Genomic DNA, 72,089 nt, shown 5'->3' on the forward strand with positions numbered 1-72,089 from the left:
AGACTATTATGTTTACCAGCAGAAAGCATGGCATCATCTTAAAGCTGAAACCTTGTGCTTTCCAATGATACATTTGGTTACATTCAAGGGTCATGCATCAGCGAGCACCATTGTCTTGAATTTGTGGTGCATAAATGCAGTTGGTTCACTTTTGAACCCATGTCATTTTGGCCTTCAGACAGAGTGTAAACCTCGGGTTGTCACAAATGGTTCAGCTAATAACAGCAGAGTGGTCAAGAAAAGGTATGAAACCAGAAGTTTGCTGGGATCTCTCTCACACCGCTCAAGAAGCCACTCACAGAAAGTATGTCTTCTTGCAAAATCAGGAAGCAGAAGTTCATGACGGATGTGAAGATGTGGAACAGATGGAAGTGAAGGTCCAGATGAGTGATCCGATTAAAAGTGGTGCGGTTCAGTCCAACACCATTCCGTCTTGCACTTGTCTCCCGTGGGTGGTCAATCAGTTGCTGTCATAGGATAGCGATGTTTTCCTGAGATCTCGCTGTCCTTGGCCTTCCTAAACCTCCTTTGTTGCGATTGAGGCTGGTTCCTGATGTGCTTCACACTTTCTCACATTGGCCCAGATTGTTTCTTTGCTGGTGGTTATCGATCTGGGAATGCTTCTCCAAATGCATCCTGTGTAGCCTGCAAAAAGTTCTGGTTTCATACCATTTCTTGACCACAAATATTCTCTGTTCTGCCGTTAGCTGAACCATTGTGACAACCTGAGGTTTACACACTGTCTGAAGGCCAGAATGACAAGGGTTTAAAAGTGAACCAACTGCATTTTTGCACCACATTTTCAAGACAATGGTGCTCGCTGATGCATGACCCTGGAATGTAACCAAATGTATCATTGGAAAGCACAAAGTTTCAGCTTTAGGATGATGCCATACTTTTTGCTGGTAAACATAATAGTCTGGCCATAAAAACCCTTTAGAGTAGGATTACCTTTTTTTTGAGACACCCTGTATATGGGTGCACATGTCTTATATATATGAAACTACGTCCAATATAGAGGGCGCTGTTAAATATACTTGTGTTTGTCATTTATATTTGAGGTTTTTGGTCTTTTATATATATTTGCCGTTGATCCTCTACATATTTTCGGTGGTCTCCTATATATTTGTTTTGATCATTATATATTTATTATTTTGATCTTAAATATATTGGTTTGCTCTTATATATGGTTTTGCTCCTATATATATGGTTTTGCTCCTATATATATGGTTTTGCTTCTATATATATGGTTTGCTCTTATATATATGGTTTTGCTCTTATATATATGGTTTTGCTCCTATATATATGGTTTTGCTTTTATATATATGGTTTTGCTCTTATATATATGGTTTTGCTCTTATATAATGGTTTTGCTCCTATATATATGGGTTTGCTCATTCAGTCATAAACGGCCCTCATAGTTTTACAAATCGACCCGTGGCGTTGATGAAATCGTAAACTATACGGACAGCAGTGTTGTACACACGCACAGTATGCTGCAAAGGGACTTGTGGTCTTAAATTTTCAAAAATCTGAAAAATATATAATGGAGCTTTATAAAAATACGATAAAATCAGTAATGCTACATGAATTGGCTTAATTTGAAGGATACCGTATTGATAAACCGTTTTACAAATCGACCACTTTAGTTGATGAAGAGTTCGTACTCTGTGGTTACGCATTGCTTTGTTGTAAATACAACAATCTTGAAATAAACTTTAAAAATCAGCAATAAAACATGACCCCTTTGTATATTAATGGTAGTGAATAAAAATAAATAAAATAAATGTCTGACCTAAAGAACGAAAGTCCAAAACATCGGTGTATCTACCATACAAAAATACACAAACAATTCTTATTGAGAAAAAGCTCAAGGAATGATAGCGAGTCACTCCTGGCGTTTGGAAACTAACATCTACCACAACGGGGTCGACCCAGGGAAGCTAAACGAACGCACCCAACTATCGTAGCGTCAAACGATATCGACCCTCATAATTATGTTTTCGAACCCTCAACTTTGATTACCGTTTACCGCGAGATTGTGCAAGCTGCACCGATTGCAAAAGCTATGCAGTTTACTCACGATCTGTATTTTTATCAGGCTTAGACGTTGGTTATGCTCAAATATTTATGAAATTATTGATTTTTGGTACAAATCACTAGTGCATTATTATGCCAACATTCAAAATGAGTCATAGAAACATCATCCAACCTCGAAAGTTCAAAACAAAATTACTATCTGCAAGATTGAGTTTCATTTTGTTTTATACGGTGGCTCACATCCGCCAATTCCTAGAGAACTCTTGTTTTATTTTACGGCGATATATCGCCATACTATTGCGTTATATCGCCGTACTAGTGCGTTACATCGCCGTATTATTGCGTTATATCGCCGTATTTTATTGCGTTATATCGCTGTATTTTATTGCGTTATATCGCCGTATTTTATTGCGTTATATCGCCGTACTATTGCGTTATAGCGCCGTCCTATTGCGTTATATCGCCGTACTATTGTGTTACATCGCCGTACTAGTGCGTTATATCGCCGTATGTTTTTGCGTTATATCGCCGTACTATTTATTGCGTTAAAATCGCCGTTTTTTATTGTGATATCAGCATTCTACAGGGCAAAGACACAAGGCACGACGTCCGAGGTCCAAGTTTTTTTTCAGGTGAGTTGAGACCTTGTTTTAATTACTTATTTCAGTCTAATTAGGGCACATTAATTGTGAATTATACTTGTTTATTGCTGATTCGAGCAGTCCCAACATTAACACAGTACGGCGATATAACGCAATAAAATACGGCGATATAACGCTAGAAAATACGGCGATATAACGCACTAGTACGGCGATATAACGCAATAGTATGGCGATATATCGTCGTAATATAAAACAAGAGTTCTCTAGGAATTGGCGGATATGAGCCACCGTAGTTTTAGTCACTAGATGGATCACGTGAGGTGGTTACTATTTGGGATTCTATGGTGTGCCAATATGAGGAAAAAAATTAAATATTTTAAGTGAAAATGACAAAAAAATTTTTTGGATTAACTGCATACTGTTATAAATTCCGATAAGCGTAAAAAATATTACGTCTATATTAAAGAGAATATATCATAGATTGGTTTATTATCTCCTGAAACAAAACATTACTGGTCTAAAATGGGGGAAAACGGATTGTTATGAAGTGTGTGTGTTTTAAGGGAGGTGGGGTGTTTTACTACAATGCCTTATGATATTGTAACGTCGACTTAAGCGGTCTAAAAGTCTTCGCTGCAGCTAAACAATAATAATAGCTGACACAATAAAGAAAATAACGGGTGTTAAGCAATATGTCTCCGTTACTGATAATGCTTTATTCTGTTTCCTTATTCTCTCTTGTCGATTAACTCCTTTTAATGATTCTCTTTAATTCCTTCTCTTTATTTAACCATAATCAAGCCCTGTGTGCGCAATTACTGACCTGTTCTCTCAATTCGTCTTTCCTCAAAGCCGCTAAATCACAACTGAAAACGCAGCCTAAAAATACCCACTGCTAGCTACGGCCTGTGGTCAGCACATGCTGTCCATGTGATCCCCAAGCGGGGATCACGCGTTGTGCACACACAGTTGATGTGTACAATTTTACTATCAAATTAGATAAACTGTTTGTTTTTCTCTTCAAAACTTTGGCAAAAACTCTTAACTTTAGACAAAACACAAATTTATACACTTGAAAGCGAGGCTCTTTGGTTTCTCAAAAACAACATTAGTCAAACATTCCAAAAAGAAAGTTTTAAAACACTTTTCTTTATTAAACACAAAACAAAATGCAATGGATTTCAGGTGTCTTTCCCTGATCTTTTCTCTGTCCAATAATCTTTGGCACTTTTGAAACAAGTTTTCAGACAACAACTTCAAAACTTTTCTTTAAAAATAAACACTTAGAAAAAGGAACAGTTTAAAGGAACACGTTGCCTTGGATTGGTCGAGTTGGCCTTTGAAAAGCGTTCTGTAACCGTTTGTTATAAAATCGGTATGGTTAGAAAGATGTTGTAAAAGTAGAATACAATGATCTACACAAATATGCCTCGAAATTGCGTGGTTTTTGTTTTACCTCGTCGAAAAACACGGTCGGCCATTTATGGGAGTCAAAAATTTGACTCCCATAAATGGCCGACCGTGTTAGTTCGCGACGTAAAATGAAACCGGTGCAATTTTTAGTGATACTTGTGTGGATCATTGTATTCTACTTTTAAACATCTTTCTAACCATATACATTTCATAACAAACGGTTTCAAACGCTTTTCGTAGACCAACTCGTCCGATCCAAGGCAACGTGTTCCTTTAAGACTATTTGTAACTAAACTTTAACTAACGCGACACGACACGGCGATAAGTTCGTTGATTGTCCGTCTCGATGAGAAGGCTGGCGATCATCAGTCATCCGCTCCTCCGGCTCCATTAGGATTCTTCAGACAATTGAGGGACTGGTAGGGGATATCGTTGCTGTATGGGGCCCAAGGGGTTGTGAGGCAGGGACAGTAGTTGCAGGGGGGTCTCACGGGGAAGGGGCACGGTCAGTTGCTGCAATATGGGTCTTAGACCGGAGAATGGCAGCTGTTGTATGGGGCTGTTCGGGGGGAGGCTCAGAACGTCAATGTCTCCAGCAGGTGTTCTCGGTACTTCACCTGTCTCGTTGGTTGACGGGGACCGGTCCTTGTGGACATGCTATCAGTGTCTGTCTAAATCATGCTTCCTATGCCTATAAGAAGCTTCTTCGGCCCTCTGCACAGTAGAACGGTTTCACTCCCGGCCCTGCCATCGGCCACGTTGGTCCATACTCAAACACTTCTGTCTAGACTTGAACGTAGAGTCATCCCACACTTTAAGTTCCGGGCCAATTGCATATAATTATGGTGCTAAATGTGGCTGCTGTTGTCCTACTGGATCATCCCTTGGATTCAAGAAGCGTAGGGGTGGTTCATCAAAACTGGTGCTAACTACTAGTGGCGCAACCATGACATGGCTCTTTCTAACCAATGTTTCAGCAGCCTCAAGTAACCAACTACAAAACCGTCATACCACCATGCTCAAGACTTTCCACAGCAACCTTCTTGGTCCAGGGAGGAATTCTGACTGTTTCTGGAACAGTCATCCGGCAGCTCTGCTGTCAATCCACTGCCTCTCTCAGAGGCAGAAACAATCCCTCCTATTCCAAGCATCTATGTGACGACTATCACACCATCCTCGCTGCAAGTCTAATCCCAGCAGCACCTAACTTCTAAATGAAACCACAACACCCCGGTGCAGCACACTTTGATAGTCGTTCGTCTCGCTCGTAGTGTTTGGCATTGATTGCCCCTCCCAGTTATCTGGGGAACGTTAACACTGCAGGCAAGGCATTCACGACATGGCATCGGCATTTTCGTGCTTGCGTCAGAGTCAGTGCTCTATTTTACGCATACATCCATTTGCAATCCGTCTACAGCAGCAACATTTCCAACTTGTAAATCAATAATGCAATAGGCCCGTCTTTCCCCCGCTGTTCCTTGGCCCTCATGTACAGCATCTACTGGTCATGGCCCATTCGGCCACGACTCTTCTCTGGCATGTCAGGATAGACTTGGTACATCAGTCTTCTTATGTCCTCTGCTGCTGACTCAACTTCAAGGCTCTCTGCTTGCGTCTGCTGGCGATGGTCTATCAATTTGACCCTGTTAAAGTCCTTCCCGCCTGAAGGATCCAAGCGACATTCCAAGGCCTTGATAAGTTGCCCGTAGTCTTTTCCTTCGGCTTGCAGACTATCCAAGGTTAGTTGTGCTGACCCCAGTCTAGTATAATGGGTGCATTTGTTTAGCTTCCCTGGGTCGACCTTGGTCTGCCCCGGTACGTTCAAATAGCTTTGACGGGGCTTGTGGAGTGGGTCACTTGGGGGTGACCCGAGGTGCATGCCGTCACCAGGAGAGGGCGAGTGTGATCTTTCGTTTAGCTCTTGTCAGGGGCTCACCCGAGTGAGCACCGTGGGGTAGACCCGGTGTGGCGACCTCCGGGTGACGTCAGTGGAGATTTCGGCACGCAGTAATCACGGTCTCAGATCTCTGGCGTGCCAAGCTCTCCGGGATGACGTAGCATGCTGTTGTTGCGGGTGTGAGTCCCCGTCCCCCCTACCGCCATAAATAAATCTTCGAGACCTGTTTTGTTGTCAAACGAGTGCTCTTCCGAGGGGCAACCCCAAACCCTTTTCTGGCTTTCAGAAGAACCTTCTTTGTAATTCCCACTCCTCAAATACTTTAATATAAACGTGATTACTTTTTTCACAATACTGTCGCATACGCTCCACTCGTTCACCACACGATATGGGCGCCGCCATGACAGCTACGAGAGTAGACTTGTGGACAAGTCGTTTATGGTCCCACGCGGTGAGATAGTCGAGTTGCAGCGAACTGCTTGTATAGTCTTGGTTCGAAGACCATTGGTGTTGCGCGGTCACACACAACCAACGTTCCGATCTATGCACGGCATAAACTGTACACGCTTGTGATGACCGAACGCTAGCGGGCGCTCTGTTTCTCTGATTTTCGGATCTCTCTCACCATAGTCTTGGTTCGAAGACCATTGGTGTTGCGCGGTCACCACAGAGTTATATATAAGAACTAGAGGGCGCACGAGTGATGCTTCGTGCACAAACGCCACGGGACCGCAAGATGACAAGCGCGTCATTCTGCACGTGCCTTGAATATGAAATACACGTTTGAGGTTTTTTTTATTGAACGCTCATCACGGGATGCTGTTTGTTCCACTTACAAAATGGCCACACAAACACACGCTGTGAGATGCCAGTTTTGTCAACTTAGAAAGTGGCGGCCTGCGCGCATGCCGGAGCGCGTATATAGGCCAGTGCGCCCTCTAGTTCTTATATATAACTCTATGGCGGTCACACAAAACCAACGTTCCGATCTATGCACGGCAAAAGCTGTACACGCTTGTAATGACCGAACGCTAGCGGGCGCTCTGTTTCTCTGATTTTCGGATCTCTCTCACCATGATCTCATCATAATCAGAGAAACAAAGTGCCCGCTAGCGTTCGGTCATTACAAGCGTGTACAGTTTTTGCCGTGCATAGATCGGAACGTTGGTTGTGTGTGACCGCCCAACACCAATGGTCTTGGAACCAAGACTACGAACTGCTGGTTGCGCGACTACTATGAGCTGCCTGGAGTCGGGCAGCGCAGTAGTTGCGCAACCAGCAGTTCGCGCGCGGAGTGCACCGCTGCAACTCGACTATCTCACCGCGTGGGACAATAAACGACTTGTCCCTAAGTCTACTACGAGAATGACTCGGCACGTAATACTACCGTATCTGGTAATCTGGAGCTCTGAGACCGCAGGAGCTTCGAGACCGCCACACCGGGGAAGCTAAACGAACGCAATCAATTATCAAAGGAAAAAAAGGGTTGGAATTTGCTAGTTCCAGTGATTAAGCGAGCTGCGTAGTTCTGGATACGTTGTAGCCTGGCAATCTGACAACCTGTAGCTCCGTAGAGAATGGCATTACAGTAGTCGATGTTTGAGACAACCAGAGACTGGATAACAGTGCGACATGAAGATGTGGTCAGGTATTTCCTTATGTACTTTATTCGACGGAGGTGAAAGTTGCACTTCTTGCAAACGGCTGATACCTGAGCACTCATGGATAGATGGCGATCGAATGTTACGCCAAGGTTTCTGCACGATGGAGATGGATGTACTATTGTTTCGCCAATGACGATGTTGGTTGAGCCGAACTTGCGTAGTTGGTGTGGGGACATTATTTGAAGAAACTATGTTTGCGTGTCGCTCAGTTTGAGAAGGTTTGTGGTCATCCAGTTACGAATTGCACTCGTGCACGAAGAGAGGTGATGCTTAGCTCGTTCAAGATCACCGTCGAGGTTTGGATTGTAGAAGATGTATAGCTGGATGTCATCAGCATATTTATGGTAGTGTATTTTATAGGATGTGATGACGGCTTCTAGTGGCGCAGTGTATACATTGAACAGTATGGGGCCAAGCACTGACCCTTGTGGAACACCAAATCTTAGAGGGAATTCATCAGATGTGAAGGAGCCGATGTTGATGCGCTGGGAGCGATGAGATAGGTATGATGCGAACCATGCTTTGGTTTTGCCTACAACACCAAACTGCCTTTCAAGGACACACATAAGGCGATCTTGGTCGATAGTGTCGAAAGCGGCGGACAGGTCTAACAGCACAAGAAGGCACGCTTTGTTGACACTCAGAGCAGTTGATATGTCATGATGAACCTTCAGTAGAGTGCTTTCTGTGCTGTGGTGTTTCTTATAGGCCGACTGAAGATCTTCATTGAGGTTATTGATGTTGAAGTGTTCAATGAGCCTCTTGTTTGCTAGTCTTTCAAGGAGCTTTCCAATGAAGAGCAAGTTGGAAACTGGACGATAATTCGAAAGATGTTCCTTATCGAGGTTAGGTTTCTTGAGGATTGGGGTGATGACTGCCTTCTTAAGATTCGTTGGGAAAGTCCCGGTGATGGATGACGTATTAACCAGACTGAGGAGGATTGGAAGGTGAGCTTCAACAGATTGCTTCAAGTAGTCTGTTGGAATAGTGTCAAGCGAACACGACTTTGATGGACTATCTTTGATGATTTTCAATAGCTCAATGGGATTTGATGGTCGAAGTTCTGCTAACTGTGATGAGCAATTGCGATATGGTATTGGTGTCGTTTTCTCCTGCGGTAGATGAAGAGCTTGGTCTTCCAAATCATTGCGAATGGTTGCAACTTTGTCAGCAAAGTAATTTGAGAAGCGATTGCAGAGTGATGTAGCATCTGGAGTGGTAGATGGGAGAGCAATTTCACTTCCACCAAGAAGCTTATTCACAGTTCTGAAGATTATCTTCTGGTTGGAGGTGCTCAGAATATCATGATAGTAGCTGCATTTAGCCTTAGCGATTAGGTCGTTAACAGAAGAGCGACAGTTTATGTAAAGTTGTCGGTCACATTCTAGACCATTTTTGCGCCAGATCGATTCCAGATGTCTTCTTTGATGCCTCATCTCGTGGATATCTGGAGTATACCAAGGATGGTGCTTCCTTTGAGTGTTCTTGCGAGTAATCAGAGGAGCATGTTGATTGACGGTGTGAATAGCAGCCTGATTGTAGTTATGAAGAATGCTGTTGGGGCAGCTTTCAGAGGAAGTAGTACTGAGGTTGGCAGTCAGGTCCAAGGCGAAGCACTGCTTGTCGATGGATTCAAAGGATGGAGTGTGATCTGTCTTATCGATGGAGAGGGCAAATAGCACACTGAAGTGATCAGACATGGAACTTTGGGTGACATCGAGATTGATCCAGTTTTGGAAGTCGTCGTCACGGACAACTACCAGGTCAAGGGTGTGATTCTTTATATGTGTCGGGCCATTGACAATCTGGATGAAATTGGTCACCGTCAAGATCGAGCTCCTGTAGGCGTTGCACATTTGAAGAGTTGACATTTTCAACATGGATATTGAAGTCTCCAGTGATAACAAGTCTTCCTGAGTAGAGTGCCAAGCCAGTGATAAAATCCTCAAACTCATCAAAGAATTGTGTGATAGATGAAGAGGGAGGGCGATATATCATGACAATCCGAAGATGGTCGGCAGTGGTTGTACATACATCAGTGTGTTCGAATGAATCAAATGAGAGAGCTGGGATAGAGGGCTTTATGTTCAATGATGACTTGAACACAACCCCAGTTCCACCGACCCCTCTTGTGTTCTCGGCAGGTCCCAAGATATGAATAACCGATTGGAGTGAGTTCATCAATGACTGGTGAGTCTCCATCCTGTAGCCAAGTTTCAGTGAGGAGGGCAACATCAAGACTGTTGTCAAGAATGTACTCAGATATGATGAGAGCTTTGTTACAAACAGAGCGGCAGTTCAATAGTAAGAAGTTGGTGACCGGCTTACAATGATCAGGTATAGGATTGATTTTGATCAAGTTGTTTTGACATACTCCTGCTTGGTGTACAGCAGTATTCCTGGCTTTATGTTTCTGTTTGCCACCTCGGCATCCTCGGCGGGTAGCACGTATTTTATTTATACCAAGATGGCGTATGTTCTTCATTACCATGGGGTTAAAGTAGTCATTTTCTGCAGAATTGTACGAATCCCTGATGCTAAGCAATTGACGGATGCTGTATTGATACATATTACCTGCAAGCAAGTTGTTCTGAGGTAGGGAGGATGTATCCAGTTGATTGCAGTTTGAGTCCATGGCAAAACGCAGATTGTGTAGTTGAATGCCAACAAGCTGGGCAACCAAGCTGTGTGACAGTAGAGAATAATAGTGTCTCTGTCGTTGAATGGGAAAATTCACTGCCCAAATACAAAGGAACAAAGCAGCAACAACAATGAAGGTGTCCCTCTTTGTAGCACGATCAGGAGGGTATGCCCGGTTCTGTGGGTCGAGCATGCTTGCACTCAAGAATATCAGAAAATATCTGCAAAGAATCGGTGGAAACTCAGGAATCATCCAGTGTGATCTATGACTCAATAATAACACTCTGTCGAAAGACTGGATAGTTGAAGATAGATTTTCCCGCAGTAAAATTATAAATTCGGGAGAGCTCATTTACACATGCTGCCACCATGCTGGCGCTATACTTCGTCATCATAAAGAACATACATGTTAAAAAACGTAAACAAATATTACAGACACTTTGACAGTTGAAAATTGGAGGTTTGAAATAATTGTTCCCAAAAACTTTGTGAAGAGTCTGTTGCACGTGGGTTGTGTTTACGCGCGCGCGCTTAAGAAGTAGAAGTAGAAGTAGATTACGCGCTGTTTACTAATAGCTATGAAATGCGTTCCGCGTTATAATCTTGTGCGCCTGACACGCAGAAGCCATTCGGTTATAAACACTGGTCATAATCAACCGTTAAAACACCCCCACGTGATGCGCTCCACCAATAGGAGTAGAGAAACTGGGGGGTATTTATGAATCGGTGTTGTTAAACCTCGGTAACAAAATGTGAAGTATGATTGGTCAAAAACCAATCACGTGACGTGCAACAAAAACGCATAATACATGGCTCGGGGGTCGGGTAACATAAAAAGTGATGTACACCGGTGTACATTTTCTTGATCGTTCCCAGTGTTGGTCGACTTCCAGCGCTGTGTAAAAGTGACGTCATAATTTGACCAAAAATCGTTGAGAGTTGTAATTCCCAAGGTTTTGCGAATTCTGCATGCCTCCACACAGGAAAGTTGTTCAGGATGCTCAACTTGGTCGATTTGCACCGTCAAAACGCGATTTCCAGAGTTGACTATTAGAAAAACAAGATGGCCGCTCTTCCCTTTTCCCTGCTCGGGGGAATAAACTTTTAATTTTTCGAGCCACCCCGAAAAACCGTATTGGCCTGATTACTTCTTGCGGATACCCCACCCGAGTGTGCCGGTGCAAATTTGAACCCCGTCACTGTTATATTTTGGCGGTAATCGACGATTTTTGGTCAAATTATGACGTCACTTTTGCACCAAAAAGTTGTTATTCCCAAGGTTTTGCGAATTGTGCTTGCCTCCACACAGGAAAGTTGTTCAGGATCCTCAACTTGGTCGATTTGCACCGTCAAAACGCGATTTAAAGAGTTGACTGTTATAGACCATGGGATGGGTATTGTAAACGGGCCTATTTTTGGGGTTTCGTGGTCCCCATCTCCGGACTGCATGAAATTTGACGCAGAAGGGTTTTCAATGGTACTGAATCCGAAGTTGGTTGTTGCTAAGCTCTTAAACTGCACAGTTCGTGAACAGACCAATTTTTGGGTCATTTTAGGTCAAAAACAGTATTTTTTGATAACGTCTGTATACACTGGGACTATTTACCAATCGTTCACGGCAGTGCAAGAACCTTTTCCAAGTGTTTAATGTGAACGATGTAAATTTTCCCCTTTTCTTTCCGATAAACATGCAAAGGCCTACAACAAAAACTCTTGATTTTTATTGACTGAACATCAAGTACAATGCCATTTGTTTTTCGTTGCTACGACGTGCGTGTGTTACATTTTGTATTATCACGCGCGCGGCCGAGTTAGATGTGGGACGCAGGCGCACTATTTTGTTCGTATTCCACTCGCGCTTGTGTGATATTAAACTTGTAGTTTTGTCGAACGAGCCTGTAAATCGGCATCCTTTTATTCAGGGGTTTGAAGAAATACTCTGTATGTTATAATGGTACAGTGTAGGAACGAAACACGATAATGCTTCGAATGACGTCACCCACATCGCAGGCTTCCGAGGATTTGTAGATCACTATTTGTCGCCGTAATTGTTTCTTTTCGGGATTCGGTGCAGGATTTTCGCCAAGCAACAGCAAGTAATGGACTTTCTGTATTTTATTTCATACCTACATACAAAAATTGCGTGGTCCAAAAGTGGGGACTACGGTTTTGAACAATTCTAGCGATCATCCCATGGTCTATTAGAAAATCAAGATGGCCGCTCTTCCCTTTTCCCTGCCCGGGAAATAAACTTTTTAATTTTCGAGCCACTCCGAAAAGCCGAATTAGCGTGATTTCTTCTTGCGGATATCCCACCCGAGTGTGCCGGTGCAGAATTGAACCCTGTCACTGTTATATTTTGGCGGTAATCGACCATCTTTGGTCTAATTATGACGTCACTTTTGCACCAAAGAGTTGTAATTCCCAAGGTTTGGCGAATTTTGCATGCCTCCACACAGGAAAATTGTTCAGGATGCTCAACTTGGTCGATTTGCACCATCAAAACGCGATTTCCAGAGTTGACTATTAGAAAAAACAAGATGGCCGCTCTTCCCTTTTCCCTGCCCGGGGAAAAAACTTTTTAATTTTCGAGCCACCCCGCCGAAAAGCCGAATTAGCGTGATTACTTCTTGCGGATACCCCACCCGAGTGTGCCGGTGCAAATTTGAACCCCGTCACTGTTATATTTTGGCGGTAATCGACGATTTTTAGTGAAATTATGACGTCACTTTTGCACCAAAAAGTTGTAGTTCCCAAGGCTTGGCGAATTTTGCAGGCCTCCACACAGGAAAGTTGTTCAGGATGCTCAACTTGGTCGATTTGCACCGTCAAAACGCGATTTCCAGAGTTGACTATTAGAAAAACAAGATGGCCGCTCTTCCCTTTTCCCTGCTCGGGGAATAAACTTTTGATTTTTCGAGCCACCCCGAAAAGCCGTATTGGCGTGATTACTTCTTGCGGATACCCCACCCGAGTGTGCCGGTGCAAATTTGAACCCCGTCACTGTTATATTTTGGCGGTAATCGACGATTTTTGGTCAAACTATGACGTCACTTTTGCACCAAAAAGTTGCAATGCCCAAGGTTTTGCGAATTTTGCATGCCTCCACACAAGAAAGTTGTTCAGGATGCTCAACTTGGTCGATTTGCACCGTCTAAAATGTAAAAGAGTGAAAACACTCGTTTTGTACCACTCTTGCAAAGAGCCATACTTTTTATGGCGGACAACTCTTTTTAAGAGTGAAAGACGGGTACATTCAACTCAATTTAGAGTGAAAATCGTTCCAATGTATCTCAAAAAGATTGAGACAGATTGACTTTCACTCCCAAAAGAGTGAAACTTACACCACTCGGGACAAGAGAGTGAAACGGTCACTTTTTTTACATAGAGTATATTTAGTGACGTATAGGCAATATGCTGCAGGATTTACAGAGACATTGTATAGTGGATACCATAGAGCTGTATTTCTATGTAGTGGTGGCGTCCCTAGTGGACGGGGGGGGGGGGGGGGGGGGGGGTAATACGTCTTGTATTCACAAAGCTGCTGTGAGGTTATTTTTAGCTGAGTGCGGACGTCATGTCTAATGAATCACGTTATGGTAAACATCGCTGGTTCTATACTTACTGATACACAATCCCCAAATAGATTCCATTTGGAAACTACAAGATTGATCAGCGATGAGTATCGCTTCTTAAAGCAATAAGCCTGGAAGCTACTATCTTTCAAGGTACTCGACACATTTGGTAAATTGTCAAAGACGATTATATTCTCACTTGGTCTATCCCAACTTGCAAAACAAATCTTTAAAAGAAGATGGACTCTTGTTCATTGAAGTTTATTCGAATCTGAGAAACGATTCATGCATGAATCATACACTCAGATTCTTATTGTTGATGACTGTTTGCAAATGCTGCTGTCATGATAATGTTGTACCAGCTGCCACTTCGCTAATGAAACGTTGATGATTAATCATGTTCTTTTGAAAATACCATGACAATTTTTTTGAAGTTAACATCTATGTTTAGGATGAGTGGTTTACTTTGAGTTACAGAATCGATAAACCAAATGGAACACTTCGCTGTAGCCTGAACATCTGACGTCACACTTCTAGGCTCGTGAATAAAGCCATACCTTCTGACCCGATAACTTTTCCAGATGTTTCTTTGATCTGGCACTCATTTCACACGGAGATGCGCAGTCAATTCACCCTTTAGTACTAACATACTAAAAACTGCATCCTTCGTGAAGCATTATTTTGTCTTTTCTTTGTACATATCAACATAGTCCCAATAGACCACCAGAATCCTTTCGAAAATATAATGCACCAAGTCAGTATCTGTAAAGATTGATTTGGCGCATTACAAATACATACTATTATTATTATGATTACTATTAGAATCCTTTTTGTTTTGCCCTTGGTCCCCAATAAATCATGAGCGCTTGTTTATAAAACAACACTAATGTATACGCAAGGTTGGGCACACTCTGCATGCAGACGATGCAAAGTGCAAGCTGACACCATGGGTGCGTTCGTTTAGCTTCCCTGGGTCGACCCCGGTGTGTGGTGGTTTTTTTTTCTCCAAGGCGAACGTGGGTAATTATCTGCACACGTTCGTCCTGGGAACAAAAACCGTCACACACCGGGGTCGACCCAGGGAAGCTAAACGAACGCACCCAATAACACATTCGATAATGGGTGCGTTCGTTTCCCTGGGTCGACCCCGGTGTGTGGCGGTTTTTTTTTCCAGGACGAACGTGTGCAGATAATTACCCACATTCGTCCTGGAAAAAAAACACGCCACACACCGGGGTCGACCCAGGGAAGCTAAACGAACGGAAAGCTTACGTCACAGCACGTTTATCCAATGAAATCATTTGGCCTGTTAGACCACCAGTGCCCGTCATGCGGTTAAAGACAGTGACCAGTCTAAATTCCTCTTTGCTAAAACTAGGCCACCGTGTGAATGTCCTCAGTACACCGTGTCGACTGACGAGGGAATCGTGAGGGATTCAAAAGCGTCCTTGTGAGAATGTATTTTCAAATGTAAGCGTAGCTGCAAATCTTGAAACGTAAGCCTAGCTTGACTCGGGATTGAAAGCGTAATTTTTGACTTTAGCGTAACAAACTTAAATGATGTATATGGCTTGTATGGATATGGAGAAGCTGCGTAGCTTGGAACGTAACCATATCTTTTGGAACGTAAGCATATCTTGGAACGTAAGCATAGTTGGGTATCTTGGAACGTAAACGTAGCTGCGTATGGATCGTAAGTATAGCTGAGAAGCTGTGTAGCTTAGAACGTAATCTTATCTTTTGGAACGTAAGCATATCTTGGAACATAAGCGTAGCTGGGTATCTTGGAACGTAAACGTAGCTGCGTATGGAACGTAAGCGTAACTTGACTCAGGATTGAAAGCGTACCTTTTGTATATATAGCGTAACTTGAGAAGGAACGTAAGCAAAACTTGGAATGTAAGCGTAGCTTGGAACGTCATATTTTGGAAGGTATAAGCGTAGCTGGATATCTTGGAACGTAAACGTAGCTGCATATGGAACGTAAGCGTAGCTTGACTCGGGCTTGAAAAACGTACCTTTTTATATTATAGCGTAACTTGAAGGAACGTTAGCGTAGCTGAGTAGCTGCGTAGCTTGGAACGTAACCAAATAATACCTCAACAATCTCAAAAATAACACTTCATTCACAGAATTAAAAAATGTTTTTTTGACAAAATTATGCTTTGAGGGAATTTTTTTTTTTTTTCAACCTTTTACACAAATTATTTTTTACCTGTTCTTTTTTCGATTGGGGGCTCCGGTTTTTTTAATCCCTTTTTTCCTCTTCATAAAACATTTTTTAAGCTACTCACACAATAACACTGTCAATATAACAAAATGCGGTGTTCCTACGTTTTGACATCATCAATGTTTTTTATTGTTTCCTGAAAACTTTGCGATCATAAGAAATAACGGATTTGACACGAGGTGTACCGACTGACAAACCCACAATGACAAACATGTACTCTGATGTCTGGCTCCCAACCCCTCCCAAGCTCACGGCGAGACCCGCAAGCTGGGAGTTCATAGCGTCCGGGATTACACCTCCAGCCCCCCACGAGACACGGCATGTGCGGTAGGTGATATGCCCCGAGTCTTACGTTCCGATTGCTCCACGCTGTGGGGCCATATAACAAGCTTCCGTTACACGGACTCTTTGAATGCGAATCTTACGTTAGATTTTTCACCATTATTTACATTTTGGAGCGATAATTTGAATACATGATCTTTTTCGTCAATTACTCGTTAATAATTTTGTAAAAAAAAGATTTAAATTTGGTTTGGTAAGTTACTTTTAGACGGCTGGAAGTAAAACTAGCCCGGACGGTCACGTGATTGTTTGTACCACTTTTTGGTTAGAACAATCACGCGACCTTCGTTTTTGTTTTAAAATGCTCAAAAACGGCCAAATTTGATGATTTTTTTTAAGGACTGTTCTTCTTCATTGCTGGAAACCCGTTGAATACATTTATTAGTCTATTTTGTAGCCCAAATAGCCCAATTCGGCTGGTGTGTCCCTTTAAATCATTTCAGATGAATTTAAAGGGTCAAAAGGTGTCTGTGAAAAGACCTTGATTGCACCAGAGAGCATCTACGACCTACTATTTTCCCGGGCCGCAAAACGGGCCCGGACCCCACAAGGTAAATGCTGACTATAACGATGTCACCCATCTTGCAAGACAGATTGACGCTCATCATCACAAGAAAGCCAAACGTCTTACAAAAATAACCCGCAACGAGTTTTAGATGTGAAAGAGAACGTTCCAATCTCAACATGTCAATGTCAAAAAAACTTCCCACAGAGAAGATCCTCTATCGAATCCCGTGATGCACGAACTCGTTTGGGCATTTCAACAGCTGAAGACATGCTGTAGGGTGCCTAGAGGCTCTGACACAAGGTGTGGTTGTTAACAACACGCTAATGTATAGACCACATCTTGGACATCAGACAACCCGATTAGTTCTGTTCAACATAAGAGATTGTTGTTATATAGTTTCACCCAAAGATTCATACCCAGCGGGTGAAGGGAAGCTTAGCTCATGTTATATCCTTTTAAGTGCATTAGGGTGTTCGTGAGCCAAACATCAATATCGCAGGTTGGGTGTACAGATTTAAACACATAAGGGAAAGATGGAAGGTACGAACTACCAAGACGGACTGAAGTGTCCGAGAGCCTAAATTAAAGAAACTGTACACTATTGGTATAATTGTTCAAGACAAGTCTTCTCACTTGGTGTATCTCAAAATATGCATAAAATAAAGCTGTGAAAGTTTGAGCTCAATTGGTCGTCGAAGTTGCGAGATAATAATGAAAGAAAAAAACACCCTTGTCACACGAAGTTTTGTGCGTTTAGATGCTTGATTTCGAGACCTCAAGTTCTAAATCTGAGGTCTCGAAATCAAATATGTGGAGAATTATTCTTTCTCCAAAACTACGTCACTTCAGAGGGAGCTGTTTCTCACAATGTTTTATTGTTTTATACCACCAACCCGTCTCCCCATTACTCGTAGGTTTTATGCTAACCATTATTTTGAGTAATTAAATTACCAATAGTGTCCACTGGCTTTAAAGGCAGTGCTCTAATAGTAGAGCAGATGTGTGGCTAATTTATTACGAACTTGGTTACTATATATAAAAACATAATGATCGAAAATATGTGTAACTCTTTGGTCATGGCGGCCGCTACCCTAGCCCTATATAGGACTCTTCTCTAGTACACAGTACAATACGAAAGTGTAAGGCCGCCAGGTCTACCGCTACCCATGCTTTAAATATTAAATACTTATGAAATCAGATCGATGTGTCAGTGTTATTATTATGTCGTCCGATAGAGTAAAAGTATTTTTCATGCGTATAAGCAAAGCGAAGGAGCATGAATTGCCGGGTTTTATTTTGTTTCATGCAAATTTCCCCGCATGTTTCCATCCCCAAGGAAAACACTAATTGACAATAATGTGTAGATGGGGGACTCTGTAGCTGTGTCGGTTTCTATAACTAAATTTTGTTTCTTCTGGGTCAGATTTGTTTCGGTGCATAGAGATGGGTTCCCGGTTTATCATCTTCAATATCATCTGATGCTGTGGGTTTTTCTTTCTTGCAGTTTTTCCGTGTGTTTTCACGGTTACCACATGGTTACCAACAGGCAAAACACACATACACCGCAAGAAACATAAGATGCCCGTGGCATCCGACTTCTACTCTACATTATGGGAAGTAGGGTCGGGCAGCGCGCAGTAGTCGCGCAACCAGCAGAGAGCACCCGCTGCAACTCGACTATCTCACTGCGTGGGACCATAAACGACTTGTCCACAATTCTACGATTATCGCAGAATTTGGCGATAAACAGAGCTATGAAGTTGCGCCCTGTGGTCTTGAAAGAATTTTGTACACAGAACGTGTAGGGAACCATGGGGGAATGGGTTATCACTTATTGCGGGCGCCTTTTCCCGCCGGCGATAGCTTCATTCGACGGCGGGGTTTCAAGACAAGTGCGAACGTCATACATCTTGTGGAGATTTCAATCGTCATATTTCTGGATACGAAATGGAAAATAAGTATGTTTAAACCTTAATATTCACTTATATTGTATACATGTACGTGCTTACTATGGTGTTGTAGATAGGGATGTGAATGTCAGTGAAGACGTTCGATTTCAATCGTTGGTTTCAATTTGTAAACTAGCACGACATACGTATACATGTATCTGACATGACATAGCACGACTACATGTAAGTATAGTGACAGGCAACTGGCATGCTCGGCGCGGTGTTCCTCTTGCTATATAAATACTAGGGACCAATTGTGAGGTATTTCATAGGGACCCCAACGGAAATAAGCCAAAGATAAAAATTGGCTTAATTGGGTTGTCCTTGTTTTGTATATTTTTGTGTCCTATTTTTATTGTGTTCAAAATTAATTTATCTTATTTCATCGTCTGTTTCCGATTGCTGTGTATGTATTTTTGACATGTTTTTATCCAAATAAATTCAAATCAAATCAAACCAAGTCAATGATAGTAGCTTGGCATGCTCTGCGCGGTCTCCCTCTGTGCTGTGTGTACTTTATTAAGCACCAAGTTGGGTATTTCATAGGAGCCCAACGAAAATAAGCCAAAGATATTGGCTTTATTTGGTTATCCTTGGATATTTTTTGTGTCCTATTTTTATTGTGTTCTAAATTAATTGATCTAATTCATCGTCTTTTCTCCCATTGTTGTGACGGTTTCGATCGTCATATTTTAGGATACTGAAATGAAACTTAAGTATATTCTTATACACTTATGAACTTATGGTAAACATATTTACCATGGTGTTGTAGAAAGGGATGTCAATGAAAATTATTGCTGGATGTCGGTGAAGACATTCGGTTCCAAACGTTGGTTCTATTTGTAAATATAACACGACTATCTCATTTTTAATGAAAGTAATTTTATAGGCAACTTACTAATAGCCTCGCATGCTCTGCGCGGTGTCTCCCTCTGTGCTGTGTCACAGTGTGTACTTTAGGGACCAAGATGGGTAGTCAGAGACATCCCAATGGTTTATTCGGTTATCCTAGGATCGGTTATCCGGGTGGTTTTTTTTCGTGTTCTTACTTAATTTGTCTGATTCCATTGTCTTTTCTCCAATTGTGTATGTATAGTTAACATTCAAATAAATTCAAAGTGTTGTTCTTGGCAGGGTATGACCTCGATATTGTGAGAGTTTTTAAGAACTGTAATCAGAGGATAATAAATTTGTTCTACCAGGGTCATTGGTGCAAACATGTACTTATATGTCTACATGTGAAGTTAAGTCGCCATTAAATATTTATAAATATATAACTGTTTACATGCATTTCTTCTTAAAGATTCCATTTTTTTAGTCAATTTGTAAACAAAACACCCCTTTGAAAAGCACAACATTAGAGGCAATTTTTATGTACATAAAAAAGGTTGATCGGCTTTAAGCGCAAAATGGGGTATGCTGCGGCGCCTTTTCCCGCCGCCAAATTGCTACGGCTGCGTCCGACGTTGGGTCTCGAGTCCTACTTGTTGAGGTTTCAATTGTCATAATTCCGGGTACTGAAATGGAACTAAAGTATATTTTTATAAACCTTAACATTCACTTATTGTGTACGCGCTTACTATGGTGTTATAGAAAGGGATGCGAGTGTCAGTGAAGACATTCAGTTCCAATCGTCATTTTCAATTTGTGAATATAACACGACTATAGGGCCTACTGACATGTTATTGATAATAATGTTATAGGCAACTTGATAGTAGCCTGGCATGCTCTGCGCGATGTCCTTCTGTGAGGTGTGTACTTAAAGCACCAAGTTGGGTGTTTCATAGGAGCCCAACGGAACTAAGCCACAGATATTGGCTTTTTTTGGTTATCCTTGTATATTTTGGTGTTCTATTTTTATTGTGATTCTAAACTAAATTTTCTTATTTCATCGTCTTTTCTCCTATTGTTGTGTTTGTGTTTTGAATTTTTTTTTATCTGAATAAATACAAATCAAATCAAATCAAAATGTTGTTCTCGGCAGGGTATGTAATTGTAGTATATAACGCTAATTATACAAAGACTGTGGTGTCGATAGGTATTTTTATTGATTAGTCTGGTCCGTGTCATTTTTTATTTTTTTATTTATTTTATTTTTTTTACTTTCTGTTTTTGGTTGCTTTTGTTTTTTGTCCTTGTCATCCTAGTCCTTGTCTGTCTGTAGAAATTATCGTAATATCTGTAGTTATTCCCTTCAAATTGTATACATTGCATCCGTCCTTCATTTTTATGTTCATAAATATTTGTTTTCTAGTGTATGCTTAAATTGTTATTGTCGACCTGAAAAATAAATGTTCATTTGTGGGATGTTTTTAAGGAACTGTTATCAGTGGATAATAAATTTGTTCTACCATGGTCATTGGTGCAAACATGTTCTTGTTGGTCTACTTATGTTATTTAATAAATAAAAGTCGCTGTTAATATTTATAAGCAAATATTGGTTTACATGAGTTTCTGAGTTTTTGCTTAATCAAAATTGCCGATAATATTGAACAAATTGTGATATATCAACATTTTCTATATTTCGATATGATTAAAAATGTTACACGTTGTGTATTAAGTATTTTCGATATATCGACGGACGTTATTTAGCTGAACAGTCAAAAATAAATATGGTTACGCGGATGTTGGTCAGTTAACTGGTTAACCTTGTAACTGTCACTGTTAAATAGTCTCTACTGGTCATTTTTTGTGGGTTGGTTCTGACAGAGTGAAATAAAATTTTGAACTTGTGTTTCAGACAAATTTAATATTGTATTCGCTTTGTGTGTTTTTTTATCCACTGTTTTCGCTTTTAAATAAACATTTTATTTGGTTCTAATTCAGTGTATTTATGTCATCAGCCAATTGAACAATAAAAACACATTGTGCCAATCTCTTTTTTATATGACCCTGGATTATTTCTTCATTTTCATATAACTGCTTCATTATTTGCTTACTGATTTGTTGGTTTTCCTGTAACCTTGTGAATGTAAAGCATTGTGAGATTTCATGTAATACCTTCTAATAATAGTAAAAATAAATTACCTTTAATTCGATGCATTTGTTGAGTTCTACGTGGTGATGACGTTGTTAGAGAACTCTCTATGGATCACAGTCATCTGTTTGCATAGCATCAACTAACTTTCTATGGATCGTTCTCCTCTCCAACCACGACACTTTTCGAATGCCGAAGTCACCCACCTCATCTATTAATGGCCATGGACGTATGAACTTGAAACACTGATAACCATTTTCTTAGTGGTGTCAACCATTAGGCCCCTCATATATGGAGCGCTCTACGCGGCCAAGGCTATCGATCGGTTTTAGTTAGGTGTAGGTAGGCATTAAATATCTTAAACACTGTAACCTATGTTATCATATATGTAATGTTAACAAAACTTTTAGTCCCTAAACAGGTTGCCTGGTTACTAACTATTCTTTTTGTTGTCTAGCAGGACGAGGCCCTTTGATGTATGGAGCGCTCTTTGCGGCAAAGCAAATTGGTCGGTTCTAGTTAGGTGGGCATTAAATATCTTATACACTGTTACCTATGTTATCATATATGTAATGTTAACAAAACTTTAGTCCCTAAACAGGTTGCCTGGTTACTAACTGTATTCTTTTTGTTGTCTAGCAGGACGAGGCCCTTTGATGTATGGAGCGCTCTTTGCGGCAAAGCGAATTGGTCGGTTCTAGTTAGGTGGGCATTAAATATCTTATACACTGTTACCTACATTATCATATATGTAATGTTAACAAAACTTTAGTCCCTTAACAGGTTGCCTGGATCCAAAGCTCCCTCGTCTTCCCTGGTTACTAACTGTATTCTTTTTGTTGTCAATCAGGACGAGGCCCTTTGATGTATGGAGCGCTCTGCGCAGCTAAGCGAATTGGTCGGTTCTAGTTAGGTGGGCATTATATATCTTATACACTGTTACCTATGTTATCATATATGCAATGTTAACAAAACTTTATTCCCAAAACAGGTTGTTCCAACTCGATCCTACTCTGCGGTAGTAGTTGTAGACTGGCACTCTACCTAACAAGTTTCTATGATACTTGGGAATATGGGAATATATTGAAGGGATACAAACTCTTTATGAGGCGTTGACGTTAAAAGCGAGAAGTCCATTGATCCAATAAGAGAACCTTAGGTGCGGTAGTAGGTAGACTGGCACTCTACCTAACAAATTCCTATGATACTTGCGAATATGGGAATATATTGAAGGGATACAAACTCTTTATGAGGCGGTGACGTTAATAGCGAGAAGTCCATTGATCCAATAAGAGAACCTTAGGTGCGGTAGTAGGTAGACTGGCACTCTATGTAACAAATTCCTATGATACTTGCGAATATGGGAATATATTGAAGGGATACAAACTCTTAATGAGGCAGTGACGTTAATAGCAAGAAGTCCACTTATCCAATAAGAGAACCTTAGGTGCGATAGTAGGTAGACTGGCACTCTACCTAACAAGTTTCTATGATACTTGCGAATATGGGAATATATTGAAGGGATACAAACTCTTAATGAGGCGGTGACGTTAAAAGCGAGAAGTCCATTGATCCAATAAGAGAACCTACTCTGCGGTAGTAGGTAGACTGGCACTCTACGTAACAATTTCCTATGATACTTGCGAATATGGGATTGTATTGAAGGAATAAGAACTCACTCCGGTGCAGTGACGTTCTAAGCGAGAAGTCTGATTGATCCAATAAGAGAACCTAGGTGCGGTAGTAGGTAGACTGGCACTCTATGTAACAAATTCCTATGATACTTGCGATTATGGGAATATTTTGAAGGGATACAAACTCTTAATGAGGCAGTGACGTTAATAGCAAGAAGTCCACTGATCCAATAAGAGAACCTTAGGTGCGGTAGTAGGTAGACTGGCACTCTACCTAACAATCCTATGATACTTGCGAATATGGGAATGTATTGAAGGGATACAAACTCTTTATGAGGCGTTGACGTTAATAGCGAGAAGTCCATTGATCCAATAAGAGAACCTTAGGTGCGGTAGTAGGTAGACTGGCACTCTACCTAACAAATTCCTATGATACTTGCGAATATGGGAATATATTGAAGGGATACAAACTCTTTATGAGGCAGTGACGTTAATAGCGAGAAGTCCATTGATACAATAAGAGAACCTACCCTGCGGTAGTAGGTAGAATGGCACTCTATGTAACAAATTTCTATGATACTTGCGAATATGGGAATATATTGAAGGGATACAAACTCTTTATGAGGCGATGTCGTTAATAGAGATAACTATAGAGAGATCCAATAAGAGAACCTTAGGTGCGGTAGTAGGTAGACTGGGACTCTACCTAACAAGTTTTTATGATTTTTGCGAATATGGGAATATATTGAAGGATCAAGAACTCATTCCGGTGCAGTGACGTTCTGAGCGAGAAGTCCGATCTATCCACTAAGAGAACTTATGGTGCAGAAGTAGGTAGACTGGCACTCTACCTAACAAGTTTCTATGATACTTGCGAATATGGGAATATATTGAAGGAATAAAAACTCACTCCGGTGAAGTGACGTTCTGAGCGAGAAGTCCGATCGATCCAATAAGAGAACCTAAGGTGCGGAAGTAGGTAGACTGGCACTCTACCTAACAAGTTTCTATGATACTTGTGAATATGGGATTGTATTGAAGGAATAAGAACTCACTCCGGTGCAGTGACCTTCTGAGCGAGAAGTCCGAACGATCCAATAAGAGAACCTACTCTGCGGTAGTAGGTAGACTGGCACTCTACGTAACAATTTCCTAAGATACTTGCGAGTATGGGATTGTACTGAAGGATAAGAACTCACTCCGGTGCAGTGACGTTCTGAGCGAGAAGTCCGATCGATCCACTAAGAGAACCTACTCTGCGGTAGTAGGTAGACTGGCACTCTTCGTAACAATTTCCTGAGATACTTGCGAATATGGGAATGTATTGAAGGAATAAGAACTCACTCCGGTGCAGTGACGTTCTGAGCGAGAAGTCCGATCGATCCACTTAGAGAACCTACTCTGCGGTAGTAGGTAGACTGGCACTCTACGTAACAATTTCCTATGATGCTTGCGAATATGAGATTGTATTGAAGGAATAAGAACTCACTCCGGTGCTGTGACGTTCTGAGCGAGAAGTCCGAACGATCCAATAAGAGAACCTACTCTGCGGTAGTAGGTAGACTGGCACTCTACGTAACAAATTCCTAAGATACTTGCGAGTATGGGATTGTACTGAAGGATAAGAACTCACTCCGGTGCAGTGACGTTCTGAGCGAGAAGTCCGATCGACCCACTAAGAGAACCTACTCTGCGGTAGTAGGTAGACTGGCACTCTACGTAACAATTTCCTGAGATACTTGCGAATATGGGAATATATTGAAGGAATAAGAACTCACTCTGGTGCAGTGACGTTCTGAGCGAGAAGTCCGAATCGATCCACTTAGAGAACCTACTCTGCGGTAGTAGGTAGACTGGCACTCTACGTAACAATTTCCTATGATACTTGCGAATATGGGATTGTATTGAAGGAATAAGAACTCACTCCGGTGCAGTGATGTTCTGAGCGAGAAGTCCGAACGATCCAATAAGAGAACCTACTCTGCGGTAGTAGGTAGACTTGCACTCTACGTAACAATTTCCTAAGATACTTGCGAGTATGGGATTGTACTGAAGGATAAGAACTCACTCCGGTGCAGTGACGTTCTGAGCGAGAAGTCCGATCGATCCACTAAGAGAACCTACTCTGCGGTAGTAGGTAGACTGGCACTCTACGTAACAATTTCCTGAGATACTTGCGAATATGGGAATATATTGAAGGAATAAGAACTCACTCCGGTGCAGTGACGTTCTGAGCGAGAAGTCCGATCGATCCACTTAGAGAACCTACTCTGCGGTAGTAGGTAGACTGGCACTCTACGTAACAATTTCCTATGATGCTTGCGAATATGAGATTGTATTGAAGGAATAAGAACTCACTCCGGTGCAGTGACGTTCTGAGCGAGAAGTCCGAACGATCCAATAAGAGACCCTACTCTGCGGTAGTAGGTAGACTGGCACTCTACGAAACAATTTCCTAAGATACTTGCGAGTATGGGATTGTACTGAAGGATAAGAACTCACTCCGGTGCAGTGACGTTCTGAGCGAGAAGTCCGATCGATCCACTAAGAGAACCTACTCTGCGGTAGTAGGTAGACTGGCACTCTACGTAACAATTTCCTGAGATACTTGCGAATATGGGAATATATTGAAGGAATAAGAACTCACTCCGGTGCAGTGACGTTCTGAGCGAGAAGTCCGATCGATCCACTTAGAGAACCTACTCTGCGGTAGTAGGTAGACTGGCACTCTATGTAACAATTTCCTATGATGCTTGCGAATATGAGATTGTATTGAAGGAATAAGAACTCACTCCGGTGCAGTGACGTTCTGAGCGAGAAGTCCGATCGATCCACTAAGAGAACCTACTCTGCGGTAGTAGGTAGACTGGCACTCTACGTAACAATTTCCTATGATGCTTGCGAATATGAGATTGTATTGAAGGAATAAGAACTCACTCCGGTGCAGTGACGTTCTGAGCGAGAAGTCCGATCGATCCACTTAGAGAACCTACTCTGCGGTAGTAGGTAGACTGGCACTCTACGTAACAATTTCCTATGATGCTTGCGAATATGAGATTGTATTGAAGGAATAAGAACTCACTCCGGTGCAGTGACGTTCTGAGCGAGAAGTCCGAACGATCCAATAAGAGAACCTACTCTGCGGTAGTAGGTAGACTGGCACTCTACATAACAATTTCCTAAGATACTTGCGAGTATGGGATTGTACTGAAGGATAAGAACTCACTCCGGTGCAGTGACATTCTGAGCGAGAAGTCCGATCGATCCACTAAGAGAACCTACTCTGCGGTAGTAGGTAGACTGGCACTCTACGTAACAATTTCCTGAGATACTTGCGAATATGGGAATATATTGAAGGAATAAGAACTCACTCCGGTGCAGTGACGTTCTGAGCGAGAAGTCCGATCGATCCACTTAGAGAACCTACTCTGCGGTAGTAGGTAGACTGGCACTCTACGTAACAATTTCCTATGATGCTTGCGAATATGAGATTGTATTGAAGGAATAAGAACTCACTCCGGTGCAGTGATGTTCTGAGCGAGAAGTCCGATCCATCCAATAAGAGAACCTACTCTGCGGTAGTAGGTAGACTGGCACTCTACGTAACAATTTCCCATGATACTTGCGAATATGGGATTGTATTGAAGGAATAAAAACTCACTCCGGTGCAGTGACGTTCTGAGCGAGAAGTCCGAATCGATCCAATAAGAGAACCTACTCTGCGGTAGTAGGTAGACTGGCACTCTACGTAACAATTTCCTATGATACTTGCGAATATGGGATTGTATTGAAGGAATAAGAACTCACTCCGGTGCAGTGACGTTCTAAGCGAGAAGTCTGATTTATCCAATAAGAGAACCTATGGTGCGGAAGTAGGTAGACTGGCACTCTACCTAACAAGTTTCTATGATACTTGCAAATATGGGAACATATTGAAGGAATAAGAACTCACTCCGGTGCAGTGACGTTCTGAGCGAGAGGTCCATTCGAGCCACCAAGAGAACCTACAGTGGGTAGTAGGTAGACTGGCAATCTCTTGTTTTTTTTTTTTAAGAATCTTGTTTTTTTTTTTTAATGACATGTTTTTACCAGTTTTTGCCTTTTTTTAAATTTCCCTTAACAACAATTTTTTGTGTTTGTGTGAAGATGGTGCCGGTTAATTGTTCATTCCACTTATCTTAACTCTGTAAAGTTAAGAACGCGAAGTCCACTCGATCCTTTAAGAGAACCTACTCTGCGGTAGTAGGTAGACTGGCACTCTAACTAACAAAACCCTATGATACTAGCGATTATGGGAATATATTGAAGGAATAAAAACTCACTCCAGGGAAGTGACGTTCTGAGCGAGAAGTCCACTGGATTCATTAGAGAACCTACTCTGTGGTAGTAGCTGGTAGACTGGCACTCTACCTAACCAAACCCTATGATGCGAGGGCTTGAAAATTTGGGATTATGAAAAATAATAAAAACTCACTCCGAGTTAGCGACGTTAATAGCGAGAAGTCCCCTCGATCCACCAAGAGAACCTACAGTGGTTAGTAGGTAGACTGGCACTCTCTTGCTTTTTTTTTTTAAGAATCTTTTATTTTCAATTACTTGTTTTACCAGTTTTTACCTATGTTTGATGTTTTAATTTTTTGTGTTTGTGTGTAGATTGTGCTGGTTTATTTATCATTTCCCTTTTCTTAACCCTGTGTAACTAAATAAATTTAAATGTTGTTGTGTTTTTAATCAGTTTTTTTGGCCGGTTACTTTTATCGTGGGGATCAAAGGGCTAGGAACGGCCAAGAATGTGTGTGAAGTATTGAGCAACTTCTCACTCATGAAACATTCTATATGGCCAGCGTCTCAAATAGCCTCTCCTAGTCAAACTCCTACTGCCCGGCTTCCCGTGCCGATCCCTGTTTAGAACAGTGGGCAGAGGTGTGTTTTAAGCAAATGACAGTACGTACCAAGAAAAAAACATTGACCAAATCCGCAGTTTGTCACTAACGAGAGGGTTCTTAATGAGTAGTATTGTTTCTTTGTTACTTTCAGGTCACATTTCAAGGTTCAACATATCCAGTTACTAGGAAGGAAGAAGACAATGGGAAAAGGATTCTGTTTTGACATTCCTGCTATTAATCTGCTCATAGAGAAAATAGAGGTGAGACAACATTCTCATTTAACTTCAAAATGTTACTGATCTTATGAAAAGCGCTTGGAACCGTTTATAAAATGTTGAAAGTAGAATTTAACTAAGCACATTATGCCCAGCATTTGCACAGTTTTTCTAATGTTCTCTACTAACATGACACGCAAGCTTGTGGAGTCAAATTTTATACTCCACAAAATGGTAGGCCATGTTAGTTTGCGAAGTAAAAGAAAAACCACACAATTTTGGGGCATATTCTTGTGGCTCATTGTATTCTAAAACATCCTTCTTAACATATGCATATTATATAAAAAAAAATTAAAAAACGATTTCTAAACACCAACTAAGTCCAATCCCAGGCAACGTGTCCCTTTAAAGTAAATTTGAAACACTATTCTTATGGTCAATTGATAGCAACAAGAATGTAATAATAACCTATATTATTGTTTGCCGTGATTCACTTTTATGCTTGGCATCATCATTGCAACCCAACACGACACTACAGGCAAGGCTATATATGCTTATGTGGCTGTGTATGGTCAATAAAAAAAATGGGCCATGGCTTACTTCCCTCACAAAATACTCTATAACAAACTTATAAGAAACTTATAGGAATCTTATAAGAACCTGTATTGAGCAGTCGTATAGAATCTTATTAGAGTCTATTTAGCAGTCTTATAAGAATCTTATCAGAGTCTTATGTGATTCTTACAAGTATTTAATATGTAAATTAGTGAGATCTCAAAAGAAATACACCAGGATCTTTTGAGAAACTTCAAAATGTTTTTTTTTTCTCTTCAGAATCTTGTAAGAAGTGTATAAAAATCATTTCAGAATACGATTTTTAAATGGAAAGTGTCATCTACTGTGAGTTGCAATCATTGTGACATTGAGGCAAGGTCATGCTCAGTAAGTTATCAGACTTAACAGTATGCATGAGTTAGATAAAGCATAAAGCAAACCAAATCAAATCATGAGTCAAGTTGCTGTGACTGGCGCCCCACTTACACTGCGTAATTTGTTCCGAGCAAAGATGTTTGTCTGAGAAAGAAGTATTTTCTGCTTATTAACAGCTTACTGATATTCGACCCATGTTCTCATCTGTAAGGCCAACTATAAAATAATGTGTCCCCCATCCCCGCAGTATGCACAGTGCTGGGCTAAGTTTCATAAAGCTGCTTAAGCACAAAAACTAGCTAAGCACAACAAAATTGTGCTACCAGAAAAAGGTTACCAGCCTAAAAACCTTGTCAAAAAGTTCAATTTGTACAAAGTACAAAGGCTTCAGGGGCATGAAGCCATTTTCAGTCATCTGAAAGCACACAATCTTTGCAACAAGGCTATTTTTTCTTTCATCGTTTTCAAGTACGATGACCAAAAAATGTTTACAGTAAAAGGCATGGTCTAAAACAGCAGTTTGAAAGTTAAACTTCACACACCTTTTTTCAGAAAACACTGAGCTTTGGCTGTGGTCGTTTTGTGGCATGAGCGATATGTTGTATGTTTGAAGTTATGCAAATGACGGTACTTGCCCAAAAAACATTGACCATATCCGCAGTTTGTCACTGACGAGAGGGTTCTTAATGAGAAGTATTGTTTGTTTGTTACTTTCAGGTCACATGTCAAGGTTCATCATCATCATCCAGTTACTAGGAAGTAAGAAGACAACGGGAAAAGGATTCTGTTTTGACATTCCTGCTATTTATTTGCTCATAGAGAAAATAGAGGTGAGACAACATTCTCATTTAACTTCAAAATATAACTGATCTTATAAAAAGCGCTTGTAACCGTTTATAAAATGCAAATGTTTGAAAGTAGAATATAATCATGCACATTATGCCCCATGACTAACGGGACGAGCATCGGTTGAACATGTAATTTTGCAAAGTTAAAGGAAACCACACGATTGGAGGCATATTCTTGTGGCTCATTATATTCTACTTATAAAATATATTTCTTACCATATGCGTTTCATTAAAAAAACATAAACGCTTTTTATGCACCAAGTTGCCTTACCCAAGCAGCGTGTCCCTTTAAAGTAAACTTGAAACACTTTTTTTTATGGTCAATTGATAGCAACAATTGAGTGTGATATTAAAGGCAGTGGACACTATTGGTAATTGTCAAAGACTAGCCTTCAATTGAAGCATCAATGTTGTTTTCAAAAGGTCCAGCAATTTTTTTAAATTAAACTTACAGGGTTTGAAGATAATGATGATAGAAAGCTTCTCATAAAATATAACTCGCTGAAGTGCTGTAATTTTTGAAAAATTAGTAAAACAAGTCACAAAATTTACTTCTCAGCGAGGTGAAAATTATTTTAGCATGTAAAAACCCATTAACCAGTTTTGATATTATACCATAAACATAGCATAACTGGTTAAAACTATTTAAAATGCAAAAACTGAGACGAAAATTATTTGTTTTACTCATTTCTCAAAAACTACAGCACCTCAGTAAGTAACTATTTCAAGGGAAGCTTTCTACTGTCATTTACTTTCAAACTGTGTAAGTTAAAAACTAAACTTTCAACAACAAATTTACGACAATTGGAGACAAGTGATGGTTAACACTGTACCGAACTGCTCAACAATGCATTTCATATTCTAAGACCACTTTAAGCATTTAGGGTTTTGTTCAGCAAGCCACTGAAACATGCATTTGAAAGATACCAACAATGTCTCTGTACGCATTTTGTTTTTGAGTAAAATAAAACATTGTTGAATTATGTTTGTAAACATACATAATTTTGTGAATTTTAAACAAAAAGACTTTTTGTTTTAAATAAACTTTGGGTGGAACTTCTGATGTGTGATCCTCAGAATCCTTACAAATTGAGAAATTGGGAGTTGCCAGTCAGAAGCCATGCGCCCCTTTGCCTTGTTTGATATTGGAAACAAATAGGGTAACCTTTTATCTTTTGAGCATTTGGAAAAGATAAAACATGTTATCAGAAGCTTTTGTGGCAACATGCTATTCCTTCAAATATATTTATGAATGGTTATGTTTTTGTTCAATTTGTTTACAAGTGCACTTTGACAAGGATCAATTTGAACCTCGACCAAAGGACTGAAAGTTTACTTAGGCAGATTGCTGTCCCAACCATCTTCCCTCACTGCAAAGTATCCAAAGTATGAAGAAGTCGCCCCTATACAGATTGCACATGCCCATCATGACATGCATAACCAAAGAAGGTAGCAATAAGCAACATCAGACCATAGTATTCCCACCCTGCAGCACTACAATGCTCTTCCACTGCAAGTTGTAAATTAAAGGTACTATGGACACTATTGGTAACTACTAAAAATAGTTGCTATCATTAAAACTTACTTGGTAACGAGCAATGCAGAGCTGTTGATAACGTAAAACATTGTGAGAGTCAGCTCCCTGTAAAGTAACATTTCTCGCTTAAAGGCATTGGACACTATTGGTAACTACTCAAAATAGTTGCTATCATAAAAACTTACTTACTTGGTAACGAGCAATGCAGAGCTGTTGATAACGTAAAACATTGTGAGAGTCAGCTCCCTGTAAAGTAACATTTCTCGCTTAAAGGCATTGGACACTATTGGTAACTACTCAAAATAGTTGCTATCATAAAAACTTACTTACTTGGTAACGAGCAATGCAGAGCTGTTCATAACGTAAAACATTCTGAGAATCAGCTCCCTGTAAAGTAACGTTTCTCGCTTAAAGGCATTGGACACTATTGGTAACTACTCAAAATAGTTGCTATCATAAAAACTTACTTACTTGGTAACGAGCAATGCAGAGCTGTTGATAACGTAAAACATTCTGAGAATCAGCTCCCTGTAAAGTAACGTTTCTCGCTTAAAGGCATTGGACACTATTGGTAACTACTCAAAATAGTTGCTATCATAAAAACTTACTTACTTGGTAACGAGCAATGCAGAGCTGTTGATAACGTAAAACATTCTGAGAACCAGCTCCCTGTAAAGTAATGTTTCTCGCTTAAAGGCATTGGACACTATTGGTAACTACTCAAAATAGTTGCTATCATAAAAACTTACTTACTTGGTAACGAGCAATGCAGAGCTGTTGATAACGTAAAACATTGTGAGAATCAGCTCCCTGTAAAGTAACATTTCTTGCTTAATAATAAAAGACTTCATGTCTGATGAAGCTTTTTATTAGGCATCTTGAAACCACACAAATATTTTGGGGCAGAAGGGTGTTTTTTCTGTCATTATTCTCTTGCAAATTAAATGACCAATTGAGTCCAAATTTTCACAGATTTGTTATTTAATGCATCTTTTATTATACACCGGGTGAGAATAGACCTTTATCGTGGTGCAGCCATCTTGAAATTCTCCCATTGATATCAATGTTACCGAACCGAGGCTGGAAGAACTAAATAGTCTGGTTCCTATTTGCAAAATGATTATTAGCATTCAATATTATTATTTGATACGAGGAACAAGACCAAAATAGAGGCATCATGAGAAAGGTCTAGGCCTACTGGTATTTAAACAAAACACAATTGTATTCCCATAAACATGTTTCAAATTTGTCTGTTGTTATACTCACTGTTTTGTAACTAAACAAAGCACTTCAGATTGACACACAGTTCTTTCGGTATAGCAGCAATTTCTTGTATTACTACCATGAGAGCAGATGTGAGTGGTTTGATTCCACTGGTGCTTAGTTCAGGATTTGTGAGTTACAACATGCATCGTGATAAAAAGAAAAGAAATTGGTGCATGACGACTGAAGAGTTAAGTTTCGAGAGGTGCCTTATGTTCAACTTTCAAGATCTGTTTTTGTTCTTTTTATTACTATTTTGCAGTTTTGTTTACAAAATAATTGGCTTTTTTTTTATTTCCACATGTACCTGAAGCTACTGGAAAATTTCAGTATTTAAAAAATAAATTGTTTGGGGGTGGATATGGCAACATCTATTGCTATTACAGCAGCCCAGTATTACATTTGTTTTTTGTTGTTTTAAAAACGCAGGACAATAAAGAGTGTGGAGGAAACAATTATATTCTAAAGTTTCCAAACTGCTTATCACCACATATATATGGCCTTTTGCAATATCTAATGAAATTTCCTTTCAAGTGACTGAAAGATGATGTTCCTTTCAAATATTCTGATAAAGTAAACTTTTTGACTGTTAACTTCTCAGGAAAACAAAACAATTATTATTTGAGACTTGATTTTAGAGAAGAGGGTGGGCTAAAAATCCTTTGTGACCTCGCTTGAAAACTGCTCAGGTGTTTGTAGTTGGAGCAATAGGTTGTCATATTATTTCAATATTTTCCTTTAACTTCACTCACTTACCAATTGTGCCCAAATTTTTACAAAAAATTGGTATTGTCATGCAAAAGTGACGTTGGGATCAACAAGTGAGAGCTGGTCTTTTAACATTTAAAGATTAGTATCCTTTAAAAGTAATATTTTAAAGACATCTAGTGTAGTTTTCAAGAAGAGGTGGGTTTATTCTCAAATTTAAAAAGTTTTGAGCAGGACTGTTTTGTAATGTTTAATGAAGTAAAAAACACAATACTGAAATGATTTTATCCTGTACATGATGTCAAAGTTCAACTTTAATTATTCATACTGTAATTTTGTAACAAGATCTTACTCGTGTTATTTTATGCACAGCCTATGTTGAGATACACCAAGTGAGGAGACTGGTCTTTGACAACTGCCAATAGTGTCCAGTGTCATCAAATTAACCCAGCATCTTGAAATCCTTGCTCTATGATCTCAACAAGTTGGTTGGCACTTCCAAAGCTCCAATAGATTGGGGTTTTTTTGTACGCAAAGTTAATTTTTTTGAAAAAAGGTGACCATTTCACTTTAATGGTGATTTAAAATTAACGGAGAATTTACCATTAAAGCATAAAGATTTGACATGGTTTGGCTGTCATGTTGACCATAATATTATTGTTCATGTAAACAATGTTGCCTGAGTTTGTGCCCTCCTATGGTTAGATTAACCTCCGTCCATTGCGAGTTGGTGCACAAGATAGCATCTGTGGGGGCATTTTTAATGGCTGATGCAGAGGAATACCGCAATCTCAATAAAGTCTAGCTTCAGTCTGAATTTGCCATGCAGTTAGACTTGACTCAAGTCCCAATCCGGTGCCATCACCAGAAAAACTAGTGTTTTGTGATGCTCAGCATTCCCTTATACTGTTCCGTATGTTTCTCGTGACCACAATTTGAAATTCCAAAATACCTACATTTGAACAGCTGGCAATACTGTTATACGGCTTGTGTGCTAGTTGGGGCAATAGGCCTATGCTTTAAAGGGACTGGACTTCTTTGGTAATATTGTCAAAGACCAGGCTTCTCACTTTGTGTATCTGAGGAGGAAGAAGCATAAAATAACAAACCTGTGAAAATTTGAACTCAATTGGTCATAGAAGTTTCAAGAGAAGAAGAAACACCCTTGTCACACAATTTGTGTGCTTTTAGGTACTTTGAGACCTCACCTGAGGTCTCAGATTTAATTCAAATACTGATCCGAGTAATTACTTCGTTCTCAAAAACTTTGCACTTCAGTGGGAGCCGTTCATTTTATACTAACAAACTCTCGTGCTCGTTTCGAGTAAGTTTTTAGGCAAACAATTATTTTTTGATATCATATTAACCATGGAGCAATAATAGTCTATCTCCTATTATTATTCATTTTAATCAATATACTTTTATATCCACATGCACAGTATCATTTTGTCTAATTTAGATCCCTTAGGCCCTATGCGTGTAAGTAACTAGCTCCTTTCTTTTATTTCAAACTTTAAAATAAGCAGTGCCACAATAGTCCGGGGTGGGTGGGGGGGGGGGGGCAGAATCTCCTAGGGGATTATTCACCCTGTCGAAGAATAGTCTCTGTGTAAAGTTAGTCTTTCTTATGTTTTAAATCACACACTTATATTGTCTGTGTCTTGCATCAAAGTTTGATGTGAAGAACCATAGAGCAAGGGAAGGACAAAACCATGACAAAACTAAGTCCATTAAAAATAATGCTCAACTGGCTGTCCCAAATTCCTACAGCAGAGGGCGCTCGTCACACGTGCCTGGATGGATGGATTCACACACGCCGGCCACTACACATGATCCACGCTGCACACCACATGGCTGGAGGTTGGAATGTCAGATTGACTTTACGACGAATAATGAAACCGGTTATTCACGTCTATTGAAGTGTACATGTATTGAAACCGTTTATTCACGTGGAACGATAAACATGTGTCTTCTTGACGAATGGAAGAGCAAGGACATGCTCGGACCGCACGCAAGGGTTGGCATTGTGCTTCGGTTTGGTGGCGGCCGTTACGAACTCATTACTTAGGTACTCTTCCACGAACACGGTCCTAAACTTCATGATGGTTTCTGCTGTGTACAGTGTAGTGTAACTACCATAGGATATAGCCATGCTGTCTCTACTCTCTCTGTCGTCGTTACCGGCCTGAATTCAGAACTAACAAACTGTAGTTGATTGAAGCCGTGTAGCTAGAAAAACGCAACGGCCTTCATCCAGCAGCACCAGCGCAGCAGCACAGACAGCAGGGATGCAGAGCTTCGTCCGAAAGTCTACGGGAAACTTTTGGAGGAACACCGCTATGGGGCGCCGTTTGTCCATTAATTGTTTGACACTTTTAAGGCATGTTTTTACCATGGTTTACAGCAATTAGATGTAAACCATAGAAACTGTTGCCAAATCCTGTTATGGTTTACATACCAGTAAAGTATTTGTTGTGTATAAGTTTATGGTTTACAAACCATGAACATACAAAAAACATTTACAAATCATGGTTCATAAACCAAGAAAATTTACGCATCTTAAAAACATGGTTTTTAAACCATAAAAAATGAAGCATCAAATTCATGGTTTATAAATCATGGTTTACAAACCATGAAAATTGAGACATCTAAAAAACATGGTTTATAAACCATGAAAATTGAAGAATAAAAATCGTGGTTTACAAATCATGGTTTATAAACCATAACAAATAAACCATAAGATCATGGTTTGTGACAATGGTTTATAAACCATGAAAATCGAGACTTCTTAAAAAACATGGTTTATAACCATGAAAATTGAGACTTCTTAATAAACATGGTTTATAAACCATGAAAATTTACACATCTCAAAAACGTTGTTTGTAAACCATAAAAAAAAGTGCACTTACAAATCATGGTTTACAAACCATAAAAATGTGCACTCAGAAGTCATGGTTTACAAACCATAACAAATGTGCAGTCAGAAATCATGGTTTATAAACCATAAAAACGTGCACTCACAAATCATGGTGTACAAACCATAAAAAATGTGCACTCAGAAATCATGGTTTATAAACCATAAAAACGTGCACTCAGAAATCATGGTTTACAAACCATAAAAAATGTGCAGTCAGAAATCATGGTTTATAAACCATCAAAACGTGCACTCACAAATCATGGTTTACAAACCATAAAAAATGTGCACTCAGAAATCATGGTTTATAAACCATGAAAACGTGCACTCAGAAATCATGGTTTACAAACCATAAAAAATGTGCAGTCAGAAATCATGGTTTATAAACCATAAAAACGTGCACTCACAAATTATGGTTTACAAACCATAAAATATGTGCACTCAGAAATCATGGTTTACAAACCATAAAAGTGTGCACGTTTTTATGGTTTGTAAACCATGATTTCTGAATGCACATTTTTTATGGTTTGTAAACCATGATATCTGAGTGCATATTTTTTATGGTATGTAAACCATGATTTCTGAGTGTCCGTTTTTATGGTTTATAAGCCATGATTTGTGAGTGCACATTTTTTATGGTTTGTAAACCATGGTTTGTGAGTGCACGTTTTCATGGTTTATAAACCATGATTTGTGAGTGCACGTTTTCATGGTTTATAAACCATGATTTGTGAGTGCACACTTTTATGGTTTGTAAACCATGATTTCTGAGTGCACAATTTTTATGGTATAAACCATGATTTGTGAGTGCACACTTTTATGGTTTGTAAACCATGATTTGTGAGTGCATGCTTTTATGGTTTGTTAAACCATGATTTGTGAGTGGAGTTTTTTATGGTTTGTAAACCATGATTTGTGAGTGCACGTTTTTATGGTTTATAAACCATGATTTCTGAGTGCACATTTTTTATGGTTTGTAAACCATGATTTGTAAACCATGAATTTGATGCTTCATTTTTTATGGTTTATAAACCATGTTTTTAAGATGCGTAAACTTTCTTGGTTTATGAACCATGATTAGGTGTTCGGCCACAAGCCGAACAACTATTGTTATTGTTCTGTTTTTTTTTTTGTTTTTTTTTCTGCGTGTTCTTCTCCTCGAACGTTCTCGCGCGATTTTCGCAAAAACTAAAGTTTGTATGAACCTGAAACTTACCATATATATTGATCTTGAAGGCGCGTGTAATTCAAATTCCACTACGCTGGGATTCGCCTCATCTTTCTTCGTGCGATTTTGAACAAAATGTTAAACTACTATGAACTTGAAACTTATCATAAACATGAACCTTCATGAGTAGATGAACCCGCAACTTTTTTGGAATGATGACGTCATCGATGACGTCATTACGTTAAATAAACGGTAAATAATTGAAAAATTTATATCTTGAGAACCACAAACGCTACGTACAAGATTCTTTCACTACATGAAACCTCTTGTAATGTCAACAAATGTTGTACACAACGTGACCTCATTTGACCATTCACCCGAACACCCTGAGTTTGTACACAAACTCTCAATTTCTAGTTTTTTTTTTTTTTCCTGCGTGTTCTTCTCCTCGAACGTTCTCGCGCGATTTTCGCAAAAACTAAAGCTTGTATGAACCTGAAACTTACCATATATATTGATCTTAATGAGTAGACGAAACAGCAACATTTTTGGAATGATGACGTCATTGATGACGTCATTACGTTCAAAAAAACGCTAAAAATTGGAGAGTTCATATCTTGAGAACTACAAATGCCACACACAAAATATTTGGTGCATATAAAAGGTCTTGTAATTAGCTACAAAAGTCGTGCACAACGTGACCTCATGTGACTTTTACTTCCGGTTGAAACCGGAAGTTCAAAATTTCAAAAGTTCATATCTCAAGAACTATATATCATATTCGCAAAATTTGAATATCAGTTTGAAGATCAGTTATCCTGCTCAAACTTTTGCACAAACATAATGCCAGTTGAATTTTGCCTTCTGGTCGTAAAAGCGCGCGTTTGTGTTGACCTCCATTCATTACGCGTAGAAACCAGATAGTATCGCCATTCATGTATGTGAATGCTACTATTGTATTGTGGGTGTGTGGGTGTGTGTGCGTGTAGTTCATGTAGGCCTACATTGTATCCATGCTCTACGACAAAACAGCACTGCGTGGCTGTGGGCATTACGGGTTGTGTATACACATGCAGACTCCGTTGAAGGCGCGTGTAATTCAAATTCCACTACGCTGGGATTCGCCTCATCTTTCTTCGTGCGATTTTGAACAAAATGTTAAACTACTATGAACTTGAAACTTATCATAAACATGAACCTTCATGAGTAGATGAACCTGCAACTTTTTTGGAATGATGACGTCATTGATGACGTCATTATGCTCAGAAACACGTTAAACACTAGAAAATTCATATCTTGAGAACCTCAAATGCTACGTACAAGATTCTTTCACTACATGAAACCTCTTGTAATGTTCTACAAATGTTGTACACAACGTGACCTCATTTGACCATTCACCCGAACACCCTGAGTTTGTACACAAACTCTCAATTTCTAGTTTTTTTTTTTTTTTCTGCGTGTTCTTCTCCTCGAACGTTCTCGCGCGATTTTCGCAAAAACTAAAGCTTGTATGAACCTGAAACTTACCATATATATTGATCTTAATGAGTAGACGAAACAGCAACATTTTTGGAATGATGACGTCATTGATGACGTCATTACGTTAAAAAAACGCTAAAAATTGGAGAGTTCATATCTTGAGAACTACAAATGCCACACACAAGATATTTGGTGCATATAAAAGGTCTTGTAATTAGCTACAAAAGTCGTGCACAACGTGACCTCATGTGACTTTTACTTCCGGTTGAAACCGGAAGTTCAAAATTTCAAAAGTTCATATCTCAAGAACTATATATCATATTCGCAAAATTTGAATATCAGTTTGAAGATCAGTTATCCTGCTCAAACTTTTGCACAAACATAATGCCAGTTGAATTTTGCCTTCTGGTCGTAAAAGCGCGCGTTTGTGTTGACCTCCATTCATTACGCGTAGAAACCAGATAGTATCGCCATTCATGTATGTGAATGCTACTATTGTATTGTGGGTGTGTGGGTGTGTGTGCGTGTAGTTCATGTAGGCCTACATTGTATCCATGCTCTACGACAAAACAGCACTGCGTGGCTGTGGGCATTACGGGTTGTGTATACACATGCAGACTCCGTTGAAGGCGCGCGTAATTCAAATTCCACTACGCTGGGATTCGCCTCATCTTTCTTCGTGCGATTTTGAACAAAATGTTAAACTACTATGAACTTGAAACTTATCATAAACATGAACCTTCATGAGTAGATGAACCCGCAACTTTTTTGGAATGATGACGTCATTGATGACGTCATTACGTTAAATAAAAGGTAAATAATTGAAAAATTCATATCTTGAGAACCACAAACGCTACGTACAAGATTCTTTCACTACATGAAATCTCTTGTAATGTTCTACAAATGTTGTACACAACGTGACCTCATTTGACCATTCACCCGAACACCCTGAGTTTGTACACAAACTCTCAATTTCTAGTAAGGTGTTCGGCCACCAGCCGAACAACTATTGTTATTGTTCTGTTTTTTTTTTTTTTTTTTTTTCTGCGTGTTCTTCTCCTCGAACGTTCTCGCGCGATTTTCGCAAAAACTAAAGCTTGTATGAACCTGAAACTTACCATATATATTGATCTTAATGAGTAGACGAAACAGCAACATTTTTGGAATGATGACGTCATTGATGACGTCATTACGTTCAAAAAAACGCTAAAAATTGGAGAGTTCATATCTTGAGAACTACAAATGCCACACACAAGATATTTGGTGCATATAAAAGGTCTTGTAATTAGCTACAAAAGTCGTGCACAACGTGACCTCATGTGACTTTTACTTCCGGTTGAAACCGGAAGTTCAAAATTTCAAAAGTTCATATCTCAAGAACTATATATCATATTCACAAAATTTGAATATCAGTTTGAAGATCAGTTATCCTGCTCAAACTTTTGCACAAACATAATGCCAGTTGAATTTTGCCTTCTGGTCGTAAAAGCGCGCGTTTGTGTTGACCTCCATACATTATGCGTAGAAACCAGATAGTATCGCCATTCATGTATGTGAATGCTACTATTGTATTGTGGGTGTGTGTGCGTGTAGTTCATGTAGGCCTACATTGTATCCATGCTCTACGACAAAACAGCACTGCGTGGCTGTGGACATTACGGGTTGTGTATACACATGCAGACTCCGTTGAAGGCGCGCGTAATTCAAATTCCACTACGCTGGGATTCGCCTCATCTTTCTTCGTGCGATTTTGAACAAAATGTTAAACTACTATGAACTTGAAACTTATCATAAACATGAACCTTCATGAGTAGATGAACCCGCAACTTTTTTGGAATGATGACGTCATTGATGACGTCATTATGCTCAGAAACACGTTAAACACTAGAAAATTCATATCTTGAGAACCTCAAATGCTACGTACAAGATTCTTTCACTACATGAAACCTCTTGTAATGTTCTACAAATGTTGTACACAACGTGACCTCATTTGACCATTCACCCGAACACCCTGAGTTTGTACACAAACTCTCAATTTCTAGTTTTTTTTTTTTTTCTGCGTGTTCTTCTCCTCGAACGTTCTCGCGCGATTTTCGCAAAAACTAAAGCTTGTATGAACCTGAAACTTACCATATATATTGATCTTAATGAGTAGACGAAACAGCAACATTTTTGGAATGATGACGTCATTGATGACGTCATTACGTTCAAAAAAACGCTAAAAATTGGAGAGTTCATATCTTGAGAACTACAAATGCCACACACAAGATATTTGGTGCATATAAAAGGTCTTGTAATTAGCTACAAAAGTCATGCACAACGTGACCTCATGTGACTTTTACTTCCGGTTGAAACCGGAAGTTCAAAATTTCAAAAGTTCATATCTCAAGAACTATATATCATATTCGCAAAATTTGAATATCAGTTTGAAGATCAGTTATCCTGCTCAAACTTTTGCACAAACATAATGCCAGTTGAGTTTTGCCTTCTGGTCGTAAAAGCGCGCGTTTGTGTTGACCTTCATTCATTACGCGTAGAAACCAGATAGTATCGCCATTCATGTATGTGAATGCTACTATTGTATTGTGGGTGTGTGGGTGTGTGTGCGTGTAGTTCATGTAGGCCTACATTGTATCCATGCTCTACGACAAAACAGCACTGCGTGGCTGTGGGCATTACGGGTTGTGTATACACATGCAGACTCCGTTGAAGGCGCGCGTAATTCAAATTCCACTACGCTGGGATTCGCCTCATCTTTCTTCGTGCGATTTTGAACAAAATGTTAAACTACTATGAACTTGAAACTTATCATAAACATGAACCTTCATGAGTAGATGAACCCGCAACTTTTTTGGAATGATGACGTCATTGATGACGTCATTACGTTAAATAAACGGTAAATAATTGAAAAATTCATATCTTGAGAACCACAAACGCTACGTACAAGATTCTTTCACTACATGAAACCTCTTGTAATGTTCTACGAATGTTGTACACAACGTGACCTCATTTGACCATTCACCCGAACACCCTGAGTTTGTACACAAACTCTCAATTTCTAGTTTGTAAATGTTTTTTGTATGTTCATGGTTTGTAAACCATAAACTTATACACAACAAATACTTTACTGGTATGTAAACCATAACAGGATTTGGCAACAGTTTCTATGATTTACATCTAATTGCTGTAAACCATGGTAAAAACATGCCTTAAAAGTGTCAAACAATTAATGGACAAATGGCGCCCCATACACCGCGAGGCCGATACCATGAGGTCTGGCAACGTGTCATGGCCTCTGCGCCCCGCAGCAAGCGACCGGCTGTGGGAGCAAGGAAGGAGAGGAATGAGGTGAAGTGGTCGAATCATCTTTGAATTCTACAAGCAAGAAGACTGAGCTGTTCCACCACGCTATCTCATTCTTATTCAGAGGTGAACTTGCACCCATTAACATGGTAAGCAAACGCTAATGTATTGTATTCAACTTCATTATTTTGACCCAAACAACAAAATTTCACCAAGTTTTTTGGCGGGTAATTATTTATTTATTTATTTTTTTTTTTTTTTTGGGGGGGGGGTATGTCCTTGAGTAATTTTGTGCAGTATTACTATGTTGTGTTTTTATTTTATATCTTATTTCCTGGTCTTTACTCCTGTTGTTGGGTATGTATTTTTGATATCTTCTTGCTGTATTTTTATCCGAATAAATTCAATCTTGAAAGCAGTCAATATTTTAATTCGTAAGCATTATGCCATTGAAATTATGATGAGACAGCAGGAGGCACTTCATATAGTCATGCAGCAGTGGTAGAAAATTCGAGCAATATCATATTGTTGGATTTCCTTGTACCATAAGGTTTATTGCGAATAGCAAAATATCAAGAGAGGGCGCTGTTGAACCCACACATAGGTATAGGCGTTGCGTGCGCGAGTTGTAGAAACTGCATAGAAACCGCCCCATATTCCTTCCCATGGAAAAGTTTCCGTATGGCGCCACCACTTTTTCATTCGATATGAAATAATATAGTATCTAATTTACCTCAATGAGATATCCCTTTTTGTAAAAATGCGTGAAAAAGTGGTGGCGCCATACGAAAGTTATCCCTTCCCACAATGCATTGCGTTTCTGAAAAGCGATAAACCTTATCAAATAGGGCTCTAGTTTATTCATCTCTGAAGCTTGTCTGGTAATTCACATTGTGTAAATCGAAAAATGCTTGCCCACAAAGAAATGTGCTGCTGAACAAAAGATCATCAAGAACTAGTTGCGATAGCCTACCCTCCTCCCAATGGCTACCGTCAGGAGGAGGGTTACATTATCGCAACTAATCAAGAAATGAACTGTTGACCCATGACTTAAAAAATAGGTTTTCACTTTCCTGTAGCTCTAGTCACCTCCTCCAAGGTTGTTTATTGAAGTCATTCATCCGTAACTTTCTTGGATTTCATAACATTATTGTAATTGGCTTGTCCTCTTCAATTCATTGCATCCGATTGTGTTGCAATCGTTTTATGTTGCAAAAGTTTTATGTTATTAGTTAGTCTGTAAAGGATGTGGGTGCCTTTTGTAACACGAAACATCTTGTCCACAGGTTTACATCGTATGAAGGTAACAAGTAGAAAGCGTGCCTTAAAATATTACTTGCTGAGGTTCTGTAGTCTTTGAGAAATGAGTAAAACAATGTCATGAAATTACGTTTTATGCTAAAATAATAATCGTCTCCTGAGAAGAAAATTATTTTTGTGACATATTAATGACTGAAGTTAACAATTTATAACTGAAGTTAATTCTTTTTAAAATGTGTTTTAAGAGACTAATAATGTGTACACATTTTGATCATTCCTGTTGCAGGTCACTGGAGAACACTTAGAGATTGATGTTACCGGAGAGTGGCTCGGGTAAGTTGCCTTGTTCCTTTGTTGCAGTACATGTATCAACTAACTAAAAGAAGTCTGGATTTTCTGAGGTATGTTAAAAAAACTCTCTCTGACCCCCTCTCTGCGCTGCAAAAAAAAATTCAGGCTCTGAAGGAAAGAGTCACTTGCATCCCTGCATACATGTTCTTTGTACTTGGACTTAATCTTGGACTTTTTGAAGGTTTTTGTATCATTAATCCCCCTCTTCAAGAAGGGCCTCTTGTCATGGTTGACCAAACAAGGTTATTTCTGAGGCCTTAGGTGCCCTGACAAGATCTCCCTCTTGTATTAGTTGAACTTATTTGATGGCGCACTAGTTAAGATCGAACAAGCGAAACAGGTCAACTCTTGCAGATAGCAGCTTTGATGGTATCGAGCTTCTATTGCTACCATTAGAACAATCTTTGTCCTGGATGTTTTAGTAGCAAACGTTCGTCTTGTCTGATTTTTGCTGCCTTCACTAGTTGCCCACATTGTACGAGTCGCTCAATCTTTCTCTGACTTTTTCAGCTTTCGTAATCCAAATAATCAAAAAAATATGGCCATTACCACCGGCTGGATGCATGGTCTATCTCCGAAAATCAAGTCCATCTTCTCTTGAAACGGCACTTCTATTCGGCCAGCACCACTCCTCATATTCGTGGCCCTGGCCTTCTTGTACGTGTAGCTTCCCTTTATGTTTTTGATTTTGTTGCGTACTTCTTTCACATTCCTGACATAGCCAACTTCCCCCCCCCCCCCGATTTATTTTTTAATTGTCCCAAACACTGCTGTTTTACGACTGTTACGGACAGTGCCTTCAAACTTGCTCAGAATCTCCTCACTTGACCAAATATCAAGCAAATTGACCAAGAAAACATTTACCATCCATATGAACAAAAGCAAGAAAAAGTTTTGACTTGCAAGTATTTACTAAAATTATCTATGTTTAGTGAAAAGTACGCTACAGCGTTTGGAAACGTTCCGCATGGGATTAATGCTTTTTGTTCCAAAGAGATATACTACTGAAATACTGAAGAGACTCTAATGCACAGGGTTTCACTACAGAAACAATTGATTAACATAGCTAACAATTTGTTTATCTTTATGCTGAGGATATGTTAAAAAAAAATCATAATAATTTTTGAAACAAGTTAATGCATTTCAATAGCATTCTCTATAGACCTCTATCATGGTGCAGCCAATATCGATATCATTGTAACTAACCCGAGGCTGGAGGAACAAAGAAGTCTGGTTCATATTTGCAAAATGATTATTAGCAATCTTTATCAATGGGGCTTAGCGCATGCTCGGACATTTTGAAGAAATTGTAAAAGCATTTTACTTTTGAGTAAAGGCATCCATATCAAACTTATAATGCAAACATACTGTAATCAATGTCGTAATACGTTAGAGCTTGAAGTACAGTTTCAATGCTGTTTAGCATGGGGTTCTTATTTAGTGTACTAAAACGACTACCGAAGCACACTAGACAAGTTCAGGTAGATTCAGTATTTGATGATTTTATTGACGACTCACTCTCATAACTCTAGTTAGATTCCTACTCATACCTATCAGTATCAATTATTATGAATACAAAATTTTTAACATCGGTAATTTAATTAATGTTTATGTATGCGCTTTATTATACATATACAGGGGTGGGGGGGGGGGGAAGAAGAAAAAAACAGACTTGAAAGCCAATAATTATTTACACTATTTTTAATATAGGGTTTCTAGGTCAATTTCGGAAAAAGAGTCAGCCAATTTAATTTTCAAAGCTGTCCGGTTTTTCAAAGTTGTCCAGAATTGACAGCCCAAAAATGAAATTGTATGACTAAACACACACCTCAAAAAAACTCCTGCGAATTTGAATGCAGCTTCGATGAATTGTTGAATTGAATGAAAAGTTTGTTAAATGGAATGATGTAAAAGTGGATTTGACTAGTCTTATAAAGACTTATTTCGTGTGAAATAGCAAAGGCTGGTGGTTAAATTGGCTGCTCATTTTCAGAAATTGACCGAGAAACATATATTTACTGAACCTGTACGAAGCCTTTATTTTTCGGACTTCTCAGATCTCCTCAGACTCCTACCCTTAGTCAATGGCGACTCTGCACTCCTTTTGCCAGAATGTATAGGAGACCGAGCAGACGCCTTGGATGTTAACCGCCTGACGGTTTCTAGGCGGTTGGGGTCAAGTTGCTTCTTGCCTCGTACACCACGACAGTTAGACTCCCCCATCTCCCTCTCCGAAAAGAGAAGCCTTACAAGTGCCAAAGCAAAGTTTGGCTCGGAGCACGATCCTGCCTTCAATTGCATTACCTTTTGTGGAGTAAGATCAGGCAGGGTCGAGCTGGGAGATGAGGTTGTTGCTTGTGCTGGTGTACGTTGCGTTGATGGCGCCCTGGTCGGCGGCGGTGTGGGGGATCTTGGTGATGAGGACTGTGGAACGCGAATAAGGGACGTCAAAAGTAGTGGTGAACTGGTCACAACCGGTGACAGGCCTTTGGATCCAAGCTAGTTGATGAGTTTTCCAAAAATATCAGCCGTGTCAAAGGATGAACCCGGTGTCTTTGGCACTTCCAACACCTCTTGAACTTGGTCTTCTACTTGATCTTCAGTGGCAGGGTTAAAAAGGAAACGGCTCTTGCACAGGCTCCTTCTATTTCACTACCTACTTTGTATACGTAGTATTTAGGCGGGTTGTGTTTTGAAGGGTTGTGTTCGGGAAGTTTTATTGTGCATAAGGTATTTTACTCTCATTCTTCGATTGAAAGTGTTTATATCTATCAAAAGAGAACAGCGTGTTGGTTTGGCAGGGGTGGGAACGAAGTTCAAACCTTAACTGATCTGTAGAAAGTTCATCACTGGAAAGGTTCGTTATGAATTGTTCACTTTGATTAGCCAAATCTGATAACAGAATAAGTTGTCTCTGTTGGGTCAGGGTTGAGCAATGGCAGGAAAAGCGATTGGCTTTTCTATGGGTTTGTGAGAGTGACTTTCTTTTAAGTTTTATTATGTTTCCGATTAACCATGTTTATTGTGTATTGGGAAGGTATATTTATAGTAAAATTTTAAATATATCCGCTAAATTGATAGCAAAATAATTTAATTATAGACACAGTTTAAATGTGTTGGAATCTCTCTTTGGGAGATGGGGTGGTCTTGAAAAGACCGGTTGTTTTAGTTGAAAGTCATTGGCTTTCTTCTCGTTTCCTCTTGTTGTTCTTGCCTGGAGCTGGTTTTGGTCTTTGGGAAAAAAAAACAGCTTTTTGGTGGTGGTTCGGCTGTCTTCCGTTTTGAAGTGTTCGTTTAGCTGGGCGGTTGAGTTTTCTCTAGCCCCTGTCAATCGGTTTTCAATGTCCAACTGAAATTTCTGGTACTGATCGAGGGTGAGTTTAGCGAAGGCTTGACCCATGTACGCTTCAAGGTCTTTCCAGTTCGCTTGAAAACTTTCCTCGTAGGTGAGTAGGTGGTGAGGGTGCGGTGGTCTTGCCTGCGAAGTGATGTAAGTGGGTGGTGTTTTCAATTTGACAGCTATTGTCAAAGAAACAATCTGCTTGTCGATGTGCGCCTTGGCTGTTGTGAGTGATCCCACGTTGGCAGCCAGGGACTTTATGAGTTCAAAGTCCGCTGTAGGCAGTTGTTTCTTTGAGGAGGTTTTGATTTCGGGAATGTTCGTCCTTTTGTCCAGGTCGCCTTTAATGCGGTCGATCAGTGATCTGTTCCTGTAAGGATGCGATTCTGAGCTAGTTGACGAGGTTTTCAAAAAACAGCCGTGTCAAAGGATGAACCCGGTGTCTTTGGCACTTCCAACACCTCTTGAACTTGGTCTTCTACTTGATCTTCAGTGGCAGGGTTAAAAAGGAAACGGCTCTTGCACAGGCTCCTTCTATTTCTTTACCTACTTTGTATACGTAGTATTTAGGCAACAAGAAACAAGCTTTTTTTTTTTCTTAGAACTAGAGCTTTTGCTTGTTATGAAGATGTAAGCAAAAGCCTAGAAAAAGCAATTGCTACTTTTTATAAATTCTGCTCATTGACTTCACAGGAATATCCTTACCAAATATTGATTTGTACAGGAGAAGTTCCTGGAAGCTCCTTTTTCCCGTCTTGCCTTTACCACTGAGGTTGTAGCTCAGTGATAGGCAATGGTCAAGGGTATCCTCCAGCATTTTTCGAACGCCCTCAGTAACAGTACGGCCATTAAAGGCACCAAGATGATAAATCTGCAAAGAATGTAATCAAAGAGCAAACGTGATTGAGATTTACAAATATTGATTTGTACAGGAGAAGTTCCTGGAAGTTCCTTTTTCCCGTCTTGCCTTTACCACTGAGGTTGTAGCTCAGTGATAGGCAATGGTCAATGGTCTCCTCCAGCATTTTCCGAACGCCCTCAGTAACAGTACGGCCATTAAAGGCACCAAGATGATAATTCTGCAAAGAATGTAATCAAAGAGCAAACGTGATTGAGATTTACAAATATTGATTTGTACAGGAGAAGTTGCTGAAAGCTCCTTTTACCTGCTTGCCTTTACCACTGAGGTTGATGATACTATGGTTGATTTTGACCGATTTTGGGTTGCAACGTCAGATTACCAAAGAGTAAAATACAAGTCAGATTGGCGACATGTATCAAACTTCATTTAATAATAACGTTGTACTGACATTGTAAGATGGTCATGACTAGTATGATAACTAAAATGTAACCGAAAACGAACGTTACATTTCAGGTAGATTTGTAACTAAATAGTAAGGTCATTGACCAGACCTTGCTTGAAGTATTTTTGTTGTCATAGTTTAACCATCGTTTTATTACAACAGTTTGACCATAATAAGACGTCGCATATGTTTTTATTTGAAACATCCACGGTAACTTGTGCTACAGTTTATGGTGTCCTTTTCATACTCCAGGCTCCAGTTATTAAACAATATTTGATTTGAATCTTAATGTTTTTTATTTTGAAAGCCAACATTCAGGGCTAGATCCTCATAGTAATTTGTTGAGAAAAAAAATAATTGTTGTATGCATGGGACAGCTCTGAATATCGGTAACTCGTGCTACGAGCAGAGGACATGCTAAAAAATTACCCATTTTTGGGGGGATTTTGATTGTGTCCTAAAACAAAAACCAATCAAGTCTAATTGATTATAGTAACTACTATGACTAAAAGATACCTTAGAAAGATGTGCTCTTCTTAATACACATTGACATGCAAAAAACATGGTAACTCGTGCTACGATAACTTGTGCTACAGTTTGTCCGGCCATTAACAGCTTACTATTTATTTCACTAAAGTTTCATAGCATTCCTCAGCAACTTGTATTGTTAAATAGTTTTGCCCAATTTGCACAACTTCAATGGGAAAGTGGTCTTCTTCATAAGGCTTCATATTCAACCACAATGTTTACAAACCATCGACCATCACACATATCAGTGTTTAGGTCTTTAGTAGTTTGCCTGCCACTGCCTACCATAGACCCCAGGCTTTAATATTGCATTTATGCATATCATTATGTGCAGAAGAGAGCTCTCAGTTGTTGCCAAGTAATACTTGGTAAAACTAACTGAATCCTCCTGCTGGTTTAGAGGAGAGTGAAGTGCGGTAACTCATGCTACATTGGTAACTCGTGTACAGTTTTTAACAGATCATTAAAATAATGCTTGACAGTTTAATTTCTTATAAATACTTGAGGCACCAATGGTAGAAGATAGATATTAATTGGTATCAATTAAAGTGCCACCATTTTGTAGTAAAGTTAACAAATTTATGTTTCGGTAACTCGTGCTACACTATATCTAAAGTATCTGAAGGTAAGCGATGAAAGGAAAAGTGGAGGGTGATGTTTAAAATTTGATGACTATTTCTTGTACACCATATATCATGGATATAAAATGTAATGACTTTTATTGAAAACTGCTTATTGCTGAAAACATTGGTTAAGTTTTCCCACTGAAAAATACACTTTCCGAACAAATGATTTTTTTTATAATCAAACTGTGAAGCAAATCCTGAAAAAGGTTTTGAAGTTGATCCTGGCATGTGTTTGGAATAATAAGAAAGTGTAAAGAAACATGTAGGCACAATTTGATTTTTTTGAGTCATGTCCACTTTGGCTTGGAATGCCCATATAAAGTAACGTCAATGACCAGACGTTGCATCTGACGTCTTTTGTATGTCCCTTTGTAACCATAATTGTATTGAGCCGACCATAAACAAACATCATATTATTGTTTGTATTATAACCAGTTAGTAGCGTCCAAGGTTGTAGCTTGGGCAAATTGGATGCCGGCTAATTTTGTCAAGAGCATGGTCGAGAGGGTGGGTGTAGGGGCAGCGGAGCGCCTCACAACCCGGTGGGATCCACAGGGGCAGCGTCTTTGGAAGCTGAAGGGTTTTAGGTTTTGTTTAAGCTTTGATGGGTTCCCCGGGCTCTCTCTTGCTTATTTGTGCCTTGACATAGTCATTGTCAAAGGACAAAACATGTCCAATGCCATAGAAAATAAATACTTATTAAGTTTTAAAGTAAAATGTAAGGTTAATATAAATAAAATTAATATTATGTTTACGGTTTAAATCCCATCTCAAAAAAGGGTAGGTAGACTACTACTAGGCAGAATTTTTTAGTGTTGAATTTATCAGTTGAAAAGCTTGCAGTTGCATTTATATTCATCAGAAGGCAATGCAGAGTGGAGAGACAAGTTCAGAAACACAGGATGACGGGACACATGTCCGATCACTGCCGCAAAATCTAGACTATTCCATGTCAAAAAGGAGCACATTTGTAAAATAGAAAAGCCATGTTTCACCGAGTTATATTCATTGACAATTTCTGAACGAACTGCATTCAATAAACTTAAAAATTGATTCTTGTCATTTCATTTTTTATGTTTTCATTTATTTTTCAACAAGTATTACTAGACAGGAAAATCATCTAAATAAAATTCTAAATAAAAATTTAATGCAACTTCGATGACTCCACCAACCTTGTCCGCCCATCAGAATAACCAAAATTCTTGATCGCCAGCAGGTTTTTTTCACTAGCCTGCTGCATGTACATGTATGGTACAACAAAAAATTGAAACTAAAACAAAACGATTAAAAAAACCACGGAAGTGAAGTCCCTAAAATTGGATGATTATCTGTTAATTTATGCCCTAAATTATCAACATCCATTTAAATGAATTTATTGTTTGAGAATTGTTTTTTTTTAACATGTTTTGATCTCCGTTTGCAACAAAATGTGTGTGAATCAATGATCGGTCAACAATACACATTGAGAAATAATTCGATAAACTTTGGCTCACAATGCCTTCTGTTGGCAGAAGTTGTCCGTGTTATTAGAATTCCTCAAAGGCTGTGCATTGTGCATACAGTCTGCAGGCGTGATGCACGACGTTCGCAAAAACTCTTTACTCCGTTTGGAGCGTGTATTGTGAAGAAGGCTAGCCAAGAAGATCATGAATATGGATTTATTAACCGCCATCAACGGCCAATCACATTGGCGGAAGCTTGGTTAAGATGGACTTCGGACTGTGTGTGTTATGTGCTGTGCATGCTGCATGAACCAGTGGGCGACCGTGTGACTATTACCATGTGGTTTTGTGCATCATGGATACTACAAGCACGCCGGAGAATGTGTGTGCTTTTTTAGTACTCCATAAACTCGCAGCATTCAAGCGGCTTATTTTTAAGCAACAGTTATGGGGAAGGTTGCGGTTTTGGAGAGAAAATTGTTTTGATTGTTTTTACAGCAGTTTTTATTTATTTTTCACTTATTTCAATGACATTTGGAACAATTTTACATAAATTTATGCGGTCGGAGTTTGATATTTTTTGTTGGATCCCCGTCAGCTAAAGCTGGGGCCAGTCATAGCCGACCGGCTCCGACCATGGTAGCTTGGTAGCGACAACCTTGGTAGTGTCATTATATTTTGGTCAACCTGTATCGTCAGTATGACGTCATAATGTACACATGTACATTAGTATTTCGTCATATTGTGGACAGCAATTAACCGTCACCACATATATTGCATATTATGCAAGTTTTGAGGTCAGAGGCTTAGATGTGGTTACATACAATGTACTGCAACAATTATACAACAAATTATTCGGTAATTAGATACTGCATTGTACAAACACATGTCATGGGGCGGGAGGGATGGAGTGGTGGGTGGGTGTGATATACCACGATTTGTTAGTGCTGTTGGTGGTTATTTATTGAAGGGGCCTTAGTACATTTACTAATTATTTAGTTATTTAGAAATTTTCCCCCCATTTCCCCCCCCCCCATTTTCATGGTTCTTTTTGGTATGCGTAAAATTATAGAATCACAGGAAATTTGTGTAAACATGTCAGTAATTGAGATCAGCCAAACCATTGACTTGTCTTGGCCATCCGTCGAGTTGTATTAAAGTCAAGTCTGAACCGTCGAGTTGTCCGAACGGTTGAGCTGCCTTCTGTTGGCAGAAGTTGTCCGTGTTATTAGAATTCCTCAAAGGCTGTGCATTGTGCATACAGTCTGCAGGCGTGATGCACGACGTTCGCAAAAACTCTTTACTCCGTTTGGAGCGTGTATTGTGAAGAAGGCTAGCCAAGAAGATCATGAATATGGATTTATTAACCGCCATCAACGGCCAATCACATTGGCGGAATCTTGGTTAAGATGGACTTCGGACTGTGTGTGTTATGTGCTGTGCATGCTGCATGAACCAGTGGGCGACCGTGTGACTATTACCATGTGGTTTTGTGCATCATGGATACTACAAGCACGCCGGAGAATGTGTGTGCTTTTTTAGTACTCCATAAACTCGCAGCATTCAAGCGGCTTATTTTTAAGCAACAGTTATGGGGAAGGTTGCGGTTTTGGAGAGAAAATTCTTTTGATTGTTTTTACAGCAGTTTTTATTTATTTTTCACTTATTTCAATGACATTTGGAACAATTTTACATAAATTTATGCGGTCGGAGTTTGATATTTTTTGTTGGATCCCCGTCAGCTAAAGCTGGGGCCAGTCATAGCCGACCGGCTCCGACCGTGGTAGCTTGGTAGCGACAACCTTGGTAGTGTCATTATATTTTGGTCAACCTGTATCGTCAGTATGACGTCATAATGTACACATGTACATTAGTATTTCGTCATATTGTGGACAGCAATTAACCGTCACCACATATATTGCATATTATGCAAGTTTTGAGGTCAGAGGCTTAGATGTGGTTACATACAATGTACTGCAACAATTATACAACAAATTATTCGGTAATTAGATACTGCATTGTACAAACACATGTCATGGGGCGGGAGGGGTGGAGTGGTGGGTGGGTGTGATATACCACGATTTGTTAGTGCTGTTGGTGGTTATTTATTGAAGGGGCCTTAGTACATTTACTAATTATTTAGTTATTTAGAAATTTTCCCCCCATTTCCCCCCCCCCATTTTCATGGTTCTTTTTGGTATGCGTAAAATTATAGAATCACAGGAAATTTGTGTAAACATGTCAGTAATTGAGATCAGCCAAACCATTGACTTGTCTTGGCCATCCGTCGAGTTGTATTAAAGTCAAGTCTGAACCGTCGAGTTGTCCGAACGGTTGAGCTGTCTCAACCGTCGAGTTGACCGGCACATTGTCCGACGGACGAGTTTTTCTGACATTCGACAAGCTCGCCCCATCAAAGTCGCCCCCTGTAAAGTCTGTTACTCATACTCTGCTCTGTTGCGGCTTGTGTCACTACAACTTGGCTGATCAAATACGTGTTACAGGGCTGTCTGTATTTTGGGCCACCTTTCTTTGCAAACTTTGCAGCTTTGACTTAAACTGAAAGTATTTCCCTTCTTTCTGTTATTTCGGATAAGAAAACTGGTGTTTATTGTAGTCCATGTCAGTGGTTGGCTCACTATAATCTTAAAAATAGTTTTGGCCAGACACTACACCATTGGACAACTGGCTTCGTACCAGACCCAAAGATTAGTCACTTGTTTTCAAAGTTATTTTAATTCCATTATGCTGTAAGAAATTAATAGTATAGGCCTAGTGCGGCCCATGTGTTTGCCAATTTTTGTGGGGATTGGAATCCCCAGAAATGTTTTGAAAATGTTTCCAAACGTTTTCAAACAATGTTAAGAACATTTAACTATCCCTTTTTCAAATGTTTTGATTTTTTTTTATTTAACTTTATTTGAAATGTTGTTTTTCAAATGTTTATTAATTTGTCCCCGCATACTTCAAGAACACATGTGTTCTTTCCAGCTATTTGGGTAAAGCATTTAAGCTCTTGCCGGTAAGAATTAACAGGCAGCGAAACACAACATTGTGTTTCATCCTCATCTTCTAACAACTGCCTATTCATAAAATGTGGAATTTGTGGAAGTGATTGTCCTTTTACAGGTCTGCTTTGTTGGAGAAGATAGTAGTTTCTTGGATTCCCTTTGAGACTTTCTTAGCAAAAGTTTCAGCTTGTCATCTTTGGTATGTTGTTGAATTGTTGTAACTTTTTCAAAGAGAAGTGTTTATTTATTTACGTGATGACTGTAGCTGGCAGGCAACGTGTCATTATCAGGTCAATTGTTGCTTTCCAAAGACCTAATGTGAAACACCTTTTGATGCTTTACCATGTATAAGTAAAAATCGTTTTGATTACTTTGCATTTTGACGAGCTATTAACAACACTCTTTTTATTTATTAAAACACTGACCCAACAATAGCCGAACACCTCTTGTTTGTTTCTACAAACACTAAATTCTAGTTTCAGTTTGTTATACACTGTGTACCCACTTTTACTTCACTCATAACATTGTATACAGGCTACATGTCCAACTAATAATTCCATGAATCATAAAATAACAAAATATGGTAGTTTGATGCAGGATTGGGAATTGGAATTATTAAGGGTTTTCTTCATGCTTTGTTGTATACAGTGGTGATCTCGAGGTAGTACCCCAAAAACGTTCGAGCGAGACGAGCGAGGTCGAGTTTTATCGAGTTTTAACGAGGGCAAATTTTACCCCTCGAAAAGCCAAACCCCTCGCACGCAAACGCACGCAAGCCACACGATCCACATAGCTGTAGAAATTACTGGGAAGCGAGGGGTTTCGAGGGCTCTTCGAGGATCACTGACCCGTGAAGACAAACGTTGATTTCTGATAGAAGAACAACAACCCAATTGAAGACGGTGCCATACAGCTGGTCTACTAGCCGCTACACAGAAAGGGATTTGAAATGTGTAAACGTACTTTGTAGCATAAAAGGTTATTATTATTGTTGAAGTATTGCTTTCCACCACCGTGACTGTGACTGTGTCATTTTACAAACAAATCATCGTTTTTCTGATCTGTCCGGCTATGGTCCGACTAAGTCTCTGAAGTCAGAAATGATGTTTTTAAAGGAGCTTAATCATTCAAAGTTAAAGGATATTGATCAATATTTACCTTAAACTTGAATTGCGATGTTAAACTTCAAAACAGATTGATACATGTTTATCTTTGTACCGACAATTTCCCTTGACATTCCTGCGCTTTTTCGACAATAACAATGACATAGATTTCAAGCGCAAATTATTAAACCGCGCAATTGTGGAAACATAATGCGCCAATTCGGAAAATGCATGCATTTGACTCTGCCAAGTTGTGAACTTGTGCAAGCATTTCAATTATTTGAGCATATGGGGCACGGACAAAACGCTGAGGTTTCCCTGTCAGAATCAATTCGTTGTCTTATGACGATCTATAATAATATGAAATATGTTAGATTTCATTGGAAAATTTATCTTATTTATGACGATCTATAATAATATGAAATATGTTAGATTTCATTGGAAAATTTATTTAAATCTCACTTAAAGATATTTTGGTTCGTGTTAGTTGTCCGACGACAAATTGTCGTCAATTCAGTGTTCCTAGCTAGAGCGCGGAACGTCGTCGTCCGTCCGGGGCGGGCCGGGCGTGCACCATGCATGCAGCATGCTGCGTACAAGTTTCTATTCAGTTTTATCATGCTCACCACCTTGCTCAAACCATGTAAGTTTATATGCCCTGTGGGTGAGCGAGCGGGGACGAGGAAGTGAGAGTCTTATACCTTACAAACGAGTGCTGCATTTGAATTCGCTGCATTTGTATCAAGGACGTCTAGTTGCAACACAACACATCCCTGTGTTGCATGGATGAAAAGTAAGGTCGTGTTTCCAAACGTTTACTTGGGTATGTCAACCAACAGTGATGAGCTTCTGACTACGTGGTTGATCTTTTCATGACGCACGTCACATGTTAAATTAATTTCATCAACAATGTTCTGTTGCAGCTAGTGTTTCGTTGAATTCGACCTGCCATTGTCAATACGAATAAATTGTTTGTGGTAGCGAGAACGGCGTGTGAGGTAGGTATTTGGAAATTTAAAATACAAACACTATTTCAATTCACGATGATCAAATCATGTTTCTGATTATTCTGCTGAGCATTCTTGAAAAGAAAATACAGCTAGGCTGAAACAAGCCATGTGCCTTATTATATCATTTTCTATAATATGTTTTGAGTTTTTGTTTTAACCCTAGTTAGATTCCTACTCATACCTATCAGTATCAATTATTATTAATATAACAATTTTAACATCGGCTTGGTGATTCAATTATCATCGTTTATTTATGCGCTTTATTATACATATTAAGGGGGGGAGAAGAAAAAAATCAGACTTGAAGGTCAATAATTATTTACACTTTTTATGAAATTTATATATACATTTTTTTTGCAAATTACCATGGTTATTTTTTAAAGGCCATGAAAAGGCCATAAGACAACTGCTGGCTATAGAGTCATACATTGTAGTCATTGCATATGTTTCTTCCACGTATTTATTCTGCATTACAAACACATACAAACAATACTACATTCACATACATAGAACTGGTACTAAGAAAAAAAACAAAAAACTAGTGTACATGTAGGCAATCTATAGCATTAGCAACAATAGACATGCTAGTAGAAAATAGCAAAAGATGCAAGCCCCCCCCCAAAAAAAAAACAAACAAAAACAAAATGAAAAACAAAATGAAAAAAAGAAAAACAAAGATAAACAAAATGTAGAAATTTACAGCATTTTAAAACAGTATATTACTATACTGTATTGTATACATGTAGAGTAAATAAATAAATTATAAATCATTTCTCCTTAAATGTGTCCACACACACCTTTCTTAAACAGGTTCACTTTTCACAAATATAAATAATCAAAATAATTTGTTACGATGCTCAAACTTTCAACAGTCTAAGAATAAAACATATTCTTGCCCTTTTTTCTAGCAATTTAGTATTTTTGCAATGTCCCTAACCAGCAATTTAAAAACTAAATCTTTTAATTTGGAAATTAGTGTTTGTATTTTGTTTTGCAAACTTCCTCTAAAACCAAACAAAAAGCTTTTGACTTGTCATCATGTATATGTTGAGATATGAAAACATGTTATTGCTATTTGAGAATCGGGAAAAGTTCCTCAGTCTCATTGCCCTATAGTTACAGCCACTGAATACATTTTCATGTGATTTTCTGGTCAAATTACATTTACACATAACCCAGTCAGTATGACACAGTTTGAATATAATACCCAGACATGGACCTTAGGCTATCCATAAAATATGTAATCACATACTTCTGTTATCTTCACTTGAAAGGCACTGGACATGTTTGGTAATTGTCAAAGACTAGTACAGAATATTCTCACTTGGTGTATCCCAACATGATCATGCAAAAAATAACAATAATTTGGGCTCAATTGGTTATCGAAGTTGCAAGAAAATGTTACAAGAAAAAAATCCAGCCTTGTACAAATTTTGTGTGCTCTCAAAAACTAATAGTATTTTTAGTATAGGGTTTCTAGGTCAATTTCGGAAAAAGAGTCAGCCAATTTAATTTTCAAAGCTGTCCGGTTTTTCAAAGTTGTCCAGAATTGACAGCCCAAAAATGAAATTGTGTGACTAAACACACACCTCAAAAAAACTCCTGCGAATTTGAATGCAGCTTCGATGAATTGTTGAATTGAATGAGAAGTTTGTTAAATCGAATGATGTAAAAGTGGATTTGACTAGTCTTAAAAAGACTTATTTCGTGTGAAATAGAAAAGGCTGGTGGTTAAATTGGCTGCTCATTTTCAGAAATTGACCGAGAAACCTATATTTACTGAACGTGTACGAAGCCTTTATTTTCGGACTTCTCAGTACTTCTCAGATCTCCTCAGCCTCCTACACCCTTCGTCAATGGCGACTCTGCACTCCTTTTGCCAGAATGCAGCGAATTGTATAGGAGACCGAGCGGACGACTTGGATGTTAACCGCCTGACGGTTTCTAGGCGGTTGGGGTCAAGTTGCTTCTTGCCTCGTACACCACGACAATTAGACTCCCCCATCTCCCTCTCTGAAAAGAGCAGCCTTACAAGTGCCAAAGCAAAGTTTGGCTCGGAGCACGATCCCGCCTTCAATTGCATCACCTTTTGTGGAGTAAGATCAGGCAGAGTCGAGCTGGGAGATGAGGTTGTTGCTTGTGCTGGTGAACGTTGCGTTGAAGGGGGCGTGGTCAGCGGCGGTGTGGGGGATCTTGGTGATGAGGACTGTGGAACGCGAATAAGGGACGTCAAAGGTAGTGGTGAACTGGTCACAACCGGTGACAGGCCTTTGGATCCAGATCCAAAATTGGCCTGCCACAGGTCGTTAACCTGTTCTGCCATCTTCAGAAAAGCATCACTTTCCACACATCTACAGATGTTTACCGGTCTCGCTGTTGGTCTCGGCAGGAGGTCCCTTTCTGCAGTGTATGCAGTCTGTTAACAAAATAAGAATTATCTTTACCATCATCGGAACATTGTATTCTTAAACGTGTCCAAAATCAAAAGAGTTTGTTTGCAATTTCATTTCAAAATAATTTTTTATATTATTTTATAAGGCAGTCGGGCATCATGCTGCATATCCATACAAGATTCCCGTTCAGTTTATTTATGCCCACCACCTTGTACATCTGGGCTCAAACCATTTGTTTTATGTGCCCGGGAGTGAGCGAGCGGGGACGTGGAAGTGATGTGTTAGTACCCGGCGCAGCGGCACACCTTTGTACAGCGCTTTGTTTGTATACCACTGACCATGTGTAAAGTCTGGTACCTTCGCAAACGAGTTACGAGTTTGTATTTAGAACGTCTGGTTGCAATACCACACATCCCTGTGTTGCATGGATTTAAAGTAAGGTATGGTTTCCAAACGTCTTGCTCAATATGTCGACCAACAGTGATGAGCTCCTGACTACTGCTGTAAAATTTTCGGTCGATCTTTTTATGACGATCTTTCTATGATGCACGTCAATGTTGACTGTTGACTGCAGTGTTTCGTTGGTAATTTGACCTGTCAAATCGGAATAATTTTTTTTGAGGCAGCAAGAATGGCGTGAATTAGGTATGTGGATGTTGCTTGATTAGATTTCACAGCCAAAAACGCTTCCTAATGGATACAAAAGACCTGCTGTTCAATCTTGTTTATATATACAACTTCTTGTTTTCCTATTATTGTATTATAAAACTTTGGTCTTGTAAAAAATGTTCCGGTCCAGTAAAAATTCTGAGCAACAAGCCCTGCGGTCTTAAGGATTTTTTCCCAAATTCCGAGCCTTGGGCAGGAATGGCAAACTTCCATGCAAAACTTACCTGATCTGGACTAGTGATGTCCACTTCAGATTTGTCCTTGAGATCATCAAAGCTGACTTCATTAGGAAAGTAAGTTTCCTGCAAAACCAAAAAATAGTAAACCCTTTTTGGTACATTTGTGTACAGTACAGGTGTGACAAGGGTGTTTTTTCTATCATTATTACCTCGCAATTTTGACGAACAATCGAGTTCAAATTTTCACAGGTTTTGTATTCTTATGAACATGTTGAGATACACCAAGTGAGAAGACTGGTCTTTGACAATTACCAATAGTAAAAGTAGAAGAGATTTCACCTGCCCGCACTTAACACAAAATAATTACGCCAACTGAAATACATGTTGTAATCGACAACTTACCCTCACAAGCTCGACAGCAGACTTTGGCGTCAATACATTTGGCTGAAACAGCGCCTTCGGTTTGATTGGCAATTGTAAATAAATATACAGTATACAAGATTAAAAGCATTGTTGATCTGTTTTCTGTAAAATACGTTGATTCTGATTTTGTATATAATTGCACGTGAACATACACATATCATGTTTGTTTGTGCAGGCAGATCTATGGAATGGTAACAGGGGCACACTACTTTTTGCGAATGATCGGCCTTCTCTTTTACCACTTTTGCAAAACTGGCGTGAATGATCATACCATAGAAAAGGTACCACGGTGGTTCTGTCGAAATAGATCTGGGCAACAAAACCAAAATGTTAAATTTGTAATGATAATACAGTAGCCAAGGCAGAAATGGCAAACTTCCATGCAAAACTTACCCGAACTGGACTAGTGATGTCTATATCCCCCCTTGAGGTTGGTCCTCCCCTTGAGATTGGTCCTCCCCTTGAGATTGGTCCTCCCCTTGAGGTTGGTCCTCCCCTTGAGGTTGGTCCTCCCCAGACTCGAGATCGAAGCTGACCTCAGGAAAGTACTGGTAAGTTTCCTGCAAAACCAAAAGATAGTAAACCCTAGTGGTAAAACATTGTGTTTGTAAATATCTAAGGCTCTTTATAGCAGGGTCATCACACATACATAAATGCACAACAAAAACACTCGTTAACACTGGTGAGAAATATAATCCACTTAACAAGTGTAGAAAGTTTATCACTAATACCAAAAAATAGTTGCGCCGGCCGAGGTAAGAGGTGATTCAAAACTAGGGCACACTATTTTGAGAAAATATATTCCCCCTATTGCTTGCTAAAATTAAATAACTTGAGTCAACGACCCGCCTTTTCTTTTACCAGTTTCTTAAAATTTGGGGTGTTTGAGTTATTTAATTTTATTGAATTTTTTATCGTACTTTTTTTTGGCAGGGGATGGGGGGTGGTGGCTTGGTAACATTGAGGACAATTAATGGGAAGAAATAAACATACGGGTGGCTTGGAGTTTGTTTCAAGGGTACATGAACATTTCATCCAACATAAAAATTTACACTCACCAGGTCCTGATGGTTGTCCTGATCCTCACAAAACCGTGCGACAACTGTAGCTCGTGTCTTCCCTGATTTGGTCTGTAACAAATCACATAATGACATTCGACAATCGTTACACTTAAGAAAATTGTTATTATTATAAATATTATTGCAATTACAATTGTTTAATGACAACCAACTACATTTCTTGTTCCTGTAATCTGTAAGTTATTTTAGTTTTCAATGTGCCAATTACAGGCTAGGCCAAGACATATTTATTTTTCTGGTAATCACCTTATTATTTGATGTCGAGGGTTTGGCTGTGTGCTTTGCAGTCTTCTTTGCAGCTGCCTTTGTCTGTAATCAAAAGTTAAAACAACAATTGCATAAGTATCAGTAGAGAATCCCAAAATTATTAAATTACACTGTACAATACAATATTATACTCAAATTGGTCATTCACAAATGTGTCTGTAGATGTTTTCCCTTTGTACAATAACGGAATACATGTAGTTCAGATACCTTTCTTTTCAAGCCAAGATGATACTCCCAAAAAAGAAAAATACTTAATACATAATAAAGAATTCAACAACAATAAGAATTCAACAGCAATTATAATGATATTTATTTTTATTTCTATGGTCTAGAGATGTTGTGTAATCTGGTAATCACCTTTGATTTCGATGTCGAGGGTTTGGCTGCATTCTGTCCAGTCTTTCCAGCTGCCTTTGAAGTCTGTAAAAAAAGTTTAAACAAATTACATTGTCATACTAGAACTGGTCATTAACAAATATGTATGGATACTTGTCTGGAATGTTTTACCTTAGAACAATAATGGAATCAGAAGCATTTTTTAAGCTAAGACGACGGCTGACGATACTCCAAAAAATAAAATAACATGCTGAATACAGGAACAAGATTTTTTAACAACAATTATGATACTCTATATTTTCTTTTAGGTCGAGAAATATATTTTGTTTAATCTGGTATTCACCTTTGATTTCGATGTCGAGGGTTTGGCTGCATTCTGTGCGGTCTTCTTTACAGCTGCCTTTGACGTCTGTACAAAGTAAACAAGGATACAAAATTACAAGCACATTTTAAAACACAAATAATAGCATTCGTTGAATCACAGAAATTCAATCACATTGCCGTACATCTGTATATTTCAAGTACAATGTCACTTAATAATAAAATATACAAATAAACAGGCCTACGTAGTTATCGAAGAGACGTATTGGTTTCTGTACATATAAATGTTCTCTATTATTTTGTGTTAGAAAAATGCACTTAGCATAAGAAATCAAAGCATTGTTATGGTCACACTTAAAACCTGTACATTGGGCCACTCGACGATAAAACAGTTACTCCATACAACTTACCAGTTTTATTCGTTTGGGTTGGGTGCCGTCGATTTGGTTGCTTGGAGCAGCGTTCTCCGTTCCTTTTGGCACTGACGGATCCAAGACCTAAATCAAAGGAAATACGTGAAACGTGGTGGTAAGGACATTTTTAATCACTGACTGGTCCAGTTGGTGTTTTTACTTTATTTTCAGAATTGTATTTATTCTATTGCATATTTTTACTTTGCAATTTCATTGTTTTAGTTCTTAAATCACTTTTATTGTAAGGCGCGTTTGATAATTTATTACTTTTATTTACATGAACAAGCTGGGGTTTTATGATTTTAACATTGGTCGAATCTTGCAAATGACAAACGTACGCTTTTTGCGAACATCATCCTTCCCAGACGATTGAAATAAACCTTTCAAAAAAAGAGACAAATATAGTATAGTACAATAAGCTTTGCTCATCGTGGGTTATCCAGATTTTCTGTCGGCCCTCCTCCCTCAGACACGAAGTCCAACCAAAGACGTCATTGAGAATGTTCGTTTACGATCAACCCCGTGTTGTTGTTTATCTAAATTTTATGTATACTTGTTAAAATACTTGTTAAATGACAACTTACCTTATCATGTGACTCCCTCGCGGCTGCCAAGGACAGTGCTCTTTGCAAGAAAAGCAAATCGGAATGATCGTCTATGGGAAAATGATAGAATTTTTATTGAAAGTTATTTTTATATATACCACATGCGCAATATATAATATTTGTGTTTAAAAAAATGTGTGCGCAACCATGGAGCTATACAAACATCCATTTATGTATTCTGTTTGGCCTCAGTCGCAAACGTTAATCGTTAGAAATTACTAAATAACTAGGACAACTCATGTCAGTGATGGTTCGGACATGCATAAATAATAACTGTTTAGTTAATTTGCTTAAATGGGACGATGTTAGCAGTCGTCATTTTAATTTGTTTGTTTTTGGATTCACATTAAAATTATCGTCGTTGTCGTAAAATACAATGTTATCTAAAATATTAAGAACAAATTTACTGAAGATTATGTACACTTACCCGAGAGTCGTACGATCTTACATGGGAGATAAAGTCCATCCCACATAACCTCAACCCTGTCTCCAGCTTCCAAGCCTGGGCGAACATCCTTTACGAGCTTAGATGGCACGATCGAGGTCTTCTTGTCTTCAAATTGTACGAGTACTTCTCGTTCAATCTTCATCATTTGCCTCCAACTCATTTTGATTAATATCAAGAAAATGGACCTCACTAACTGCAGATTCACGAAAGCAATGGTCGCTGCGAAGGAGTTGTTCAGCTCCTTTCAGATCACCTGGTGGGGATGGGGATGGTTTCCGAAACCTCCAAGAGTCTTGCGCAATTGTTCAAAAGGGAAGGACACGAAGTCAAGGTGGCCGATTTGTAAGAAGTGATAATCCTTAATCTCCCGGGGTCGTCTAGGTTCATGCCCAGTCAAAACGCGCAGAAACCAAAGGGGCCGCATTGTAAGAAATGCTCATGTCGGTGGGCGTCGGTACATGCATGGATGAAGATGTACATGTATTCACAGTCGAGGGACCCAAAAACCAAGTGTTCGATTTGCTTCCTACCTCCATGCATTGTACCCTATCTTGCAAAAACGCGCAGGATGCGTGCAGTTGAATAATAAGTTTTCAAAAGGTTATTCAAATATTCAAGGTTGCCGATTTCAAAGAAGTGATGCGTGTATCTCCCAAATCAGGGATGGTTCCAATATCCAAGGTGTTGCGGTTTAACACTTGGCGCATTTCAAAGGAGCAGGTACAGAATCTTTTCAAACCCAGAAACAATCAATTTACTCACTTACTTTTTAAAGCCATTATACACTTTCGGTACAGAAAGAAGAAAAAAAGTTCACAGATTTACAAATAAATTACAGGGTTTACAGAAGGTAATGGTGAAAGACTTCTCTTGAAATATTGTTCCATGAAATGCTTTACTTTTTTTTAGAAAACATTTAAAAAAAAAATCAATTCTCGACAGCGAAAATTCCGAAATTATTTGAAACACATGTCATGACACGGCGAAAACAAGAGTGGGTTTTCCCGTTATTTTCTCCCGACTCCGATGACGGATTGAGCCTAAATTTTCACAGGTTTGTTATTTTATATATAAGTTGTGATACACGAAGTGTGGGACTTGGACAATACTGTTTACCGAAAGTGTATAATGGCTTTAAAGCCCAAATATAAGCTCATACATTATGTACGTGGTCTGTAAATGTTCAAAACCTCCACTCACATAGGCAGATATGTTTATTAATAATAATATGGGAAACTTAAAATGCGCCATGTCTGTCACAGGCTGGTGACACTTGTCGCAGAAACCATTTGTAAAACAAAGCTGACAACTTCTAGGAACCAGTTAAATTAAATAAACAGAATATAACGTTTCCTTTAGATATTATATTTATTTTGACAACATAAACGTCTCAAATTTAAGTAAATGGATGGTTTTTTTCTGCCTGTTCAACAGGACGACCTGGTTTAGAGGCGACTGTATTGGAGCATAGAGAAAGGACAACACTTAATCATTGGAGCAAGCTTGAGGGTGAATTGAACGACCCAATTGACCAGCCCAAAGCTAGGGGCGGACCCCCCCCCCCTTCGCCAATGTCTTGTTTTACTTGGCACATAGATTGGGACACGGAGGCTTGATTTTTCATCCCCCCCCCCAACCCCCCAAAAAACAACAATCGGAGAAAGGTGGACCGTCGATGTTGCAATAAAAAATCCTAGGTTTTGCCGCTTTTTTCCCTCTAATTAAACATTGTGTGAAGAGTAGTATCCTGAAGATATTTAAATTGAATGCTTTTAAAATTTATATATTTTCTTGGAGTTTAATTATTCATTGCTAATTGTATTTTGTTGTATATGTGCATGTTTTCATGGGGTAGGTATAGACGTTTCTAAAAAGGAAAGGACATTATGGGGCGGGTTCTTTTATTTTTTGGACTTGTCAATTTTCAACACTGGTTCAATCTCTCTTTTTATGTTATGTTGGTCCTGAAAAGGACCGGTTGGTTTGAATAGGGGCTTAATACCCAGTTGCTCTTCCTTGCTGTTCGATCACTGCCGGGACGACTTTCTTCAGGTGGCTGATGTATTTTCTACAAGACTCGGTTGTAACCTTCGTCTCCCAAAACAGCTTGATGCCCGCGACGAGTTCCTCTTTGTTGGTTGGTTTCACTCGACGACGCAAGAAGTGCTTAAACTCGTGCCACAGGTTTTCAATGGGGTTGAGGTCTGGGCTTTCAGCCGGAGTTGGCATCCAGTTTATCTTGGCAGCCTTCATGAACTCCTTGTTGTCGTTTGAGGTGTGTTTAGGATCGTTGTCTTGTTGAAAACGATGTCCATCAGGGAATTTGGCTTGCAGGTACGGGATGAGGGTATTTACAAGGATGTCTTCTCTGAAAAACTGCCCATCCATGATGTCCTGAAACACCACGATGGGGGTTTTCCCGCGTTTGGAAATGCCTGCCCAGACATGAAGCTTGAGTGGGTGCTTCGGTTTTGCCTTTAATTTTCTTGGCCTGTTCTTCTTCCGGAATGTCAACTTGCTGTGCTGGTCGAGTTGAATGCTGCACTCGTCAGTGAAGATGACATTGTCGAAGGTTTCCCCCCGACGTTCAGCATCTAAGCAAAAATCTAAACGTTTTTGCTTGTTGACATCCCAGATCATTTGGCAATAGGCAGGACCGGTGGCAACCCACCCAAGCTTCAACCGCCGTCGACGAATGGTTGATTCGGACACCTCGAGCCCGAAGATGTTGTTGAGAATCAAGGATATGTCCCGGGAACTCAGCTCATCGTCGTTTTCGTACAGATCGTGAATCACGCTGTTGAGGTACGAAGGAAACTTGGCGCGTCTCTTGGCTTGTCTGCGAACGACCCTGCTTGTTTATATTTTTTCAAAAATAAACGCACAGTTCGTCTCGTTACGGAAATGTCGTCCTTCAGCAGGTCAGCCAAAATATCTTTCTGGCGTGCACCTGACGAATCTAGTATGGCGATGCGGGTTTTCGCGTAAAGAGTGAGTCGCCGTACCATGGTGAAAACAAATCGTGTCTGGCATGCTTCAAAATTCGGTTGCTTTTAAGTAGTGTCCACTCATTAGCATATTCTGATCTGATTGGTCGAGAGTCTGTGATGGTTTAACGCAATAGCATTTATGGTTTCGCCCACGTCTTGAGCTGATGAATCCTACGTGTTTTGTGGGGCGTGCCATTTTGAAAAAAGGGGGGAACTTTGGTGTAAGTGGGATTCTTTGACTACAAATTACTTTTGTTGTGGTATTTTTAACAAACATTGTTTGTAGTGATCATTAATTTATTTTGCAGGTTTCTCTCCTAATGAAATAATTTCCCGGTGTCTCTATCAGCATGCCAGTGGTATGTTTTCGAACCCTCCCCTATTTATACACCTTATTCCTGAATGGAATGGCCCACATGTAGTTTTCACTGACGAACGCAATAGCTAGCCACACACACACATCGTGCTAATCCGCTAATTGCTCCATGGTTTGATTTACACACGGAATGATTTACACCGATTTAAACAGCCAAAGTTTTAGGAACATGCAGAATTTATTTTATTTTTCTGTTTACTAACAAACTAGTTGCTGGCAGTGTAAGCGCTTAATATATTCCACCATACATAAACTGACAAACCTGTAAAAGTTTGAGATCGATGGGCAATCTGGGTCTCGGCGTCTTTCTTAGGATTCTCGCTGTTCCCCATCTCACATTTGTCCCTATATTTCGTCAAGATTATTATTATTTTTTATTAATATGTTTCCTTTATGCAATACACAGTGTTTATGAGGGGAAGAGCGAAATCATTTTTGTGTTCAAGGTAAATGAAGTCTTTGGACATTCTAATTAAAAGCACCATAACAAGTGTCAAGGGAAGGTTGCAAAGAAAGAGTAAAACCGCGAAAACGCACTCAAATATTTAAAAGACTGAAATGGCCGTAATGGGTTTGTATAAAATAGTTGTACATTGATGGATGTAGCCATTGCAAATGAAGACATGGGGAAAGACCATAGTTTAGCCACAGAGGAACAATTTTGAGCATTGGAATTAGAAGCAACACTACTTACAAGGTGAAGACGCAGAAAGAGGAAATTCGAAAACACACTCAAACATTTTAGAAGCTGTTTGGAGTGTTTTAAGATCGGACCAAAACATTAGTTTCAATAGGGGAGATTTATAATTGTACTTACAGTATTTAATATATTGTAATGACTGGGTTTTTTACGCTATGATATTCTATTTTAGCGACTCCAATCTGTGTGTACAGACAATAAATAAAGTTCATATTTTGATGTTTAGCCGTTATATGAAATGGTTTAGTCCTCTGTCATGGTGGTGAGATTCAAGGAGTGATACACTGTATTAATATTATTCTTTGCATGGATGGTTCGCTTGTCTTGACCGTCGGGTTGTCTTGACCGAGATACATTTCGACTTGCCTCAACCCATGACTTGTCTTCTTACGGTCGACTCGGTCAACCGTTTGTCCGATATTCTAAAATACATGCATGGGAACATTTTTGTCTGTAGGCGCTAAGTTGTTTCTGTTAAAGGGACAATGCTGGCAACCAGTAGCTGGAAGTGTCCTATGTATACAACCTTTATCTTTTTACAACACTAGACACAACAAGCGCATCACAAACAATGCACGCCACAAGGTCTTCAGTGAGGCTTTGGTCCGCCATTGTTTGGCAATGTTTGAAAATGTAAAGAGATGTTTGGATGAGTCAGCTAAACAACCGAGGTGCGAATGCAGCTTTTTTTGTGAAGACGGTTTTGTTGGTGGGTTTTTTATAAGAGCACAAAATGTCATGGACCAATAAACTAGTTTACTGCTCCATGATTATAACTACATACTCAAAGTCGTTTGTGTTTCAAAGGAAACATTAATTCAGACATTATTAGTGCTTCCAAAACAGCGAAGTTTTCATACAAATATAGAGAAGTACAAATAGAAAACAAAATGATCCGAGGAACTATAGGCAACTTAAGTCATATTTGCAAACTAGATGTTTTAATTCATCAAAGATCTAGACAAAAACAGCCAAGACCACAGGGCAGGCCGCAGGATCCTGTATTAATTTTATGAGAACATTTGTTGTTGGGTAGTCCTTATCACAAAAGATGCTATGTATGGTTTTTGCCGCCCCACAAAATATCCCTGCGGTCTCACCCCCACCTACACATTTTAAATTTTTGTGGTATCATAATTTTTGTGGGGCCAGAGAATTAACTTGTTTTCGTTGTCAAAACGTCACCTATGAACAACTTTAATACGATTAATTGGTTGCTGAGAATCCCTAACCGATTTGATGACAAAAAAAATAGTTATTGGGATTTTTTTAAACAGTTTTGAAGAGAAAAAAACGCCCTTTCCCCGCCGACTGGACGAATATTCGGCCAATACCGGTCAAAAGTGACATAATATATTATTACAAGTTTCCCCTTAAAGCCATTTGACCTTCGGTACAGAAAAAAAAAAGTTCACAGATTTCCAAATAACTTATAGGGTTTACAGAAGGCAGTGGTGAAAGACTTCTCTTGAAATATTATTCCATGAAATGCTTTACTTTTTGAGAAAACAGTAAAAAAAATTATCAATTCTCGATATCGAGAATTACAGATTTATTTTAAATACATGTCATGACACGGCGAAACGTGCGGATACAAGGGTGGGTTTTCCCGTTAATTTCTCCCGACTCCGATGACCGATTGAGAATGTTCACAGGTTTGTTATTTTATATAGAAGTTGTGATACACGAAGTGTGGGCCTTGGACAAAACTGTTTTCCGAAAGTGTCCACTGGCTTTAAATGTTGTTCTGTGCGTTGGAATTGTGGTTTGTGTAGATCCGGTTCACATTTAAACAAAAAATGACATCAAACAAAGGTAGGTATTTTCATATTAAAAACGCCTGGCGTCCAAATAATGACGCAAATAAAAAGCTTAATAATACTCGGCATCTTTGCAAAGGGCGACCACCAAATTTAATTATAACACACAATAAAAAAGGGCGCAAATAATGGAAATGCCCGCACAAGTTCATAACTTGCAAGAGTCGAATGCATGCAATTTCCGAAATTGCACAACTATGTTTTAACTTGCGCGAATTTATAATTTGCGCTAGAAAACTACGTCATTGGAATTACTCAAAATTTAGCGCAGGGGGCGTTGAAGAAAATTATTGTCGGTACTTGGTAATTAAAATTTAATGAGATAAAAATGTATCATCCTGCTTGGAAGTTTAACGTCGTAAGTATAAGGTAAATATTTATTAATGTCCTTGGATTAGGCCTTAGCTCCTTTTATGAAGAGACAGTTCATTAAAAAAATATTTCTGATGACCACTGGAAAATGTAATTCACCCCCAAATCACTCCGGGCGCCTCCACACTTTCAGAGACTTCGCCGGACGAATTTAATCAGACAAACCATATATTGTTTTAACGTCATAGTAGAAAGTAATACCACTACAATTATACTTTTTATTGGTTGCTGAACATTTGTTATTCTAATGAAAAAAAAACCCGTTATAGCCCCCACGATGCATACACATGTAGGGTTACCCATCCAACAGGTGAAGATCAAATTCCCGTCTACTGTTAAGCCTTTGCGGTCAAGTCGGGCAACTGCAATTGGGTTTTGACGCTGAATCCCCGAGGTCAGATTTTATGCATGAACGCTCCTCGCAAGGCAAACATTGAGTGGAATCTTGGGGACAAAATGATAGCCCTCGAATCTCCCTCGAACTCCCCCGTTCCTCGCTCGCACTCGCTCGCTCGACGCACGCAGAACTCGAGTGTGGTAAACGAGTTGCTTCGAGTGATTTGCGAGTACTCGTTCCTCGTATGGGTACTTCCTCGAAATCATCACTGTAGATACTGTTATTGTTGAGTCTTTATGAAATGTGTTCCGACTAGAGGGATAGAGTACATGTAGGTCTGTTTTACTTGTAAGTCCAAATATAAATTACCTGAAAGGATCTTAAATATTTGTTGACCTGTTGTTGAAAAAATAATGAATACTACATTGTATAATGATGGAGTTTCAAATTGACCAGGTGGTTGCCTTTCTGCAACTTCAGACTTTAACACCTTGAAACTTCCTGGATTATCAAACTTGCCCTTGATAACTCTCACCTTTAGCTTGAAGTGTTGCTTTTTTGATGAGGGCGCCCAGCAAACTGGCATTTTGTGCTTAGTTAACTTTTACAGAATAGCTTTTTTTCTCCTGTTTTGATATTAAACAACTGCACCCATTTTGTGATTTGTGACTGTAACAGCGACTGTAAGTACCCTGTGACCACCAACACTTCTTCAGACTTCTGTTAGTACTAAGTATGTACTGTAAATAGTCAGGGTAACCACATACATTTGAATGTCCCCCATAACGGTAAAATTGAAAATTTAAAGGAGATTATCATAGTGTGATAGGCCAAGTGATGAGTGTTGACACTATGAACAAGTCTGGCGAAAAAATACCATCAGTTTTTTTCTGTGAATTTGCCGTAAGTATTTTGTTCGTTGCGATTTCATGGTGAAATAATACGGTGAGAATGCGATGTAAAAAGTCGCCATGAAACAGCTGTGAAAATACCATGAATTCTGTGTGGCCAGCTCATTAACTTTTCTATTCAAGTTTATCCTTTGCTCCATTGTTGACACTTTGTATTCACTGTAAACCTCCATGAATGGTGTTAAAAATAACGGTGGCTAATTGGTTCAAGGATGGAGAGTAACCATCCCTCTCTCATGTCTCTGGTTCGTTGGGGCGTCTGTCTGATCCGACAGTTGGTCTACATGTACATGTATTGCTTACACTTTATGAAAAGGGTGCTCAGAAGTAATGTTGAGCCATTATATTCACATAAAACAATATGAGCAAATTTGAAGTGGGAAGGGTTTAACCCATTGAGTGATTTGACACGGAATGACCCCGCAGGAATTTGCCTGGATTTAATGAAACTGGTGGAAATCTTAGTTTGGCTCTCACTGTTTATGTAAAAATCTTCCAGAACGTAAAAAAATGTAAGCCCTGAAGATAAGTTTATGTACAATCCCAAAAAATAAATCTTTGTAAATTGTCGTTATCATTTGACTAAGTGTTAATTAAAAGAAAGTTGATTTGTGTCCTAAAATGTATCTAAATGTATGCAGGCATGATAGTCTTCCCATTACTCTAATTTCAGAATTGTTTTGCCCTACTTTCTTCAAAGGATTTAGGTACCTTTTGTAACACATAACACAATGTCCACAGATTTACATTACT

At 39.3% G+C, this 72,089-nt stretch overlaps 1 long non-coding RNA gene across 1 annotated transcript; it reads left to right on the forward strand.

The window, feature by feature from the left end:
• The first annotated feature begins 28,469 nt into the window (after positions 1 to 28,469).
• Positions 28,470 to 31,688, forward strand: LOC139941229 (uncharacterized). The gene is made up of 3 exons (XR_011786572.1): positions 28,470 to 28,617; positions 30,220 to 30,332; positions 31,635 to 31,688. It is a non-coding gene; the product is annotated as an uncharacterized lncRNA (long non-coding RNA).
• The last annotated feature ends 40,401 nt before the right edge of the window (positions 31,689 to 72,089 follow it).

Source organism: Asterias amurensis, chromosome 8, assembly GCF_032118995.1.
Source record: "Asterias amurensis chromosome 8, ASM3211899v1".
NCBI classification, from domain to species: Eukaryota; Metazoa; Echinodermata; class Asteroidea; order Forcipulatida; family Asteriidae; genus Asterias; species Asterias amurensis.